The 70,000-nt window shown below is 43.5% G+C and overlaps 3 protein-coding genes and 3 long non-coding RNA genes across 6 annotated transcripts in view; all 6 read left to right on the top strand.

Annotated features, from left to right (window-relative positions):
- The first annotated feature begins 18,975 nt into the window (after positions 1 to 18,975).
- Positions 18,976 to 26,731, top strand: LOC126980814 (cuticle protein 18.6-like). Its single transcript, XM_050831095.1, has 3 exons — positions 18,976 to 19,022; positions 21,203 to 21,471; positions 25,558 to 26,731. The coding sequence occupies exons 1-3, from the start codon at positions 19,017 to 19,019 to the stop codon at positions 25,739 to 25,741; spliced, it is 459 nt and encodes a 152-aa protein (XP_050687052.1). The 5' UTR covers positions 18,976 to 19,016; the 3' UTR covers positions 25,742 to 26,731.
- A 6,120-nt stretch (positions 26,732 to 32,851) lies between these two features.
- LOC126980705 (mucin-2-like) lies at positions 32,852 to 44,069 on the top strand. The gene is made up of 3 exons (XM_050830874.1): positions 32,852 to 32,876; positions 33,908 to 38,901; positions 42,081 to 44,069. Exons 1-3 carry the CDS (start codon positions 32,871 to 32,873, stop codon positions 42,244 to 42,246), a joined length of 5,166 nt encoding a protein of 1,721 aa, XP_050686831.1. The 5' UTR covers positions 32,852 to 32,870; the 3' UTR covers positions 42,247 to 44,069.
- Positions 44,070 to 49,409: 5,340 nt separating this feature from the next.
- LOC126980802 (pro-resilin-like) lies at positions 49,410 to 53,443 on the top strand. The gene is made up of 3 exons (XM_050831088.1): positions 49,410 to 49,498; positions 50,810 to 51,060; positions 52,102 to 53,443. Exons 1-3 carry the CDS (start codon positions 49,493 to 49,495, stop codon positions 52,349 to 52,351), a joined length of 507 nt encoding a protein of 168 aa, XP_050687045.1. The 5' UTR covers positions 49,410 to 49,492; the 3' UTR covers positions 52,352 to 53,443.
- Positions 53,444 to 58,923: 5,480 nt separating this feature from the next.
- LOC126980841 (uncharacterized) lies at positions 58,924 to 60,936 on the top strand. The gene is made up of 2 exons (XR_007733623.1): positions 58,924 to 60,669; positions 60,827 to 60,936. It is a non-coding gene; the product is annotated as an uncharacterized LOC126980841 (long non-coding RNA).
- A 5,476-nt stretch (positions 60,937 to 66,412) lies between these two features.
- LOC126980839 (uncharacterized) lies at positions 66,413 to 66,902 on the top strand. The gene is made up of 2 exons (XR_007733622.1): positions 66,413 to 66,717; positions 66,789 to 66,902. It is a non-coding gene; the product is annotated as an uncharacterized LOC126980839 (long non-coding RNA).
- Positions 66,903 to 69,974: 3,072 nt separating this feature from the next.
- The window catches only part of LOC126980844 (uncharacterized), a 925-nt gene continuing 899 nt past the window's right edge, over positions 69,975 to 70,000 (top strand). Inside the window, exon 1 of the long non-coding RNA XR_007733624.1 lies at positions 69,975 to 70,000. This exon is cut by the window's right edge and continues 506 nt beyond it. This is a non-coding gene — a long non-coding RNA (uncharacterized LOC126980844).

The following is a 70,000-nucleotide window of genomic DNA, read 5'->3' as shown; positions in this document are numbered from 1 at the left end:
TCCCTCCCTCCCTCCTTCCCCTGCTCTCCTTTCCTCTCCTCCTCCTCCCCCTCCCCCTCCCTCCCTTCCCCTTCGAAGCATCACGGTGTTGAAAGATCCTCGTAACAACCTTATCTCACTCCCTGACACCACGATCCCATTCTCTCTCTCTCTCTCTCTCTCTCTCTCTCTCTCTCTCTCTCTCTCTCTCTCTCTCTCACTGAAATAACTCTCAAACCAGGTCAATGGAAGGAGATGAGAAGGGGAAGAGGAGGAGGAGGAGGAGGAGGAGAGAGGTGAAGGATGATGGGAGAGTGAACAAGGGATGAGGAAAACGTGAGAGGGATGAATGGGAAGGAGGAGGAGGAGGAGGAGATGAAGGGAGGGAAAAGAGGGAGGAAAGGGAGATGAAGGATGATAAGGATGCTGGGCGATGAAATAAGGGTGAGGAAAGATCGTGAGGGAGAAGGAGGGGGAGGAAAGGGAAGCGAGGGAGGAGAGGATGAGAGAGGGGATTGTCTGCTGACCTGCTGATGCTTTGAAATGGTCAGCAGAGAGGCGGGTGTGTCAAGGGTGATTTACATAGATTTGCATAGAAATTCAGACCACACGGGGGGAGGAGGAGGAAGAGAAAGGCAGAATATATGATACGCACGAAAATCAGCGAAGCGAAGATTTTTATCGCGAAAGATGAGAAGAGTGAGATAAAACGATTGGTGATGGAAATTTAGTGTGTGTTAATATTTCATTTCTGGCTTTCTTTCTTTTTCTTTCTTTTTTACTTACTTTCTTTTTTTCCTTTCTTTCTTTCCTTCTTTCTTTTTTCTCCTTTCTTTTTTTCTTTCCCTCTTTCCTTCTTTCTTTCTTTCTTTCCTTCTTTCTTTTTTCTCCTTTCTTTCTTTCTTTCTTTCTTTCTTTCTTTCTCTTTTTTCTCCTTTCTTTCTTTCTTTCTTTCCCTCTTTCCTTCCTTCCTTCTTTCTTTCATTCCTCCTTTCTTTCTTTTCGTCTGTCTGTCGGTTTGTCTGTCTGTCTGTCTGTCTGTCTGTGTATGTGTCTATCTGTCTGTATTTTTGTTTTCTGATTATCTTTTTCTCCATCTATTTTTTCTATTAATATTTACTGTCTATTTTTGTCTATCTGTATTTTTCGTCTATCCTCTCTCTCTCTCTCTCTCTCTCTCTCTCTCTCTCTCTCTCTCTCTCTCTCTCTCTCTCTCTCTCTCTCTGTGTGTGTGTCTGTGTGTCTGTTTATATGTATGTCTGTTAGCCTGTCTGTATGTAGATATTTTTTGTTTGATTGTCTGTCTGTCTGTCTTTCTGTCTGTCTGCCTGTCTGTCTGTCTGTCTGAACTTATGAATGGATTCCTGTGTTTTATATTAATTTTTCATACCTTAATCTCTCTCTCTCTCTCTCTCTCTCTCTCTCTCTCTCTCTCTCTCTCTCTCTCTCTCTCTCTCAACCTATATTCCAAACTGGTGCAAGAATGACGGAGCAGAAATCTGAAAAGGGAGCGAACGAAGGTTGAGAGTGAGAGTGAGATAGAGAGAGAAAAAAAGGAGAAGAGAAGAGAGAGAAAGCAAAAAAAAAAAAAAAAAAAAAAAAAAATTAGGCCCACCGGTGTGTGTGTGTATGTGTGTGTGTGTGTGAGTAAAAAGAATAACACCACTAAACAACAACAACAACAACAACAACAGCAACAACAACAACAATACAGACGGCAAAAGGCAGCAGAGTCAAGTGTCGCATAACAAACAAACAAAAAAAAAGAAAAAAAAAAAGAAAAGCAGGAAAAAGTAAAAGGGATTGTGGAAAAATAAACTCTAAGGAAAAAAGAGGAAGGAAGAAGAAGAAGAGGAAGAGAAAGTGGAAGAACAGAATATGCGGATGATAACAACAATGAGGAGAAGAAGGAAGAAGAGGAGGAGGAGGAAGAGGAAGAGAGAAGAAGGGAGGGGAGGGGAGGAGAAGAGGAGGGTGAGGAGGAAGACCTACTATCCTTCTGGTTTCATCATCTTAGGAAAGCGAATGAGGAGGAGGAGGAGGAGGAGGAGGAGGGGGAGGGGAGGGGCAGGTGAGGGGCAGGTAGACAAGGGCTAATTAAGAAGGAGTGGTGACCAATGCAGGTGAAAGTTGGTCCAAGCGAAGTTTTGGTGGTGGTCGTGAAGGTGGTTGTGATGGTAGTAGTAGTAGTAGTAGTAGTAGTAGTAGTAGTAGTAGTAGTAGTAAATAAAATACTAAATAAAATAAATTGTAGAATATTTACATAATGGAAATAATCGATCCCTGCATTAATGTCAAGAATCATGTAAAAAATAAACTATTGGATGGATGAATGAAACGATAAATTAATGAATGAATAATAGATTAAGCAAATGAATACACATGCATCAATTATATGAAACCAAATAAATTAACTAATACATGAAACATTCAGAGCACGATCTTAGCCATATAATTATCGCAAAATATATATATCTTTTTATCATTTGTCTATATGCTTGTGCAGTTCTATCTATCTACCTCTCTATCTATCCATCAATCAATCATTCTATCCATTCTGTCTATATTTGATTATATGTTTGTCTGTCTCTGTAAGTCTTTGTCTGTGTCTGTATATCTTAGTCTGTCTCTTTAGATCATGGGGCCTAACTATCCATTTTCTGAAGCCTCTCCATTAAAGAATTATTACACTAGCTCTGTAAATCAAAAAGGAACATTAACAATAACAATAACAAAAACAGCAACAACAGCAACTGAGAGAGGGCTGTGTGTTGGGAGGGGGAGGGAGGGGGAGACAGGAAGACAGCGGGCCAGGTGTGACGCGCGGAGGCTTCTTCATGCTAAATAAATATACTTTCAAAAATTATTAAGTGGAACATTTTTTGCAAAGTACGACGGGTGTTACTAATATTGCTCTTCCTCCTCCTCCTCCTCCTCCTTCCCTCCTCTTCCTCTTTCTCCTCCTGGGGCTGGGGAAGGGGAATGAACACGAAGCAAAAGAAATAAATGTCTAAAAAGTGGTAGAATTTAAGCGTATATTTTTTTACGGTCGATTACAGCTTATCAACCTACCTAATCGATTTGCGGGAGCGTCACTACCACCACCACCACCACCACCATCACCACCACCATCACCCCCCCTCCCCCCACCACCACCACCGTCACCACCCCCACCACCACCAAACTGACTACATTTTTTCTGGTGTCTTAACTCATTTTGGTTAGATAAAAAGTCGTATTACTGAGGGGACATATATGAATTACCTGAGTCAACGCATATGATTACTGTTTGGGCACTGGTTCGGTTAGGTGAGGTTGGGTTCAGGGTATCTTCAAACACATGACAGACAACAACTTGTAGCAAAAATTAGCAAAAGATGAGGTCACTTTCTTAGATACAAACTCGCAGTACTGAGGAAGCGTATATATAGTTACTGAGGGCGCAACTATGGTGACTTTTGGTTCTAGTAAGGTAAGGTTAAGGGACTTTTCAAACACGTAACAGCCGGCAACTTACAGAAAACACCAACAAAGAAAGAGCTCACGGTGTTAGAAGTAAAAATTCATTACGGAGGAAGCATATTTGAATTTACCGAGTACACAAATAAACTTTTTTTTTTTTATATATCAGAGGACGCGGCTCAAGGGCAATAAAAAGAATACACACACAAAAAAAGGCCGCTACTCGCCGCTCCTATAAAAGATAAAAGTAAAGAGTAGCCGTTAAAGAGTTATCGTTAGGTAAGGTTAATGGTCTTTTCACATACATAACAGTCAGCAACTTACAGCAAAAATCATTATAGAAACACCTCACTTTTTTTGTAGGTATAAACTCATTATTTTTTAGATAGAGATAACTCCTTTTTTTTTTTATAGAAACTCGTTATTTTAGGAGGGAAAGGCTTACTCTTATTTTTTCTATAGGAAGAGCTCACATTATAAGAAGAAAAACCTCATCATTACTATTTAGATACAAAGACGGTATTTTCCTTTATAGAAAAACCCATTACTGAGGAGGCAACCCACGTCCCATTCGTTAAAGAACATCTGCAACCCTTTCACTACACAGACAACCATTGTGCGTCAGTCCGTCCGTGCGTCCGTTCCATCGGCGACGGAACGGGAAAAAACGCATCGGAAGGGGAGCTGCATCAAGAGACCTTTGCAGCCGCCACCGGGAACCTCCGCTAATGTTCGCGGCACTTTCTCGCCCTTCACTTTTTGGCCCCGCGATGTGGAAGGAACCTCTTGGCGCGCGTTCTGGCAATGGTTCCTGAATTTGTTGACTTTCTAGGGAGGAGGGAAAAACGAACATTGCGTGATACAGCAGGAAGTCTCTTATAGCCGGTGTGTTGTTGATTTTTGAGGGAGGACGAGGAGAAAAAGAACATTGCGTGGTGTAGAAGGGAATTTTTTAGCCGGCGTGTTGTTGACTTTCTAGGGAGGACGAGAGAAAAGAAGAACATTGCATGGTATAGAAGGGAGTCTTTTAGCAGGGGTGTTGTTGAGTGGAGTGGGGGAGGGAAAGGGAGAAGGGAAAGAGAGTAGAAGGGTGGGCATGAGGAGGAGGTTGGAGGAGGAGGATTAGCAGGATGATGATGATGATGATGATGAGGAGGAGGAGGAGGAGGGAAAAAAGAACATTGCATGGTATAGAAGGGTCTTATAGCAGGTCCATTGTTGACTTTTGATGGAGAATAGGAAAAAAAAAAAAACATTGCCAAATAATCGACTTTTAACTTTTACCTGTCTTTTTTTTTATAGGAAAGGGAGTCTTACTAATGTCATTACTTTAGCTAGTGAAGGTAAAGTTGGGGTCATATGCTATAGCTGCGCGTGGCGTCTGTGCTCATCCCCGTCGCATTGGTCCTTGAGCCTGTGGTGGGAGAGACCCCTTAACCCCTTTCTACCCGCCTATCAATCTTCTTCACAACAATTAAAACATTCTTCACTTCGCCTTCTAACATATTTACTTGCCCTTCTGTATTTACGTGACCTACTTCATAATACTCTAAATCATCTTAGAAGTAATACTCTAAATCATCTTACTCTAACCTTCCTTCCCTTTCCTTTAATCCCTATATACCAACCTATCAATCTTCTTTCACGACAGAGTTATCAAAAACATACTTCTCCACTTAGCCTACTAACATATCCACTTGTTCTTCTATATTTACCAGTCTTTAATTATCATACTCAATATCATCTTAATCTTACATTCCTTCCCTTCCCTTCTATCCCTTTCTACCAACCAATCTATCTTCTTCACGACAGAGTAATCAACAACATACTTCTCTACTTAGCCTACTAACATATTCCCTTGTCCTTCTCCCTCTCTATATCCCCCTCATAGATTCCTTTCCTCCCTCTCCCTTCTCCCTCCTCCCTTCTCACTCCCTACACCTTCCTACCTCCTATTTGCATGTCTATATTTCTCTCCCTTCTCCCTTTCTTTTTTGCCTGCTTTATTTTGGTTCCTTCTTCTTTGCAGCTGTTATCTCTTCCTCTTCCTCCAGTCTCCTTCCCTCTCTTTTTCCTTTTCTTTTTATCACCCCGTTTTGTTTACCTCTGTTTCTGTATTCATCATCTCTCCTTCCGCTCCTTTTTTCTTCCGTTATCATCTATTTCCTCCTTTCCTGTACCCATCACCTGCTTTTCTTCCTCCCTATTCGTCAATCTCCTTCTCTCCCTTCTTCCCTTTTTCCTCCCTGCCTGCTCCACCTCGTTTTCCGTAACCATCACCTCTTCCTCTTCTTCCTCCGTCTCTCCCTTCTCCCTTTTTTCTTCCCTTTTCCACTCCCTTCTTTTCTGTTCCCATCACCTCCTCCTCTTCCTCCCTACACTCCATTCTCCGTCTCTTCCTTCTCCTTTTTATCTTCCCCTGTCTATACTTCCTTTTTTCCGAGACAGCTGCAAACCAACTCAAGAACTATAAATAACCGTTTATCTATACAAGCGGAACGATGTAGCACAAACACTGGCAGGAGTTCCTTGTCAAACCGAGTCATCCGCCACTGGAACAAACTCCCTTCAGAGGCAGGAAATGCAAATACACCATCAACTCCTTTAAAAATTGAATCGACCGTTATTTCGCTACGACAGAGGTAAAGTGAATGTCGAAGTGCTTTCATCTGTTCTTCCTGTACCAAGATTAAAAGCGTTGTACTCGTAAGAATTTAATCGCCGAAGCACACATATTTGACAAGGCTTTCGCAGGAGTTGTGGTGGGCATTTCCAGGGGTAGTTTTATGACCCTGGTAGTACAGTTTAAGCCTCCTTCTGTACCATGAACCTAAAATACTACTCATAAAAACTCGACTCATCCCCTTTTTGTTTTTTGGATATTCGTCACCTTGGTAAACAAACCACCTAAGCCATTATTTTCTACTTTACAGGAAATGAGAAAAGAGTTGCCATCATCTCATTTGGCTTAAGATTTAGGCAGATACGAAAAGGCCAGTTCTAGAACACTCAAATCCTGAATGACGAAGGCAGCTATACAGAAATGACAGTCGCATGTTAAATTAATTGATGTAGAGAAAAACCTGGAAATCGCTGAAAAATGACTTAGGCGATTATTTTATGAGGGTGACGATATACTTGATGTGAGGGGTGGAAGCCTCTAACAGTGCCGACCTGCATCACCAGAGCGGGCAACTTCGTATCCAGACAATAGACTTTCCGTTGCCTGTATTTCCATGTTTATATGTTTCTCTCCCTTCTCCCTTTTTTACCGCCATTCTCTTTGCTTCCTCATTTCCTGTAGCTATCACTTCCTCCTCTTCTTCTCTCCCTTCTCTTTTTTTTTATTTATTTTCCTGATCCACTTCCTCCTCTTCTTAAACCATCATTTGTTTCTCTCTCTCTCTCTCTCTCTCTCTCTCTCTCTCTCTCTCTCTCTCTCTCTCTCTCTCTCTCTCTCTCTCTCTCTCTCTCTCTCTCTCTCTCTCTCTCTCTCCCTTCTCCCTTTTTTCCTCCCTTTTTGCTCCACTTCCTCCTTTTCCGTACCCATTACCGGTTCCTCCCGTCTAATCCCTCTCTATTCCCCTTCTCTCCCTTCTCCCTTTTTTTTATCTCCCTGCTCCACTTCTCCTTTCCTCGACCATCACCTCCGTTCTTTTTATCTCCTTGATTTCCTACTTCCTTCTTCCATCGCCCCCCACATTTCCCTCCTCCCTTCTAAACCCTTTCTATTTTCCCTCTTTTCTCCCTTATTTTAATCTCCCTGGTCCATTTCCTCCTTTACCTCGCCAATCACCTGCTTCTCTCCCTTCTATTCCGGACCCATCACTAATCTAACCACTCTCATTCTCTCCCTTCTCCCTTTTTTCCTCCCTCCCTGCTGCTCCACTTCCTCCTTTCCTCCCTCATCATCTGCTTCTCTCCCTTCTATTCCGGACCCATCACTAATCTAACCACTCTCCTCCTCTCCCTTCTCCCTTTTTTCCTCCCTCCCTGCTGCTCCACTTCTCCTCCTTTCCTCGCCCTCACCTGCCCCGCACCTGCCCAATTAACTCCTTTTACTTGTCGCCCTAAATTTGACTTCCGAAGCAACGCAGGTGAAGACACGGAAGCTTAGAGGGCGGAGTGGGGGCTACACACACACACACACACACACACACACACACACACACACACACACACACACACACACACACACGCCCATACACAAACCTTTCACCCAGGAACCGAAGATCTGTCTCGTTTCCTCCCTAACTCCCTCCCTTCTCCCCTCCTCTATTTCCTCCCTCCCTTCCCTCCACCCTTTCCTCCCTCCTCCTCCTCCTCACCCCTCCTCCCTCTCCCTCCCTTCTCCCTTCTGTCTCCTCATCTCTTGTTGCTGTGTGTGTGTGTGGAGAGAGAGAGAGAGAGAGAGAGAGAGAGAGAGAGAGAGAGAGAGAGAGAGAGAGAGAGAGAGAGAGAGAGAGAGAGAGAGAGAGAGAGAGAGAGAGAGAGAGAGAGAGAGAGATTTTATGATAATTCCTTGGATTTTCTCAGGTATTGTAAAGTAGTTATACATTTTATTATTCATATGCAAGTGCAAGCAAATATACGAATGAAAAATCTACAAAAGTAATTTCTGACAACAAAATGATTTGCAAAAGCCACACCAAAACCTTCCAGCCACAGCAACAAACAGAACCCGTGCTGAGGCTGAGTGCTGAGTCGCTGTGGTCACCTGAACTCCGTGTATCAAAGCTGGTCAATATGTCCTTCCCTCCCAGCGTTGGAGACATATCTAGTATTGTTATCTATACTCTTTACTTGACGGAGAAAGCAAAACAACAGTGCCGGAACAAGCAGGAACAAGGGGGCCGCGGCGGCAGGTTTCCCTCCCTCCGCGCCATCCTTCACTTCCATCCCAAAACTTACAAACACTACGACGAAGGCAGTCACCGCTTTGTTCATCGATTATAATATCTCGAGAAACATTCGCCGAGCCTCCAGAGTTTAGATCAAGACTCTTGAGGCGGGCGAGGATGCCTCTGGCGCGGGGCTTGAAGTTGAGGCGGCTGCCGGCCCGGGCCCAGCAGAGGGGCAGCCGGCGACACCTTCGTTGAAGAGGCCGCCTCCTCCTCGGCCCCGGCCCCGAGGCATCCCGAACTGTGTGCCCGCTGATTACACGCCTGCACACAGCACGCCCGTGAACAAGACGAAACCCGTAAACTATGCGAAACGATACCCCCGTAAACTATGCGAAACGATACGCCCGTAAACTATGCGAAACGATACGCCCGTAAACTATGCGAAACGATACCCCCGTAAACTATGCGAAACGATACGCCCGTAAACTATGCGAAACGATACCCCCGTAAACTATGCGAAACGATACCCCCGTAAACTATGCGAAACGATACCCCCGTAAACTATGCGAAACGATACCCCCGTAAACTATGCGAAACGATACGCCCGTAAACTATGCGAAACGATACCCCGTAAATTATGCGAAACGATACCCCGTAAACTATGCGAAACGATACACACGTAAAATATGAGAAACGATACCCCCGTAAACTATGCGAAACGATACCCCCGTAAATTATGCGAAACGATACCCCCGTAAACTATGCGAAACGATACCCCCGTAACCTATGCGAAACGATACCCCCGTAACCTATGCGAAACGATACCCCCGTAACCTATGCGAAACGATACCCCCGTAACCTATGCGAAACGATACCCCCGTAACCTATGCGAAACGATACGCCCGTAACCTATGCGAAACGATACCCCCGTAACCTATGCGAAACGATACCCCCGTAACCTATGCGAAACGATACGCCCGTAACCTATGCGAAACGATACGCCCGTAACCTATGCGAAACGATACGCCCGTAACCTATGCGAAACGATATGCCCGTAACCTATGCGAAACGATACGCCCGTATACTGTGCACAAAAAACTACCCCGATGCGAAAAATAAACTCGACTCACTCACTCACTCGTTTCGTATAGTGTACCGGTTTCGTCTTGTTCACGGGCGTGCTGTTTGCAGGCGTGTAATCAGCAGGCACACAGTTCGGAATGCCTTGGCCCACAAACACTAGACTAGTAAACTCGGCCCACAAAACACTGGACTAGTAAACTCGGCCCACAGAACACTGGACTAGTAAACTCGGCCCACAAAACACTGGACTAGTAAACTCGGCCCACAAACACTGGACTAGTAAACTCGGCCCACAAACACTAGACTAGTAAACTCGGCCCACAAACACTGGACTAGTAAACTCGGCCCACAAACACTAGACTAGTAAACTCGGCCCACAAACACTAGACTAGTAAACTCGGCCCACAAACACTGGACTAGTAAACTCGGCCCACAAACACTGGACTAGTAAACTCGGCCCACAAACACTGGACTAGTAAACTCGGCCCACAAACACTAGACTAGTAAACTCGGCCCACAAACACTGGACTAGTAAACTCGGCCCACAAACACTGGACTAGTAAACTCGGCCCACAAACACTGGACTAGTAAACTCGGCCCACAAAACACTGGACTAGTAAACTCGGCCCACAAAATACTGAACTAGTAAACTCGGCCCACAGAACACTGGACTAGTAAACTCGGCCCACAAAACATTGGACTAGTAAACTCGGCCCACAAAACATTGGACTAGTAAACTCGGCCCAGAAAACACTAGACTAGTAAACTCGGCCCACAAAACACTAGACTAGTAAACTCGGCCCACAAAACATTGGACTAGTAAACTCGGCCCACAAAACACTAGACTAGTAAACTCGGCCCACAGAACACTGGACTAGTAAACTCGGCCCACAAAACACTGGACTAGTAAACTCGGCCCACAGAACACTGGACTAGTAAACTCGGCCCACAAACACTAGACTGTGTGTGTGTGTGTGTGTGTGTGTGTGTGGTATGGTATTTTAAATTGTATGTAAGATCTACTGTCTTTCTGTTTGTTTATCTGTTTGTTTGTTTGTCTGTCTGTGTGTCTGTCTGTTTACTGTCTGTCTGTTTGTAGTCTCTCTTTCTCTCTCGTTAAGGGTTCATCTCGCAAACAAGAGTGAAGTAGACGGTAAAACAAACAAAAAACAAACAAAAAGAAGAAGTAGAGTAAGTAGTTTCTCGTGGACTGGTTGTGTGTGTGTGTGTGTGTGTTGTTGAGTAAGACGGGTAAAAATATCTTGAGTTCACTGAATTATGATTAAGCAAGCACGCACGCACACACACACACACACACACACACACACTGTCCTTCTTGACTCTTCCTGCATAACCAGTCCCTTCCCTTCCTTTCCATTCCATTCCCTTCCCAACATTTCCCTTCTCTTCTCTTCCCTTCCCTGTCCTTTCTTCCCTTCCCTTCCCTGTGCTTCTCTATCCTTACCTTCCACCCTCATTAACTCCCTTACCTTTACCATATCTACCCTTCCCTTCCCTTCCCTTCCCTTCCCTTCCCTTCCCTGTCCTTCCCTTCCCTTCTCTTCCTTGCACTTTTCTCCCCTTCCCTTCCTTTCCCTGTCCTTCCTTTCCCTTTCCTTCTCTGTCCTTCCCTTCCCCTTCCCTTCCCTTCCCTTTCCTTCCCTTCCCTTCCCTACCCTTTCTCTCACTTTCCTTATCTACCCACGCCTATACTTTCTCTCCCCTTTACCTGTCCACCTTACCTGCCCTCACACCTCCCTTGAAAAACCTAAAATAGATAACCTCATAAAAATAAAACTGCAGGAGAGACCAAAGGAGCGTATAGGAACCGGTGTGGGAGGGAGGGAGGAAGGGAGGGAGAGGGAGGGCAAGAGGCAAGTCTGGTGCTTGGGGTTTTGAAGTTGATGGAAAATATTTAAAGAGTAACACTTGAGGGAGATAGGGACAGAGAAAGAGATACAGATAGAGGAATAGAAAGATTATAGAAGAGAAAGGTTTATAGAGGCAAGTCTGGTGCTTTGGGTTTTGAAGATGGTGGAAATTATTTAAAGGGTAACAGATGAGGGAAATAAGAGATAGATAGAAAAAAGAAAGAAAGAAAGAAAAAGATACAGATAAAAATATTGATTGATAAAAGCTCCGAAACGTTTCAATATAAAGATCTTTTAAAACTCTTTCACGATATATTTATAGAAACAAGTCTGGCTACCTTTTGGCATTACTTATTTGGAGGGGCGAGCCAGGGAGGGAGAGAGAGGGAGGAAGGGGAAGGGGGGGAGGAGAGAAAGAGTGGAGGGAGGGAGGAAGGAAGAGAGGGAGAAATCACTTTCCCTTTCTCTCCCTACCGTAAGAACTCGAGCAGATGCAGAGGGCGGAGGAGGAGGAGGAGGAGGAGGAGGAGACAGGTTTTCGACAATGTAGGAGACTTGATTCGGGCAGTGTGGAAGGAGGAGGAGGAGGAGGAGGAGGAGGAGATTTGAAGGTGGTAAATGTCACTAAGATGATGGTGATTATGATAGTAGAAGTAGTAGTAGTAGTAGAAGAAGTAGTATTAGTATTAGTATTAGTAGTAGTAGTAGTAACAAAAATGATAATAGTAGCAATAATAATAATAATAATGATAAAGATATCAATGAAAACAAAAAGAATGAGAACAAGAGGAAGAAAACGAAGAAGAAGAGGAAGCAAACGAAAAATAAAACAAAATAATATAACACAAAGAATAAAAAAAAAAAATCTAACGGGAAAGAATAAAAAGACAACAACAACAAAAATAAAAAAAGGAAGTCAACGAGAGCAGAGGCGTGAAGGCCGAGCAGGTGTACCGTTACCTGGGCCTCGAGTGATTGGCCACGTCACGACCTAATGACATCACGCGCCCCACCTGTTACCTGTTAATGATACCCCTCACCTGGTCTTCATTACCTTCCTCTCTTCATTACTCTAAATCACACGTTAATTGCCATGGAACTTATGTGTTTACCTGTTTATTTACCTGTTCAATTAGTTAGTTTTGTTAATAGTAAGTTTAAGAGATAGAGAGCAATAATAATGTAAAAGAGAGCAGTTAGTTACTTTATATCACACGTTGAGTAATTCAGAACTTATTGGATTATTTACTTATTTATTTGCTTTCTCTGCCATTTAGTAAGTCATTTAGTGGGTTAGTTGAAGAGTCAGTTAGTTAGTGGAAGAGTTTTTTTTATATAGTTATTTATTTATTTGTTCGTTCGTTCGGTGATATATACGTCAGCTTGCCATTCTTGTTAATAAGCGTCTTGTTCACGTTCCAGAACCATCTTCTTCCCACGAAACTATCTATCTATCGCGTCACAAAGTCCCTTGCATGCTCTCTCCTCATCTTCCTTCCCCTCCCTTTCCTCTCCTTCCCTGCCCCCTCTCCTCCCCTTCCCTCCCCTTCCCTTCCCTTCGTGGTACAACAATCACTCCCATAAAACTAACAAACTATCGTATTACAAAGTCCCTCGAAGCCCTCCTCTCCTCTTCCTTCCTCTTCCTTCCCCTCCCTTTCCTCTCCTTCCCTGCCCCCTCCCCTCCCCTCCCCTCTCCTCCCCTTCCCTCCGTGCTACAACAATGATTTCCATAAAAATAACAAACTCTCATGTTACAAAGTCTCTCGCAAGCCCTCCTCTCCTTTCCTCTCCCATTTCCTCCCCTCCCAAACTCTCCCCTCTCCTCCCTCACGTCACGTCACGGAAAGGTCAGCTGAGGAGGAAAAAAAAGTGTTCCATTATTTTATTACATCGATGCATACAATTGAGCTTCCTGCCCCGTGATGCTTGGCTGGTGGGTTCGGCGACTCGTGCTGCAGGGGAGTGGACCGGAGAAACACAGATAAACAAATAATAAAATAAATAAAATGAATGAAATAAAATAAAACGAATAAAATCTTGCTTCGATCTGGCGCTTTGTTATTGAAGTTGATGGAAAATATTTAAAGAGTAATACACGACGGAGATAGAGACAATAAATACAGATAAGCAGATAAAATAAATATAATGAATAAACTAAAATAAATAAGTGAAGAAAATCTGCTTCGTTCTGGCGCTTTGGTACTGAAGATGATGGAAAATATTTAAAGAGTAATACGTGAGGGAGAGATATAGACATTTAGAGATAGAAAGAGAGAGAGAAATACAGAGAAGGGGATGGCGAGAGATGGAGAGAGTTGAGCGTATGGATATGGATAGACAGAGATAGGGAGAGAGAGATAAGAGAGAGAAAGAGAGATACAGATAGAGTTAGCGAGGGCTAGATGTAGAGAGAACGAGAGACAGAGAGAGAGAGAGAGATACAGATAGAGCTAGATAGAGCGAGAGACAGAGATAAAGAAAGAGAAAGAGGGAGAAAGCTTACATGAACACGAGACAGACCATAAGACGATTAATAGGGGTTTCCAGCCAGTCGCTCTCTATCATAAAGCAACACGTAAAAGAAGACCCCCTTCCCCTTCTTCCCTCTCCCTATCATCTCACCTGCCATATCAACCTCTGCAGACATACCTTCACCATCTAACAGGTAAAGAGGAAGAGGAGGAGGAGGCTGCTAAGTGAAGTCCTGTTGCTACCCTTACGTAGATATATGGTTAGGGGGACTGGAGGGGGGGGTAGGTTTGGAAAGGGGAAGGGGAAGGGGGCTGAGGGGGCTGAGGGGGAGGGGGGCTGACAGGGGCACGTACAGGGTATAGGGAAAGGTCGTGTCTGTACGTTGATGTGCCCCTGTTAGCAAAAAAGGGAAGACAGACTATTAGGGTGATATGAGAGAGAGAGCGAGAGAGTGGGAGAGGGAGAAGAAAAAAAAATAATATGGATCGTTTTTGCTGTTGTTGTTGTTGTTGTTGTTGTTGTTGGTGGTGGTGGTGGTGGTGCTGGTGGTGATTCCTTACATTTATAAACGATAAAAAAAAAAAAAAAAAACTCGGGCTAGATGAACAAAATACAGAAAACAAGATGCAAAAACAAACAAAAACAACAACAATAGTGTACAGAGAGGAGGAAAAAAATCTGGCTTGTTGTTGTTGTTGTTGTTGTTGTTGTTGTTGTTGTTGTTGTTGTTGATGTTGTTGAAGCAAAGGAAATACACAACAAATAAACGTAGAAACAAACAAACTATTGGCGTGGTAACAGAAAGAAAGTTGAGCAGAGGTCCAATCGACGCCTTCCTGCACTGACACAAGCAGAAAACAGGAATGAAAGTAAAAAAAAAAAAAAAAAAAAAAAAAAATCGTTAAATATAGCAAAAAGAAAGTGGAAGAATCTGAAGGAGGAGGAGGAAGATGATGATGATGATGATGATGATGATGATGATGATGATGATGATGATGATGATGATGATGATGATGATGATGAGGAGGAGGAGGAGGAGGAGGAGGAGGAGGAAGAACTGATGCAATGGAAACAAGAGAAGGAAATAGAATAAATGGTAAAGGACGCGAAAACAGAATATATGAATTACGATGCGAATGAAAGAAAACACAAAACGAAAAAAAAAAATAAATAAATATGGCAACAAAGAATGAAACAAAACGGTTAACGCGATATCAATCCATCTATCTGTCTATCTATCTGTTCTATCTATCTATATCTATCAAACTAAAAAAAGGAAAACACAAAATCAATAGAAAAGAAGAACCAGGCGAACAATGGCTGCGTGGAAACCGGAGAAAAATGGGAATTGAGAGAAAAGAAAAAAATGAACGCAGAAAATTTAAGAGGAAGGAAGAGAAGAAAAAAATGTAAAGAGGAGTTAAAATACAGAACAGAAGGAAATTAGGTGAGTACAGAAGGATGTTACAACTGATCCCAGAAGGTTGTGTGACGCGACTCCATGGCAGGCGTCTTGAAGGTTGGGGGAGACGAGAGAGACGATTATGTGTGAGTGTTCGTGTGTTCCTGCATTGGTGAGGGAGGAGCAGTGTTCGTGTTCGGTACCACTGTGACTCGTGTTATATTCAAGCACGTATCCTTAAACACACAATTGACAAGGCTTTCGTAGGAGGTGTGAGCATTTCCTAGGGTAGTTTGATGACCCTGGTGGTAGGTTGATCCTTCTTCTGTACCGTGAACCGAAAGAAACACTCATTAGAACCCGATTCTTCTCCTTTTTGACATTTGGAAATAGTTGATGTGAGAGGAGGAAGATTCTGATAATACCGAAAAAAAAGAAGAGAGGAAAACAGGAAAGAAAAGAAAAAGAAAAGAAAAGAAGGTAAGGATGAGTAGGAATGAAACAGACACACACATTATTATTATTATTATTATTATTATTATTATTATTATTATTATTATTATTATTATTATTATTATTATTATTATTATTATTATTATTATTAGTGTATATAGCAACGTGTTTCCTACCATGTATTCTTATCTTATCCACTCTGGACGATTCGGGGCATATTCCTCCTACTCATCCCCGTCTGACTCCTTTATGCCTGTTATTAAGATTGCAGGAATTAATAATAACAATAATGATAAAAGAATGATAATAAGAACAAGACGGAGAATAAGAGGAGGAAAATGATGATGAAGAAAAAGATGAACGAGAGGAATAAAAAAAAACAGGTAAGAGGAACAAAAGGAAAATAAAAGAAACAAGAGACAGAAGAAGAAGAAGAAGAAGCGGCGGCGGCTCTTACCTGACCTCCTCTGCCTTGATTAACACCTGCCCTTGACACACACACACACACACACACACACACACACACACACACACACACACGCAAGCCTCCCCCCCCTATCCCCCCCCCACAAACACCTGCCGAACCACAGCAAAAAAAAAAAATGAAAAGAAAAAAGAAAAGAAAAAAAAAATCTCCACCGTTACACAAAAATGAAATGAGACACGGACTATTTTTTTGATATTTATCTGTTATTTCTGCCGTCCATCTATTTTTTATATTTTTTTTAATAATAGAACGTGATATGGCGGTGGTGATGTTGGTGTTGGTGGAGGAGGAGGAAGGGAGGAAAAGGGCCTAAGGGGGGAGGGAAGGAGGGAGGGAAGAAAGGAGAGGGAAGTATGGGTGGGGATGGAGGGAAAAAAAAAAGATGGTATGTATGAATGAAAGAGTGTGTATAAGTGTGTGTGTGTGTGTGTGTGTGTGTGTGTGTGTGTGTGTGTGTGTGTGTGTGTGTGTGTCGAAAGAAATACGACTTGCAGGAGGAGAAAGTTTAAGAAAATGGAGCTTTGACGAGGCGTGGCATGAACAGGATTAAGATGGAGAGAGAGAGAGAGAGAGAGAGAGAGAGAGAGAGAGAGAGAGAGAGAGAGAGAGAGAGAGAGAGAGAGAGAGAGAGAGAGAGAGAGAGAGAGAGAGAGAGAGAGAGAGAGAGAGAGAGAGAGAGAGAGAGAGAGAGAGAGAGAATATAATTATGTAACGTAAGAGAGAGAGAGAGAGAGAGAGAGAGAGAGAGAGAGAAAAAAAGTAAACAGATGCAGAAAGAAACATAAAGGAAAATGGAGAAGACAAGAAAATAATATAGGAAAGGAAGTAAAGGGAGAGGAAGAAAGGTTGAAAGAAGGTTTGAAAATAATAAAGAAGTAAAAATGAAAATAAAAAAGTAGAAGTGAAAAATGAAACACAGAAAAAATATACTGAAAAATAATGAAGAAGTAAAGAAAATCATATAGGAAAGGAAGTTAAGGGAGAGGAAGAAAGGTTGAAAGACAGTTTGAAAATAATAAAGAAGTAAAAATGAAAATAAAGAAGCAGAAGTGAAAAATGAAACACAGAAAAAATATACTGAAAAATAATGAAGAAGTAAAGAAAATCATATAGGAAAGGAAGTTAAGGGAGAGGAAGAAAGGTTGAAAGACAGTTTGAAAATAATAAAAAAGTAAAAATGAAAGTAAAAAAAAGTAGAAGCCAAAAATGAAACAGATACAGAAAAAAATATACTGAAAATAATGAAGAAGAAAAGAAAATCATATAGGAAAGGAAGTAAAGGGAGAGGAAGAAAGGTTGAAAGACAGTTTGAAAATAATAAATAAGTAGAAGTAAAAAATGAAACAGATACAGAAAGAAATATACTGAAAATAATGAAGAAGACAAGAAAATATTATAGGAAAGAAAGTAAAGAGAGAGGAAGAAAGGTTGAAAGAGAGTCTAAATATATTGTAACGTAAGACACTTTCATGTAAACGAGAGAAAGAAGGAAAAACAAAATACACGAGGAAACATAAAAGGGAAGGGAAGAAAGTGAAGGAAAAGAATATAGGAAATAAAATAAAGGAAGAAAATGGAGTAGGAGGAATAGGAATGAAGGAGAGAAAGTGGAAACAACAACAGAAAAGGAAAAAAATATATATAAGAGCTGAAACAAGAAAATAATAGGTAGGCAAAAAAAGAGGAGAGGAAAACAGAAAAAAAAGAAAAGCAAAGAAGGTGGGGATGAGTAGGAAGAATACACACACACGCACACACACACACACACACACACACACACACACACACACACACACATGGAAGAAAAACTGTGACTAATGAAGAGGAGCGAAGAGGAATAAAAAAGAGGAAAAGGGAGAGGAAGAAGAGGCGGAAGTAGAAGCGGAAGAAAGAGGAACAGGAGGGAAGAGAAAGTGAAGAAGAGAGAGAGAAAAGGAATGGATGTGAAATAGATAAAAAAAACTAAAAGAGAGAATGGGAATTGAGAGAGAAAAAAATGGAGAAGAGAGAAATAAAGAAATAAAGCAGAGATAGGAGAAGAAGAAGGAAAAGGAGACGAAAGAGTACAGAAGACGAAATGAATAGGAAGTGAGAGAAAAGAAGGAAAAAAAAGAGAATGGAGGAAGCAGGAAAATGAAAATAAAAATAAAACAGAGATAGGAGAAGAGAAAGGAACAGGAGACGGATGATTACGGAACACGAAATGAACAGGAATAAAGATAAATAAAGAGGAAAAAAGGAAAGGGGAAAAGTACGAAGGAAGGCGAAGAAGGAGAAGATAATTAAAGTAAAGTAGAGATAGAAAAAAGAGGAAAGAAAAAGAGATGGGTAAGTAGAAAAGACGAAATCAATGGAAAGAAGAAAAGAGAAAAGAAGAGAAGGGAAAAGAAAGAAGGAAGTAGAGGAAAAGGAAAAGAAGGAAAGTAGAGTAGACATAGAAGGAGATGAGTGGGTACAGAGAACGAACTGTATCATAAAATCCGGGAAAAAAAGAGCGAGAGGGGGAAAAAAGAGGAGAGAGGTAAGAGAGAGAGAGAGAGAAAGGGGAGGGGAATGGAGGAAAACCAGAGAGATAGAGAAAGGGGGAGGGGAAGGGAGAGGAGGCAAAAGACAATAGGGGTTGGGGAGAGGTGGGGGGAAAGGTTTTGGAGAGAAGGGGGGGAGGGGAGAGAAAAGGGGGGGGGATGGAGGAGAACGAACAAGAGGAACCAGAAAGGGAAAGGGGAAGGGGGAGGGAGAGAGAGACAAGGGGGGATTGGGGGTAAGTTTGAAGAGAAAGGGGGAGAGAAAGAGGGGAGAGGAAGGCGAGGGGGGCGTGGGGGGAGGAAGAGGGGGGCAGGGGGGTTAGGAAAGGGGGGCACCACACCTTTCGGCCCCTCCCGCGCCACCGCCACACATAAAAGGGCGGCCAGGTGAGGTGAGGGCATTAGTCTCTCACCTGAGCACCTACAGCACACAACATGAAGGTACACACACACACACACACACACACACACACACACACACACACACACAGAGATTAGTACGTTAGGTTATTTTCTCTTACTTATTAATTTTGAGGTTTTCAGAATATACTTATCAATTGAGTTTCTCGTGTAGTGATATCAATTCAAGACCAAGGAACAGATATGTCAAGTTTATTACATTATTGGACATTAACGTAATTGACAGATTTTTTATGTTATTCTAAAGTTTATCGTAAAAGAAAGAGACGTGAGAGTCATATTAGTATTGGATATATTTGATTTACGCAACCCAAAGATTCATTATATCATTCTAGAGCTTATAGTAAAAGGAGCAGATGTCAAATTTATATTATCACTAGACATATATTAAGGTAACCAAGAGAGTCGTTATATCATTTTAGAGTTTATTGCAAAAAGGAACATTTTTTAACGTAACCAGTAAATTTCGTATATTATTTTGGGGTTTATTGCAAAAAGGGAACAGATACCGAAGTTAATAACATTCGTGGATATTATTTTAAATGTAACGAGTATCAAGTTCAAGTTCAGCTTAATCGTTTGTTTGATAAGATGAGTAAGTTAATGCGTAAAATTTTGTGGTGTCATCTCCTGTGTGACTCGATACGTTCCTGTTGCTGACGCGTCTGTTATTAGTAAAGGTTTTGGTATAGTCTCATGAATGGAAATATCGCAGTAGATAAAGTTGCTGATAATAGCTAACGAACCGAGGACACTCATTTATTCAGGATACAGGACACTCATTTATTCAGGATACAGGACACTCACTTGTTCAGGATACAGGACACTCACTTGTTCAGGATACAGGACACTCATTTATTCAGGATACAGGACACTCATTTATTCAGGATACAGGACACTCACTTGTTCAGGATACAGGACACTCATTTGTTCAGGATACAGGACACTCACTCGTTCAGGATACAGGACACTCATTTGTTCAGGATACAGGACACACACTTGTTCAGGATACAGGACACTCATTTGTTCAGGATACAGGACACTCATTTGTTCAGGATACAGGACACTCATTTGTTCAGGATACAGGACACTCATTTGTTCAGGATACAGGACACTCATTTGTTCAGGATACAGGACACTCATTTATTCAGGATACAGGACACTCATTTGTTCAGGATACAGGACACTCACTTGTTCAGGATACACGACACTCACTTGTTCAGGATACAGGACACACACTTGTTCAGGATACACGACACTCACTTGTTCAGGATACAGGACACTCACTTGTTCAGGATACAGGACACTCACTTGTTCAGGATACAGGACACTCACTTGTTCAGGATACAGGACACTCACTTGTTCAGGATACAGGACACTCACTTGTTCAGGATACAGGACACTCATTTATTCAGGATACAGGACACTCACTTGTTCAGGATACAGGACACTCATTTATTCAGGATACAGGACACTCACTTGTTCAGGATACAGGACACTCACTTGTTCAGGATACAGGACACTCACTCGTTCAGGATACAGGACACTCACTTGTTCAGGATACAGGACACTCACTTGTTCAGGATACAGGACACTCACTTGTTCAGGATACAGGACACTCACTCGCTCAGGATACAGGACACTCTCACTTGTTCAGGATACAGGACACTCATTTGTTCAGGATACAGGACACTCACTCGTTCAGGATACAGGACACTCACTTGTTCAGGATACAGGACACTCACTCGTTCAGGATACAGGACACTCATTTGTTCAGGATACAGGACACTCACTCGCTCAGGATACAGGACACTCACTCGTTCAGGATACAGGACACTCACTCGTTCAGGATACAGGACACACTCACTTGTTCCGTCCGTTAATATATAGTAATACTCGCATTTATCGTTATAATTATCGCCATCATTAGAATCATAATTAACAAGAAACAATTACTGCATAGGCACCAACAAGAACAACCACCAACTACACCACCATCACCACCACCACCACAAACAACAATACCACACACAACCACCACCACCAACAAGGACAATAAACAAAAACAACAATAACACCACCAACACCATCACCACAACCACACAACCACAACCAGGACGATCATAACCACCACCAATACAACCACCACAACAACCAACCCCCTCCTAAGCCCCCCTCCTCCCTCCTTCCCCCCCCTCCAGACATCAGCAGCAGCCCTTCTCCTGGTGGCGGTGGCGGCGGCGGCGGGCGTGTCGAGGGCGGCGCCGCAGAACTTCCTCGGAGACTCTGACGAGGCCGAGACGCAGTACCAGACGCCCTTGCTTCAGTACCAGAGCCCGACGCCGCGCTACGAGGTGCAATACGAGGAGAAGCCCGCGCAGTACGCCTTCCAGTGGGAGGTCAACGACGACTACTACGGGAATTACTACGGCCACCAGGAGCAACGCGAGGGGGTGCTGACCGAGGGGAGGTGAGTGCTGGGGCGTGGTGGGGTGTGTGGGGTGAAAACGTATGTGGGAGAGAAGGTTGGGAGGGAGGACATGAAGGTGTGTGTGTGGAAGGGTGGGATGGGGCAAAATTTGTGCAATGGTGTGGTTGTACTAAGTGAGAAGGGGGAAAGGGTGTGGGTGTGGGTGAGGTGTGCAGGGTGTGGTTTGGACATTGAAAGAAGGGGTGCTGTGTGGGTGGTGGTAGGGGTAGGTGTATTTATGAGAGGGAGGGGCAGGTTGGGGCTAGGACAGGGAGAAAACATGAATCTGAATGGCTGGATGAATGGATGGGATGACTGGGATAAGGGGTATGACTGTATGTGGGTGACGAGGCAGGTGAATGGAGTGGGGGATTATAATGATGACAAGGTGGGTGACGGGAGTGTGTCTAGGTGAAGGGTAAGGTGGGAAGGTGAGTGGGACAGATAATGAAGAGGGGGTGAGTAGATGGGGGTGGTGGGTGTTGGTGGTGTTGGTAGAGATAGTAATGGGTGTGAACGTGTTAAAAAAAGTGGTTATTGATGTGGTTCAGCTAAGTGGATTAATAATTTTAGGTCCTTCGAATATTAATTGCTAAAGTATTTCATCTTATTTTATCATCTATTCATCCCTTCATTCATTTATCAGGCTACCTAGTTTGTTCGTCTGTTTGTTAGCTAGTAAAATTATCTTAAAGTTGCAGTCTGGTGTACGCATAACCTTTCAGTCGACTAACTCAATAATCCATTACGTCAGTCTGTCAGTCAATCAGTAAGTCAGGCAGTCAGGTGGTTAGCAAGCGTCAGTCAGTGAGTCAGTAAGTCAGTCAGCCAATCAGTTAGCCAATCAGTCAGTCAGTTAGTCAGTCAGTCAGCCAATCAGTTAGCCAATCAGTCAGTCAGTCAATCATTAAGTCAGTCAGTCAGCCAATCAGTCAGTCAGTTAGTCAATCATTAAGTCAGTCAGTCAGCCAATCAGTCAGTCAGTTAGTCAATCATTAAGTCACTCAGTCAGTCAATCAGTCAGTCAGTCAGTTAGTCATCCAGATCTGATACGCAAGTCAGTCAAGCCGAGCCAATCACACGGTCGGTCAGCCATCCAATCAGTTAGGATTCCAGGTAGACAGTCAATCACTCAGTCAGTCACTCGGTTAATTAGTCAGGCAGGTAGGGGAAGCACAGGTGACCGAGACTAGACGATAAAAATAGTGAGGAAATAATGCGTGGGAGGAAAATAAGTTCAATAATAGGAATAGGAATAATAATACGGGTAAGATTAAGAAAGAGATAGAGAAGAAGTATATGAAGAGCAGGAAAAAAAACACGAACAGGAACAAGAATAAGAGAAAGAAGAATAGGAAGAATAGGAACAGGAATAAGAGAAAGAAGAATAGGAACAGGAATAGGAACAGGAATAAGAGAAAGAAGAATAGGAAGAATAGGAACAGGAATAAGAGAAAGAAGAAGAACAAGATTAACCATATGAATAAAAAAACAATCAAACGAACAAAAAAATAACAAGAACATAAAAAAACACTACCACTACCACCACTACTACCACGACTACTACTACTACTACCACTCCTCCTCCTCCTACTACTACTACTACTACCATCACTAAAACTACTTAAAACAACACCATTTTCTCTCTAGACAAAATATAACCGATACAAACGATAGAACAACAACTACAACAACTACAACAACAACAAGAGCAGTAGCATCAGTAGCAGTAAGGGGAGAAAGGGAGAGAGGGAGGGAGAGGGGCGGGAGATGAAAGTATTAGGGGAGGTACGCGGGAGGGGAGGAAGGAGGGGAGTGGCGGGGCGGCAAAGTCCAGTGCAAGTGAAAGTATTAAATGTATCAGACGACCTTTTGTTCAGATACAGGGAAAAACACCGCGTACCCCCTGCAGACACACACACACACACACACACACACACACGCAAGATCGCTTTCTCTGCATCACTGACTTAGTTGTTTTGGGATTATCTTTTTTTTTTTCTCCTTTCTTTTTTTGGGAGGTGTGAGTTAAGGGTGGTGGGTGAGAGTGGGGTGGGGGGGTGAAGGAGGGTGATGGGGTTGGGTCTTTTTTTTTGTTTTTTTTCTTTCTTTTCTTCTTTTCTTTCCTCTTTTTTTGTTTTTACCTATGTTTGGTTTTCTCTGTCTTGAGGGAGTTGCATGCGTCCTTTCTTTCCTTTCTTCTCTCTCTCTCTCTCTCTCTCTCTCTCTCTCTCTCTCTCTCTCTCTCTCTCTCTCTCTCTCTCTCTCTCTCTCTCTCTCTCTCTTTTTCTTTGCTGTTTTTTTCTTCTTGACCGCAAGTTCCATTTTTCGTGTTTTCTGTTTTTATTTTCTCTCTCCAGCTTTTTTTTTCCATTTCATTTTTCTTTTCTCCCTTTTTTATCCTCTACTTATGCTTTCTCTTTTCCATACACGACTTTCTCTCTCACCCTATCTATCTATCTATCTATCTCAACCTCTAACTCTTCTTGCGTACGATAATTTCCACTCAGGATCACAATTCCACCTTCCTAAGCTTCCTACACTAACCCAACCCTGGTCTGATTTGAGAACCTTACTTTCCTTTCAGCCTCCACTTTCTTCCGCGTTCCTTGCCTTCAATATCTCAAGAGGCAGAATGAAAGTTAGGAGGCGCTCATAATACAACAACTCCCTTCTTCTACGTGGATATCTTGACTGCGTTCTTGCGCTGGGTGGTTGGGTGGTGTCGAACTTTCAACCCCTGGATCATGCTTCTTCTTTTTGTGGGTGTGGGTGTGTGTGTGTGTTTGCGTAAGTTTGTGGTATAGTGAGTTGATCGTCCATTTAGCACAAGCCTTTCTTCATTCACCTAAATCATATCTCTTCCCTCCATCTCCATCGCCTTCCTCTTCCACTTCTTCATCTCTCTTCCTCTTCTTTTCTCGGCGTCTTCCATTCTCCTTCTTCTCTTTTCCCTCTTCCCCCTTTTCCTATCTTCGTCTTCTTCCACTTCCCCTCTTCTCTTTTTCCTCTTCTCTCTTCCACCTCTTCATCTCTCTTCCTTTTCTTTTCTCGGCGTCTTCCATTCTCCTTCTCTTTTCCCTCTTCCCCCTTTTCCTATCTTCGTCTTCTTCCACTTCCCCTCTTCTCTTTTTCCTCTTCTCTCTTCCACCTCTTCATCTCTATTCCTCTTCTTTTCTCGCCGTCTCCCATTCTCCCTCTTCTCTTTTTCCTCTTCCCCTTTTTCCTATCTTCGTCTTCTTCCACTTACCCTCTTCTCTTTTTCCTCTTCTCTCTTCCACCTCTTCATCTCTCTTCCTCTTCTTTTCTCCCCGTCTTCCATTCTCCTTCTTCTCTTTTCCCCTCTTCCCCCTTTTCCTATCTTCGTCTTCTTCCACTTGCCCTCTTCTCTTTTCCCTCTTCTCTCTTCCACCATCTTCCCCCTTTTCCTATCCTTACCCTCTTCCACTCACCCTCTTCCTTCTTCCACCGTCTTCTTTTTCCACTTAACAACACATATTCTCCACTAGGCATGTCCTTCTCCTCCACCACAATCATCTTCCTCTTCCACTTTCTCCTCTCCCTTTCTTTCCTATCCTCACACTCTTCCATCCATCTCCACCTAATAACAACGATTCTCCACCTTACACCCTTCTTCTTCTTCTCCATCATCTTCCTATTTTACTTCTTCATCTCCCTCTCTTTCCCTATCCTCACCCACTCCCATGCGCCTTCATCTAATCTCCTTTCTCTTCATTTCTCTCTCGGCTGTCTGTTCTACTTTTCCTTATGTTATACCTCTCCTCTAGTGTTTCTTCCTTAAAAATCCTACATCATCTCCATCACAATTGTCTTATCCTCCTCTCCATAATGATCCCTTATACCGATACTGGCTATGCTTTTCTCTCCTCTTTCACCTCATACCTTCCTCTTCTTCTTCTTCTTCTTCTTCCTTATGTTATACCTCTCCTCTAGTATTTCTTCCTTAAAAATCGTACATCATTTCCATCACTCTTGTCTTATCTCTTCTCTATCCTGATCCCTTATACCGATACTGGCTATGCTTTTCTCTCCTCTTTCACCTCACACCTTCCTCTTCTTCTACAGCTACTACGTCAGGCTGCCCGACACCAGGCTCATGAAGGTGGATTACTACGTGGACGAGTTTGGTTACCACCCCACCATCACCTACGAGGGCGAGGCTCAGTACCCCCAGGCGTCCACCAACGGGTACGTACAGGCCCCCCAGAACACCTACCAGCAGCCCCAGCCACAGACGTATAATCTCTAAGGGACGAAGATGAAGAAGAAGGTGGGGGTAGGAATGTGACCCCCACCTCTACCACGACCACTTCTACCACTTCCTCTACCTCGACCACACTCTAGATTACCTCCACGATGGTCCCCTCTCTGCTGAACTGCTCTGAATGTTGTTGTTGCTGATTACTGTCTATCTATCTATCCATCTATCAATCTAACCTCACCTGTCTATCTACCTGTCTATTTTCCTCGACCACTCTAATTACCTCCACGATGGTCCCCTCTCTGCTGGACTGCTCTAAATGTTGTTGTTGTTGAATACTGTCTATCTATCTATCCATCTATCTAACTATCTATCTACCTGTCTATCTATCTATCTTCGTGGGTGAAAGGGAAAGGAAAAGGACAAGAGGGAGGATGGCAGCCGATATGCATGTGGAGGCTTACTTACGCACGCACTCTCTCCCTCCCCTCACGCACACACCTGTCACATACCTACACATGCACTCAAGGCCTTCAGGTGCCCCTCAGGTGACCCTCCTCTCCCATACACACACACCTGGTTTTCCCTCTCGTCAGGTGTGGTGGGAAGGGATGTGGTGCCTACTCTTCCCTTTCCTCTTGTTCCATTTTCCTTCCCCCTTTCCTTCTTTTCCCTCTTTCATCCCCTTCACCTTCCCTTAATCAGTCTCTTTATTACCTTCCTCCTTACCTCAGTTAGTTAAGACCAGGTGTATCGATTTTTCTCACCTGTGGAAAGAGTTAGTGTTATTTTTTATACTGAGCTTCTTTTTATACATACATAGCGATTTATATAGGCCTACGCTTTTATTTTAATTTTTTGTTTTAATGTTGCTGTGTGTGTGTGTGTTAGGGTTCAGATAGGCCTTTTATATACCTCTACTGTTGTTGTTGTTCTTGTTATGAGATGTTATATATATACCTACTTATTTTTTTCTACCTGTACGAGTGTTTATATTTTTTATACCGGCTCCCATTGAATAAAAATATGCGCATTATACTTTTTTTTTGGTGTTGTTTTTTCCTTTTTGCTTTTTTTTGTTTTAATTGTTTTTTCCATCTATTTCAAACACAGATAAATACAGATAGACAGTCACGCACACTCAAACTCCCTCTCCTCTCCTCTCCTCTTTTTTTCTCTCCTCTCCTCTCCTCTCCTCTCCTCTCTTCTCTTCTCTTCTCTTCTCTTCTCTTCTCTTCTTTCTCTCATCTCATCTCATCTCATCTCACACACACACACACACCAAGCCCCCCCCCACACATCCACCTCCCCAGCCACCCCTCCCACTCACCTCCCCAAACACAAGAGGAGGATGGGAAGGATGGGTTGGCTGGCTTAAAAGTAGAAGAAAGTAAAAAAACAAAGCAACGAAAAGGCGGACAATTGTAGCCACGTCACGATTGTAATAACAGCGAAATGACAAAAGATAATATGAATGAGCGCGTACAGAAGAGAAATACCACTGTCCCTGGGGAGTGGTGTGCTCATAGCGGTAGACGACACAGTGATGGGAGGGTTAGGAGGAGGAGAGATGGCGAGATGGTATATGTCGTGAAAGGGTTAGGTTAGGTGAGGACGGTGGAGTTGGTGTGGGGGGAGGAAGGCTGTGTGAGGATACTGATATTGGTATTTTGTTTTTATTGTTCATTTTTTATTTTTTTTTATTTAGGTAGTGACGTGGGTTCTGTATATTGTGTGTTTTTATTTATTTTTGTAGCTGTATTGATTCTCCCCTATTCTATTTTTTTTATTTTTTTTCTCTTTTTTTTCTTTCTCTTTTCTCTTCCTCCTTTTTCTCCTTTTCTTTCTTGCCCTCTTTTTCATTTCCTCTTCCTCTTATTCTCTTCGTTTTTTCACTTTCTCTTCCCCCTTTTTTCTTCTACTATTCTCTTCCCCTTTTCTCTTTTTTTCTCTCTTTTTCTCTTCCTCTTTTCTCTTCCCCTATTTCTCTTTATCTTTTTCTCCTTTTTTTTTTCTCTTCCTCTATTCTTTTCCTTTTCTCCCTTCTTTCTTTTTCTCTTCCTTTTTTCTCTTCCCCCTTTTCTCGTCATCTTCCTCTTTCTCCTTTTCCTTTCCTCTTTTTCTCTTCCTCTTTTCTCTTCCCCATTTTTCTTCCCCCCTTTCTCTTCCCCATTTTTCTTCCCCTTTTCCTTTCCTCTTTTCTTTTCCTCCTCCTCCTCCTCCTCCTCCTCCTCCTCCTCCTCCTCCTCCTCCGCCTCCTCCTTCTCCTCCTCCTCGTTGTGTGTGTGTGTGAGTCAAATGCGAATCTGCTGCTCATCTCAACATCTCTAAAGACAAAAGCTGAGAGTGAAAGAAAAATGACTCACAGAAATTGCTTATGTTGATAGTGGATTCAACCTGACGATGCAGTGACGGAGAAGATACTCATTCATATAACGTAAGAAAACAAAAGAGGAGAAAAGAGTAAAAGATGATGAAGAAGAAGAGGAAGAAAAGAGGAAGATGATGATATTGATGATGAGGGGAAGAGTGATGACGAAAAAGTAGTGGCAGAAAAAGAGGTAAAGAAATAAGGTGACGATGGTGATGATGATGATGAGAAAGATGAAGAGAGAGGATAAGAGGAAGAAACAAAAGATAAATAAGATAAGAAGAAGAAGAAGAGGAAGGAGTGTAGATAGGAGGAAAAGAATAACCACAGGAGCAAAAACACACACACACACACACACACACACACACACACACACACACACACACACACACACACACACACACACACACACACACACACACACACACACAAAGACAGAAAGGAAAAAAGACTGACTGACTGACTGATTGGGTGGATAGCTGACTGACTGACTGACTGGATGGCTGACTGACTGACTGACTGGATGGCTGACTGGCTGACTGACTGATTGACTGGCTGGCTGTCTAATTGAGTGAGTGACTGACTGACTAGATGGCTGAGTGACTGGCTGACTGACTGACTAGATGGCTGACTGACTGACTGACTGGGTGCCTGGCTGATTGACTGACTGACTGACTGACTGACTGACTGGATGGATGACTGGCTGACTGACTGACTGACCGGCTGACTAACTGACTGACTGAGTGACTGACTGGATGATTGGCAAACTGGGTGAATGGGTGATGGGTGACTGACTGGGCGATTAGCTGCCTGGGGGCGGGAGTAAAGAGGAAGAGGAAGAAGCTGAAGTCCACAAATGGAAGAGGAAGAAGAAGAGTGGGAAGAAGAGGCAGGTGATGGGGTGCTTAAAGGTCGAGGGAGAAAGGAGGAGTTGGAGGAGGAGGAGGAGGAGGAGGAAAAGGAGGAATCGTACTATTTCCTAATTGGTTTAGATTCTCCTCCATTCCCCACCCACACCCACATACACACAAACACACACACAAACACACAATCTCTCTCTCTCTCTCTCTCTCTCTCTCTCTCTCTCTCTCTCTCTCTCTCTCTCTCTCTCTCTCTCTCTCTCTCTCTCTCTCTCTCTCTCTCTCATGCAGACAACCCCAACCTTACGTTCTCTTGCTTCCTTTCTTTTTCTTTATCTAACCAACTGGCTGGATATTGATAAGGCGCCCGACAACCTTCTCCCGGCAGCACAGGTCACTAGTTTGGGCATAATCAATTTTTTGGTAGCGCCGGTTTTAAAAGTGACAACCGGGGCGGCGAGGGGGAGGCAAGGGGGTAAGTTGGAAAGTTTCGTTTAGTCGGCGCAACGTCTGTGGTCATATGCCGGAGAGAGACAGGAGGGGAAGCAAGTGGGTGGGTAAGCAGTAACATGATGAGGGAAAATGAGAATGGAGAGGAGACTGAAGATAAGGAGGAGGGAGAGCAGAGAGGTGGAAGGAGTAAGGGGAAAAAAGGAGGATGAAGAGGAGAAAGGAAATAAAAGAGAAGGAGGAGAGAGCAGGAGAGGGAAGGGGAGGAAGAGGAGGAAGATGAAGAGGAGGAATAGGAGGAGTTGGAAGAGAAGGGGCCAAAGAGGGGAAAAAAAGGGGGAAGGGTGATTGAAGAGAAGGATGTTGATGACGAGGAGGAGGAGGAGGAGGAGGAAGAGGAGGATGAGGAAGAAGAGGAGGAGAAAGAGGAAGATGAGGAGGAGGAGGACGAGGACGGGGACGAGGAAGAGAAAGAGGATGAGGATAAGGATGAAGAGGAGGAGGAGGAGGAGGAGGAGGAGACAGGGCAAGTTACAAAAGTGACAATTGCGGCAGCGAGAGGCAGGTAAGTAAATATACAGGTGTGTGGGCAGGTAAGCAGAAAGGGGTCATCGATTGGGCTCAGGTGGAAGAAGGAAAGGTGGAAGGTTGAGGATGAATAAGGTGGAAGAAGATAAGTAAAGTGAATGGATAAAATGAATGAATGAATGAATAAAAAGTAACATAAAAAAATATTCATTGAAGGGTCTTAAAACGCTCGCTGCAAGCTTAACCTTCGTAGTGCAGAAAATAATAGTTCTTGAAGCTGGATTTCTTGTTATTTTCCAAGTGTTATTGTTCCCCTTATCATCACCAACACCACCATCACTACCATCATCATCACCATCTCCACCTGTCACCACCATATACTTCTACCACTCGCACTCCCCTGTCTACACCATCAACGCAATGACCATCAACATCACCATCTTTACTGCCACCATCATCACCATCTCCACCTGTCATCATCATATATTTCTATCGCTCACACTGCCCTGTCTACATCACCATCGCAATAACCATCAACATCACCACCATCACTATCACCATCATCACTATCTCCACCTGTCATCACCATATACTTCCATCATCACACTGCCCTGTCTACACCACCATCGCAATCACCATCATCACCATCATCACCATCCTTGCTACCATCATCACCGCCATACCACCAACAGAGTCACCATTAGTACGTCATCACCATCATCACCATCATCACTACCACCACCACCATCACCACCACCGTTAAAAAGTCTAGCTGCTTATTAGGTGAAAGGAAAGAAAAAAACATACTCTGCTTACTTGAGGAATGATTCGTGTCTTCCGGAGTTATTTATAAAACCTTCGCTGATTCGCCTGTCAATCGACCTTTTTGTTTTCTGACGCCTTTCTGTCCATCTGTCTGTTTGTCTGTATGGGTGTGTGTATGTGTGTGTCTATGTGTCTGTCTGTATCTATCTATTTAACTACCTATCAGTCTATCTATCCACCCGGCTATTCATCTTTTCTCATCCAATTTTAGGTAACACACACATATATACACACACATGAATACACATAGATAAATAAATAAATAAATAAGATATAAGTAAAAAAAACGCGTAGAAAAGGAAACACTGAGATAATTTAATGTCCCAAAGTTTATATACACACAAACAAACAAACATCCATTGAACGATTTATTAGTCTCGTGTCCGAAAAATAAATAATAATAAAAATAACAACAGATATACACAAACAGTTGAACAAATAAGATTAACAATGCAGAAAAGAGCGTAAAAGGCAAAGGTTTCGAGGCTTATATTGACACAAACACCTCTGAGTTGCTTGTTCGACGTGTGCAAAAAAGATAATTGTTATTGTTTTTCTTCTCATTATTATTACGTGTTTACAGTCTCACGTAACAAAGAATAAAAAAAAGTTACCCGGTACAAGAACAAATACATATCATTAAGTTGTAGGAGAATCAAAGAAATGCTCAACAAATATCCTTCTGGCATTTACTTAACTTCTTTCCTCCTCTCTTCGTGGAATTAAAAAGCAAAGACATTTAGCAATTCGTCTCAATCCTGTTCTCCCTTCCTCCTCCTCTCCTCCTTCCTGGCTCCCTTCCTCCCTACCTCCCTTCCTCTCCCTCTACTCTTTCTTCCTTCCTGCCTCCCTTCCTCCCTACCTCCCACCCTCTCCCTCTACTCTTTCTTCCTTCCTGCCTCCCTTCCTCCCTACCTCCCACCCTCTCCCTCTACTCTTTCTTCCTTCCTCCCTTTATATTGAAATCGAAAGTAAGGAAGTTCAGGTATATATCTCATTCCCTTTCCCCCTTCATTCCTTCATCTTCTTCTCTCATGCCTTTCCTCATCCTTCCTTCTCTCTCTCTCTCCTCTACTCGTTCTCCCACCTTTCCTTCCTTCCTTCCTTCCTTCCTTCCTTCCTTCCTTCCTTCCTTCCTTCCTTCCTTCCTTCATTCATTCATTCATTCATTTCATTCACTCTTTCGTTTATATATTAATTCACTTCTCCTTCCCTCTCTCTACTCGTCCTACCTTCCTTCCTTCCGTCCTTCTTTCCTTCCTTTCTCATTGATATAAAAGAGTTAGATAATTCTCGTATACATTTCAATCCTGCACTCTCTCCCTCCCTCTCTCTTCCTGCTTTGCTTTCTCCTTTCCCCTTTCCTTTTTCCCAGACCGATCTTAATGTCACCCTTATGTATTGAAAGTAATATGTCATAAGAAAATGAAGGAATACAGGTAAAGCGAGTATTGAGAAGTCGCGCAAAAATGAAATGTGTGAGTGAGGCGGGAAACATTAATGAAAATACGTAAAACAAGAAAGTAGGTTAAGTGAGACGGCAGTTACGAGTGACATTAACAAAAGAAGAAGAAGAAGAAGCGAGAAAAAGAAGATTATGAGCCGTGAGAACGCAGAGGAAGAGGAAGAGGAGGAGGAAGAGGAGGATGAGGAAAGAGAGGAAGACAGACCTCCGTAACCAAAAACTAGAACTAGGTAAAAAAAAAAAAGGACGAGGACAAAAACGAAAAAATAAGAAATAGAAACAAAAGAAAAAGGATAAGGAGGAAAAAAAGAAAGAGGAAGAGGAGGAAAAGGAAGAGGAGAATAATGCTTTTTTTTTTTTTAGGTAGAGACGGTGGGTGGAATAGAGCGCATGTCACACACACACACTCTCTCTCTCTCTCTCTCTCTCTCTCTCTCTCTCTCTCTCTCTCTCTCTCTCCCTCCCTCCCTCCCTCCCTACGTCCCTCCCTACTTCCCTCCTTTCTTATCTCTCCTCCAAAGGTCTAAATTTCCAGTTTGAAGTAAGACTATAATTGATGTGAGTGGATTTTGCGCGCTCGCGCGCACGAGAGAGAGAGAGAGAGAGTAAGAGGGCATATAAGCGGGCGCTCTTTAGTCCTATGTGTCATTACTTTCCTGCGTCTCACGCGCCACCACGATGAAGGTACGTGTGTGTGCGTGTGTGCGTGCGTGTGTGCGTGCGTGTGTGCGTGCGCGTGCGTGTGCATGTGTATGAGCAGTGTATAGTGTTTAAGTGACTAAACAATTACACACACATGAGCACACGAAAAGGGGAGGCGGTGGCCGAGTGGTCAGCGTGCGGGCGCGGTGCCCTGGAGGATCCGGGTTCGAGTCCCGCCCGTCGCTACAAGCTGAAAATTTTCAGGCATCGCCTAGTGGCCTAAGACTACCTACGTGCTGTCCTGAAGATCACCTGTCAACCCGGACTCTAGCTCCGGAGGGGGGGGCAGCATGAGCCAAGCAGGACGGCGCCACTATAAAACACATTCCTGCGCCGCTAATGGGCGGGGGCCGACCATAAGGCCCCATCAAGGAAGCCTAGCGGGTGAAGAATTTTATCGTTAACGCGCCGGTATCTCACTTTCTACCTAATCAAGTCTTCTCATGTTATCATATATATATATATATATATATATATATATATATATATAGATATATATATATATATATATATATATATATATATATATATATATTACTAAATTATAAATTTCCTGGATCAGCCCCTTCGACCCCTTTCAGGGTCACTAAAAGGCAGGTTAATATGCATGAACATCTTAAAAAGGGGCTTCGCCACTTTCGACCTTGTGTTTCTATATTTCGTTGCTCTGGGCCACACAGTCTCCCGGGACCCCGCGGATTTGCAGACTTCCATGGCTTTTTTACACTTGTCTTGATCTTTACACTCTTTCATATGGCTATCCGGGAGGTTTGTAGCTTAGTAGAAGACAAGTATGACAACAGAGAAGCACTTCGTAAGGTAGGAAGCGAGATACAGGCGCATTAATGTAACCAATCTTAATCGCTTGCCGGAGCTATAAACAGAACTCTTAAAAAATCATGCCCAGTTCTTGAGTCACGTCACTTTTCTTTACCGGTAGACTCTTGAGTGTTTGTGTTTGTGGCCCTGTAGTGACAGACGCCTCTCTTTCCTTCTCTCTCCCTATCAACAAGGTGGTGGGGGTTCTCCTGCTGCTCCTGCTGGTGGCGGTGGCCGCGGCGCAGAACCACAGCCAGAATCACGCCACCGAGCAGGACTTAAGACAGAAGAAAGGAGAGAACCAGAGCCAGAGCCAGGAACACCAGAACCAAGAAGAAAACGAAGAGCAAAACCAAGGACGAGCAAAACGAGAACATAACCGAGAACAGAACAGGGACAAGAGACTAGACCGGCAGGAAGAAGATATAGAAACCCGAAGAAGAGAAGAAAAGAACCCAAGACAGCATCACTCAGACGAAGACAGAGAAAAGAACCCGGGAAAGAGCCGAGAAAGAGAGGAAAGAAAACGAGAACAGAACAGGGACAAGAGACTAGACCGGAAGGAAGAAAATATAGAAACCCAAAGAAGAAAAGAAAAGAACCCAAGACAGCATCACTCAGACGAAGAGGGAGAAAAGAACCCGGGAAAGAGCCGAGAAAGAGAGCAAAGAAAACGAGACTCAGACGAAGAAAAGAACCCGGGAAAGAGCCGAGAAAGAGAGCAAAGAAAACGAGACTCAGACGAAGAAAAGAACCCGGGAAAGAGCCGAGAAAGAGAGCAAAGAAAACGCGACTCAGACGAAGACAGACATAAGGACCCGGGAAAGAGCCGAGAACGAGAGGAAAGAAAACGATCCCAAACCAACCAGAACCGAAGACAAAGTAGAAGAAGAGGAAGACAAAGAGAGAGACAGAACCGGAGAGGGAGAGAGAGCCGAGAGGAGGAGAAACAAGAAGAACCCCGGAAGAGAAGAAGACAACAGAACCAGGACAGAAAGCGCCGGCCAAGGAACCAGTCGCGTAGTAGACCATCCAAGAGGATCCACACAAGAACCCCACGTCAACACCAGCCAGGAATTCCCCTCAGCCAAGCAGGACCCCAATTCCCGACGCGGTTCACGACTCAATCCGACTCCAAGGAACCTCAAGTTCAACGCCCCAAGTTCTCGGTTCGTGCCAAGTCTCAAGAACGGGACCAAGGTTCGATTCCAGCTTCAAGAGGAACGGGAGTGCCCTTGTTTGAAATCCTACAGAGTGTTGCAGAAGATACCCATAGCGATAACTCTGCAACCCGGATGTCCTCTTCTTCTTCTTCCTCCTCCTCCTCCTCCTCTTCTTCCTCCTCCTCCACACATAAGAAGCCCCAACACAATCATCCCCCTCAGCCCTCCTCCTCCTCCTCCTCCTCCTCCTCCTCCTCCTCCTCTCGAAGTAAAAGCAAGCCTGCTACTTCTTCACCGCCCGAGACATTTGCAAAAGTCACCCCTCCCAAAAATGACCCACTATCACCATCACCACCACCACCACCATCATCACCACCTTCACCTCCACTATCCACTTCTAGTTCTCCGCCATCTTCATCTCCACCCTCCCCTCCACACGCTCCATCTTCTTCGTCTTTCGGCAACAGCATCAAGAGAATTCTACTGACTGATACAAAGGCAATTCCACCTTCCTCATCCACTTCGGTATCACATGAGCCTTCCCCTGATCCACCTACGCCATCATCCACTTCTACCACTCCACACGCTACGAGCTCTCCATCTTCTTCATCTATCGCTAAAACAGAATCATCTCCGCTTTCCTCTTCCACCTCTTCCACTTCACCACAACAAACTTTCTCCTCTCCACTGCCTCCACCATCCACATCAAGTCCTCCGCAGTCCTCTCCACCTACCAAAAGCTCTCCACTCACTCCGTTTGTAGTTGAAGTCATTCAGAATGTGAAATCGATTACACCACAGGCAACTCCTTCCTCTGCTCCACCTACTCCATCATCCACTTCTACGCCTCCACCCACTGAAGCCACTCCTCCTCCACCTTCTCCATCTATCGGTAAAACCACTAAGAGAATTGAATCGGCTAATACGGAATCATCTCCACCTTCATCTTCCACTTCACTACAACAAGCTTCCTCTCCACTTCCTCCACCATCCAAAGCAAGTCCTCCACAGTCCACTCCACCTGCCAGAAGCCCTCCACTCCCTCATTCTGTTGGTGAAGTCAGTCAGAATGTGGAATCAAGCACTCCACAGCCACTTCCATCCACCTCAGCACCCAAAGACTCTACTCCACCACTTGTGATAACCACGAAATCCACTCCACAGTCAATTCCACATCCCTCTTCCACTTCAGAGCCCGAATTTACTTCACCACCTCTGCTAACCACTGCACCTCATCCACAACCAACGCAACCACCACCTCGGCCTCTTCCACCTTCTCATGCTCTTACTCCTCCTCCTCCTCCTCCTCCTCCTCCTCCTTCTTCTTCTTTTGGTTTGCCTCGTTTTAATCAAGGTCGTTCAAATGGTCTCAGTCTGGGTGCAAGAGTTCGTCCGGAAGCACCTTCTTCTTCTTCTTCTTCTTCCTCTTCTTCACCTTCTTCTTCTTCTTCTTCTTCATCTTCTTTCTCCTCTTCTCGTTTTCCTTCCTCTTCTCGTTCTTCCTCTTCTTCTTCTCGTTCTTCCTCTTCCCATTCTTCTTCCTCTTCTCGTTCTTTTTCCTCCTCTCGTTCTTCCTCTTCTTCCCGTTCTTCACATCCACCTCCATCTCCTTCTTCATCTCCTTCTTTTCTTCCTTCTACACATCCACCATCTTCTTCTTCATCTCCTCCTTCTTCTCATTCTTCCCATCCACCACCTTCTTCTTCATCTCCTTCTTCTTCTGTTTCTTCCCATCCACAACCTCCAAAATCTCCTCCTCCACCTCCCTCAAAGTCACCACCACCACCACCACCACACACCATACGCCACACCACACCACAGCCACACTCCACCACCACAAAGCCACACTCAGGCTACCATTACCGAACACCCAAAATTCACTTCTATCTTCCCACAATATCTTTTAAGCCCCTATCTACAACCCCTCGAACCTCCTCCTCCTCTTCCTCCTCCTCCTCATCGTCATCCCATCATTCCTCCTCCTCCTCTTCCTCTTCCTCTTCCTCTTCCTCGTCTAGGTCTACATACTCATCTTACCGGACTACCTCAAGCAACTCTCAACCTCTTTCACTTCGAGTACCACCAAAATCATTCTACTCCACTTTGACTCCCTCTTCACTCCACACCACAGCCTCCTCATTCCACATCTCCACACCCTCCCCACTCCATTCCACAGCCTCTTCATTCCACACCACAGGCCACGCATTCCACAAAACCACAAACTGCTCATGCGACAAGCCTCTCAAATTCCCATTCCTCTCAGGTCATACCAGGACTTCTTCTTTGCCACATTCCTTATTCACTACTACACCAGCCCCCCCCTCATACCAGACACCAGAATCTTCATACCAGACCCCAGATACCTCATACCAGACTACTACACTTTCACACCGGTCTTCCACGTCCCGATACCAGCCCCCAGACCCTACATACCAGCCCCCTCATACCTCATACCAGCCCCCAACTACAGCCCCATACCAGTCCTCCACATTCTTATACCAGCCTCCGCACCACTCATACCAGCCCCCAACCACACCCTCATCCACATACAAAACCCCAGACCACTCATACCAGCCCCCAAAACCATCATACCAGACACCAGACCACTCATACCAGCCCCCAAAACCATCATACCAGACACCAGACCACTCACACCAGACCCCAAAACCATCATACCAGCCCCTAGAACCTACATACCAGCCCCCAAAACCATCACACCAGCCCCTAGACCCTACATACCAGACCCCAAAACCATCATACCAGCCCCTAGAACCTACATACCAGCCCCCAAAACCATCACACCAGCCCCCACATCCTACATACCAGACCCCAAAACCATCACACCAGCCCCCACATCCTACATTCCAGACCCCAAAACCATCACACCAGCCCCCACATCCTACATACCAGACCCCAAAACCATCATACCAGCCCCTAGAACCTACATACCAGCCCCCAAAACCATCACACCAGCCCCCAGATACCTCATACCAGACCCCAAAACCCTCATACCAGCCCCCACAGCACACATACCAGCCCTCAACCACACCCTCATACCACTCTTTCACATCCTCATACCAGACACCAGACCCTGCAGACCACACCCCATTCCACTTACACTTAACTCCAGCTCCTAAAAAGCATATCCAGCCCCAAGTCCACTTATCCACATCCTCATACCAGACACCAGTCCCTTTATATCACACCCCATCTCACTCACACCAGACACCAGCCCCCTCACACACAGCCCCCCAAAAGCCTCTCCACCCTGTACACCACTCATACCAGCCCCCAAACTCGCCCTTATACCAGGAAACTACCACCTCCTCCTACCAGAATATAGGCCCTTCCTCATACCGCACCCCAGCCCACTCATTCCATCCATATCCAGCCCCTAAGAAGTCGTTCCAGCCCCCTCCTCCACCAGCCCCTTACCAAACCACACCTTCTCCGTCATACCCCACACCAGATCACTCCGGCTACTCATACCTCCCCCCAGCTATCCCATTCCACACCCCAGCGCTTACATTCGACCCCCCTTACCCCCTCTACCCTCCGTACCCTCCCCACGCAGTCCTCCCTCAACATCAGACCCCAAGACCACTAGCGACAACCCCTCAAAAAGATCCAAACAACCTCCTCACCATTGTATTCAAGACCGCTACACCATCACATGAGCCAACCACGGACATGTACGGACCCACAACACCCAAGCCCATATACCAGTCACCCAAGGACACGTACATACCTACCACACCAAGACCCACGTACCAAACACACAAGGACACATACCCTCGCAAACCCACGACTCCACGGCCCATATTCAAGACTCCAAAGATCACGTACAGGGTCACGACGCCTCAGCCCACGTACCAAGATAAGGACACGGACGCAACCACCTCCACGGACCGTCCGCGTAAGCACAGCGGACAGGCGGGGCTCGAACAGGACTTGGTACAGGAGCTGATCAACAGGGAGGTCCTCGGCCATGCGGTTCAAAATAAGGCAGACAACACGCTGTACAGGTGAGTGAGTGAGTGAGTGAGTGAGTGAGTGAGTGAGTGAGTGTGGGAGGGAGGGAAGGAAAGGGTTTAAGGGAGAGAGAAAGGGAGAGAGAATGATGGGTAGGGTGTGAGTGAGAGGGTGAGGAAGAAGGGTATTGCGTGTGTGTGTTTGAGTGAATGAGTGAGTAAGAAAGTGAGTGAGAAAGAGGGATAAGGTGTGTGTGAGTGAGTTACTGAGTGAGTGAATGAGAGAGAATGAGAGAATGTGTGTGAAAGTGTGAGTGAATGAGTGAGTGAATGAGGAAGGGAGGGACAGAGAGAGGTGGAGGATGATTGTGGAAGGGAATGAAGGAAGAAAAAAATAGAGGAATTGAAGGAGAAAGGGAGAAAGAGAGGAAGGAGAGAGGGAGGGAGGGAGGGAGATAGAATGTCATAAAGAGAGGAAAAGAAAGGAGTATAAGGGAGAAATAAATGAAGAGAAGGAAGGAAAGAAATGAAGGAAGAAAGAAAAGCATGAAGGAAGAAAGGAAAGGAAAAGGAGCAAAGGAGCAAAACGAAGGAAGAATATTGAGATGAAAGAAGGGATTGAAGGAAGAGAGGTGAACTACATTAACGACAGCAAACACAATCTTAAAATTAGTAAATGTCAACAGGGAAAAAAAAAATAAAGTAAAAGTACAGCACACACACACACACACACACACACACACACACACACACACACACACATAGGCCGTCTTCACACACGCGGTTCGTCTGCAGCAGTGCACAGAATACTTGTCCGTTTGTCGGCGTTGGTTCAAGATGGAGGACGTAAAGATGAGAGTGATCTATGTGTGTTTAATGACCAGGGTGTTAAGAAAGAAGAGACTACGTAAATGATGGACCCACCCAATAAACAGCTCTACGATCCTTCAAGGGGTATCCTACACATTACATCCTGACCTGAAAGCTGATTAGGAAAAGTTTTTCAATTATGTTTGGATGTCATCTCTTACATTTGGAGAACGTGTGAGCAAATTGAACCTCTGCCGCTGATTAACCACGACTGCCGCTCGGGGAAAGTCTGAAGGGCTCCATAGACTTTTAGAGTATTCTGATCCGCCTGGGGCCGCACGGGTTAGCAGCGCAGGGGGCCGGTAAATCATTGCCGCGGGGGAATTAAGCCGCGCGGCCAGCGTGTGAAGGTCCTCATTGAACTTCATTGATTTCTAAACCGCGCGGGAAAACCGTGCGAGAAAAAACCGCTCGTGTGAAGGGGGCCAGAATTTGCGTGCAGTCAATTCTCTCACTCACAAATCGAGAGCGGCCGGTGAAAGGCACATCGGCTAACCTTTCAATATTTTTTCTTTGGTTTAATTTTTGGTGCTGAAGGCGGGGAAAAGGAACAGGAAACGGCTTAATGGTGGTGTTGATGCTGGTGGTGGTGATGGTGGTGGTGGTGGTGAAGGGGTATTAGTACTGGTGGCGGCTATGTAGATGTGGGCACAGTGGTAGTTGTGAAGGTGATGATGGTGGTGATGATGGTGGTTATGATGATGATGGTATATAGTGTTACAGCAAAGTGAGTGGATGGAAGCAATGGTGGTGATGGTGTTGATGGTGTTGATGATAGTGATGGTGGTAATGATAATGGTGATGGTGGTAATGGTGTTGATGGTAGTGATGGTGTTGATGGTAGTGATGGTGTTGATGGTGTTGATGGTGTTGATGGTGGTGATGGTGGTGATGGTGGTGATGCTGAGTCATAGGGGGGAGGGGGAGGCTGGTAAGTACTAGTTTTTTGAACGTTCAAGTAATATGTCTATCCTGTTTGCATTGGTCTAGTTTACTTTATTTTTTGTTTTAATTTGCAGGTCTAGAAGTGAATGTACTCTCTCTCTCTCTCTCTCTCTCTCTCTCTCTCTCTCTCTCTCTCTCTCTCTCTCTCTCTCTCTCTCTCTCTCTCTCTCTCTCTCTCTCTCTCTCTCTCTCTCTGTGTGTGTGTGTGTGTGTGTGTGTGTGTGTGTGTGTGTGTGTTGCTAGAAAGAGGCTTATGTATTTTTTTTTTCTCCCGTCTATCTACTTTCCCTTTCTACTCTTACTCTAATATTCTTTTGGTAATTTCTTTTTTTCCTCTTAAACTGCCATTATTCCTCCTCCTCCTCCTCCTCCTCATCATCATCATCCCTGTTATCATCATCATCATTTCTACCACCATCATCACTACCACCATCACCTACATCATCACCTATAACAGAACCACCACCACCGCCACCACCACATTCTGGGCACAAGTTTCAGGTGTGTCAGTGATCTTTCGTAATGGCATTCACTGCATCAACAGGTGGTAAATTTTCTGAAAGTGAAGGTGGTGGTGATGGTGGTGGTGGTGGTGATGAAGGCGCAGATAATGATGATAATAGCAGGGATGATGATGATGATGATGATGATGATGGTGATGATGATGATGATGATGATGATGATGATGATGATGATGATGATGGTGATGGTGACTCATACCAGCCCCCAAAACCATCATACCAGCCTCCACATCCTACATACCGGACCCCAACACCATCATACCAGCCCCTAGACCCTACATACCAGCTCCCAAAACCATCATACCAGCCCCCACATCCTACATACCGGACCCCAACACCATCATACCAGCCCCTAGACCCTACATACCAGCTCCCAAAACCATCATACCAGCCCCCAGATACCTCATACCAGACCCCAACACCATCATACCAGCCCCTAGACCCTACATACCAGACCCCAAAATCATCATACTAGCCCCCACATCCTACATACCGGACCCCAACACCATCATACCAGCCCCTAGACCCTACATACCAGACCCCAAAACCATCATACTAGCCCACAGATACCTCATACCAGACCCCAAAACCCTCATACCAGCCCCCAGATACCTCATACCAGACCCCAAAACCCTCATACCAGCCCCCAGATACCTCATACCAGACCCCAAAACCCTCATACCAGCCCCCAGATACCTCATACCAGACCCCAAAACCATCATACCAGCCCCCAGATACCTCATACCAGACCCCAAAACCCTCATACCAGCCCCCAGATACCTCATACCAGACCCCAAAACCCTCATACCAGCCCCCAGATACCTCATACCAGACCCCAAAACCCTCATACCAGCCTCCACAGCCTCACGCCCCTCATCCCGCCCTCCCCTCTTTCAGCTACTTCGCCGGGCTGCCAAGGTCCCGTAGCTCCAGCGTGGACATCTACCAGATCGTGCCCGCCGTGGCCTACCTGAAGAACAACGCCACCCGCACATCTAAGGGCGTCATCCACTACAGCCTCTTCGGGTATCCGCGGAAAGGCGAGGCGGTGGGGATACCCTAGGCCGTCTGAAGCACTTTACTCGTCAAGGATAAAAGTGTTGAGATTAATAGTGGGAGGAAGTTGCATGGTGACTTAAAGTGTGAATGTTGAGCTCAGTGACCCTTGTTCGAGCCCTGGCGTTGGATGAGTGTTTTCCAGCCATCGCAAGACGGCTGGACACCCTCGGTCTGACGCACTTTTCTCCTGATGAAAATAAAGGTGTTGACTATAGTGGTATAGGGGAGGCAGTGACACAGTGGCTAGTGTGAACGTGCTGAAAACAATGTCCCTCGTTCGAATCTCGCCGTCGGATGATGATTGTCCAGCCTGTCTATCTGCCCTGACTTCGGCTGCACGCTGACGCACTTTTCTGGCGATTGAAGTGAGAGTGTTGACATTAGTGGAGGCGTGAGGCAGCGGGGTGGTGGCAGAGCGTGAATGTGCTGAGAGAAGTGTCCTTAGTTCGAGCCCCGGCGTCGGATAGTGATTTCCCAGCCATTGTTGGGTGGCCGAATACCATCCACATGCTTGTCTGTCTGCCATGCCCTCGGGGTCATGAATGTACCAAAGGGAGCACCGCGGGGCAGCCTGAGCCAAGACGCAAAAAAGAAAATATCGAAACACTCAGATATATTCATCCGCGTTGCCCTAACCAACAGCTGGGCGGGACCACAACCACTACGCTATAAGATATACAGATTACCGGTGCGCTGGGGTATGCATGAAAAAGAAAGCATATACGAAGGTGTCCTCGCTCCCGACACCCGCGGCTTCACTTCGGTATCATTATTTTTTTGCGGTGGAGTTTACGAGTGTCGGCGGGGGTGATGGCGGGGCAAAGGTGACCCGTAGCAAGGCCTCGGCGGCACCCTCTTGCTCTCTTTTCTCCATCCCTGAAGCACTCAAAGGTTTATTACGCTGCATCCTTCTACATTTCCTTCCTTGCCATTCTAACCCTTCCTTCCTTCCTTCCTTCCTTCTTTTCCCTCATTCCTTCCTTCCTTTTTTTCCCTTCCTTCCTTCCTTCCCTCATTCCTTCCTTTTTTTCCCTTCCTTCCTTCCTTCCCTCATTCCTTCCTTCCTTTTTTTCCCTTCCTTCCTTCCTTCCCTCATTCCTTCCTTCTTTTCCCTTCCTTCCTTCCTTCTTTGTTTCTTTGTTTGTTGTTATGTTGAATAGGCGAGTTTATCTCTGCGTGTGAGGCCTGGGAGCGATCGAGAACATTGCAAGGCACTCTTAGGAAGCGGTCAGATTTGTGTTATGTTTTCGCTACAAAAGAATGCTGAATATGATTGTTCAGAACATTTAGTAATAGTTGATTTTAGTTTATTAGTTAGCTAGTAGTTAATTAGTTAGTTTGTTAGTGTTATTAGTTAGTTATTAGTTAGTTTATTAGTGTTGTTAGTTAGTTATGCTCAACGAATAGAAGATAGCACTTTCATTACGATCATTTTCCTTAATCTAATGTTTAATCTTTTTCTTTTTCTTTTTTTATTATTATCGCATATATATATTTTTGTCTTTGATATTAGATTTTATTACATACTCTTATTCCTTACGTCGTTGATAAGATAAGAGGTCACACAGTTATGCTCAATCCGGTTCATGCAAATTCTGACATTCATAGCAGAAGTATATATGTAAATAAAACCTAAAAACTGAAAAAAATAAGTTAGGTTGCCTGTCGAGTGAAAAGGTTCGCCTACTGTAAGCCGCCAAACCCAAGTCTCGTCTACCTCTGATGCGGTTTAATAAAATAATGAATAAAAAAAAGTGTTACGATACATATAAATAGTGTTAAGATACAAATAAATAGTGTTAAGATATAAATAAAGAGTGTTAAGCCCTTTCTGTGTCACCGCCCTGGATACACGACTCCTACACCATTATAAACAACGATAACAACACGTAGCCTAGATTCCTAAGTTTGTTTTCTTTGCTTCATTTAACTGCAAACTAATTCCTGTCATCCTATTCATCCTACCGAGCTGACTCAAGGAACTCCCAAACTCTTTTACTTCGAGTCCTTCCAAAGTTATCATCCGAAGAAACAGTCATCATACCATACTTGGATTAATTTTTCACTCCATATTAAAGAACCCTCATTCCACATCTCCACTCCCTCATCTCTCCATACCACGGCATCCTCATTCCACATCTCTATACCCTCATCTCTCCAAATCACAGCATCCTCGTTCCACATCTCTATACCCTCGTCTCTCCAAATCACAGCATCCTCATTCCACATTTCTATACCCTCATCTCTCCATACCACGGCATTCTCATTCCACAACTCCACACAAACGAAGAAAAAACTAGAAAATAAGGAGGAGGAGGAGAAAGAGGAGGAGGGAAAGTATAGATGGGTTTTTGAATTGAGGGAAGATGCATGGAAGAAGGAAGATAGGATAAGGTAAAAAAAGAGGAAAACAAAACAGGAAAAAGAGGAGGAAGAAGAAGGAAAAGATAAATGCTTCTTTTTAGTTGAGGAAAGAGGCAAAGAAGAGGAGAAGGAAGAAAGAGTGAAAAAAAGGAAAATAAAGAGGGAGGGAAGAAACAAGGAGGTAGGAAACTGTAGATGCTTCTTCTTATGTGTATGTGTGGGAAGGAGGATGAGGATGAGGAGGATAAGGATGAGGAGGATGAGGATGAGTCTGAGGAGGAGGAGAAGCTCATTCACAAAAAATAACCAAAAATACACAACAACAACAACAACAGCAACAACAACAAGAGCGAGACATGAAGAAAACAAGTATACTGGGTTAAAAGAGGTCACCCACAGCACACAACACTCCCCGAAGGTCAACCCCAACACAGTGAATGAAACGATGACGCAATGACCAACCAACCTTCGAGGGAGGGGGAGCGAGGGTCGGGAAAAGCGTCCCTATGCGAGGCTGCTTCAGGGCCGAGATTCGCGTGCCCTCGAAGTCTCCTGCTCTGGTTTCTCGGACTCACGCCATCAGAGAAAACCTGGAATGGAGAGGACGATGGAAGGGTGACTCGTGTGTTCATGTATTGGGGGAGAAAGAGGGGAAAGGGAAAAGGGGTTGTGTGGGTGAGCGTAAGGGGGGGTTGTGTGGAGGGGGGAAGAGGGGAGGGGGTTGTGTGTAGGGGGTGGAGGAGATGGGGTTTGTGGGTGCGAGGGGGGAGTCTTGTGTGTGGGGGATTGAGGGTTGTGTGCGTTTTGTGTGCATATCGTCCTCCCTTTTCTCACCTTCACTGTTCTTCATATATCTTCCTATACATATTGATCCAGGCCACCCCCTTTCTACCTCCTCTTCCTTCCCCATTCCTCCCCCCTCCCCCCCCACGTCAAGGCCCATTCATTGCTCTCCATTCTCCCATACACACACACTAATGCAGGTCACCCATTTCCTCGTCCACTTCCTTCCTCCTCGTCGCCTCACGCTTAGCAATCAAGAGAAAGAGTGTCACCTTGCTGCCACCTCCACCTCCATCACCACCACCATCACCACTACCTCCATCATCACCATTCCCGTTTTCTTTCACCTTGATTTAATTAGGTCTGCATTTGTTCCTACCTCCCTCCCCCTCCTCTCCCCTACCCCTCTCCCCCCACCCCCACCCACTTTCAAATAAGAAGACTCATCGCCAGTATTGTTGTTGTTGTCGTTGTTGCTGTTGTTGTTGTTCTCATTCTTTTTTTCTTGTTCTACTTTTTTTTTTCGTGTTTATCCCGTTCTTGTTTCTGCTTACGTGTTTATTTATTTATTTATTTGTTTACCATCTTGTTTATTATTGTGTTCTTGAGGAGAAGATGACGTAAGGAATGACTGCGGTAAGATGAGGAAAGGATGCTGAAGACGATGAAAGATGGAAAGAAGAGGATGACGAAGAGGTGGAGGAGGGAAGAAAAAGAAGGAGAGGAGAAAGGAGAATAGAAGAAAGACGAAGAGGAGAAGATGACTTAAGGAATGACTGCTGTAAGATGAGGAAAGGATACTGAAGACGATGAAAGATGGAAAGAAGAGGATGACGAAGAGGTGGAGGAGGGAAGAAAAAAAGAAGAGGAGGAGAAATTAAGCCTGGTATTACAAGACACTTTGCTATATCACATCAGCTATTTCTAAAGGTCAAAGAGGGGATCAATCGGGTTTTAATGAGTGGTTCTTTAAGTTCATGGTACAGAAGAAGGGTCACACTACCACCAGGGTCATAAAACTCCCCCTGGAAATGCCCACAACTCCTACGAAAGCCTTGGCAAATATGTGTTTCTTTAGGTTCATGGTACAGAAGAAGGGTCACACTACCACCAGGGTCATAAAACTCCCCCTGGAAATGCCCACAACTCCTACGAAAGCCTTGGCAAATATGTGTTTCTTTAGGTTCATGGTACAGAAGAAGGGTCACTATACCTCCAGAGTCATAAACTCCCCCTGAAATGCCCACAACTCTAAGAAAGCCTTGGCAAATATGTGTTCTTTAGGTTCATGGTACAGAAGAAGGGTCACACTACCACCAGGGTCATAAACTCCCCTGGAAATGCCCACAACTCCTACATCCTATCAATGAACTTTCTAATCTTGTTTTTTGTGTGTCTATTGCATTGGCATTCACCTCATAACTGGCAAGCTTGTGGAATGATTGACTGAAGGGGAAAGTGGAAAGAATGTTGGAGATGGTGATGAATGGAAAGAAGAGGAGGAGGAGGAGGAGGAGGAGGAGGAGGGAGACAACTTTTATTTATTTATTTATTCATTTTTTACAACAAAGGAGACAGCTCAAGGGCACACAAAAAAAGGGAAACAATAATAAAAAAAAGCCCGCTACTCGCTGCTCCTAAAAAAGAGAATCAAAAGAGGTGGCCGAAAGAGAGGTCAATTGCACTTAACCCACTTCTAAAGGAGGAGGGAAGAAGAGATGAGGAGAGGAGAAAACCGCCTTGGTCCATTTAACTGTGACCCTACCCCTCCCTTCCCCCTCCCCCCTGTGACCTACGTGACCTCAGATGACCCCGGGGCAGCGTCGACGGGGGTTTACGGGCGGGTCACGATGCAGCGGGTAACCTTGAAGAGACAATAAGACCCCATTCCCCTATCTCTCCCCTTCCCCTTCCCCTACCTCCCCCCCTTCCCCCTCCCCTCTCCCTACCCTATCTTTTTTTTTTATACCTTCTCTCATCTTCTTTCTGCTCTCCTTTCAACCTTTCCCCTACCTCTCCCCTTCCCTTGCCTCTCCCCTTCCCATTCCTCTTCCTCCCCTTTCCCTCCCCTCTCCCTACCTTATTCTTTTTTTACATCTTCTCTCATCTATATTCTGCTCTCCGTTCCTCCTTTTCCATACCTCTCCCTTCCCCTCTTTATCCCCCCTCTACCCTCTCCTTTTTTTCTCCTTCTCTTTCATCTTCTTTCTATTCTTTTATCGCTCCCATTTCCTTCCTTTCTCTTCCCCTACCTCCCCTTTCCTTCCTTACCCCATTTTACCCTTTCCTTTTTCTCATTCTCTCTCTCTCTCTCATTCTCCTCTCATTCTGCTCTCATTTCATCTTCGTTCCCTCCTTTCTCTTCCCTTTCTCCCCACTATCTCTTTTTTCTCCTTTTCTTTTTCTTTTCTTCTTCTTCTTCTTCTTTCTTTTCTTCTCTTTTCTTCTATCATACTTCTTTTGCTCCATTTTCTTCCTCCGCTGTTTCCTAATTTTCCCTATTTTCCTTCCTTCCTTTTTTCCCCTCTTCTTTTCTCCTCCTTCCTTCCTTCCCCTCTTCTTTTTTCCTCTTTCCTTCCTTCCTTCCTCTCTTATTTTCTTCTCCTTCCTTCATTCCTTCTTCTCCTCTTTTCTTCTCCTTCCTTCCTTCCTTCCCTTCTCTTCTTTTCTCCTCCTTCCTTCCTTCCCCTCTCTTTTCTTTTCTCCTTCATTCCTTTCTTTCTTCCCCTCTCTTCTTTTCTACTCCTTCCTTTCTTTCCCTCTCTTTTCTTCTCTCCTTTCCTCCTCTTCTTCTTTCTCTCCCTCCGTGCTCTTCTTCTCTCCTATCATCTTTCTTTTGCTCCTTTTATCATCTCCGTCATCTCCTACTGTTCCCCTTCTTCTTCCTTCCCTTCCCTCTCTTTATCTTTCTCTCTTACTTCTCTTCCTCCTCCTCCGTCTCTTTACTTATCCTCCTGTTCTTATTCTACCTCCTCCTCTTCTTCCCTTTCTCTTTTTCCTCTACTTTTTTTCCTCTTTTTCTCTCTGTTTTCCTCCACTCCTCCTGTTTTCCTTTTCTTTTCCCTCCTCTTTCTCTCCTTCCTTCCCTTTCTTTCCTCCTTTTTAACATCATATCTTAATCCTTCCTTCCTCCTTCTCCTTCCTTCCTTTTCTTTTCTCTCACTTCTTTCCTCTTTCCCTTCCTTTCCTCTTTTCTTCCATCTCATATCCTTACTCTTTCCTTTTTCCTCTCCCTTTCTTTCCTACTCTTCCAATTCCCTTCTCTCTCTCTCTCTCTCTCTCTCTCTCTCTCTCTCTCTCTCTCTCTCTCTCTCTCTCTCTCTCTCTCTCTCTCTCTCTCTCTCTCTCTCTCTCTCTCTCTCTCTCTCTCTCTCTCTCTCTCTCTCTCTCTCTCTCTCTCTCTCCTTCTCTCTCTTTCTCTCTCCCCTTTACCTTTCTTTCCTCTTCTCTCCGCTCTCATATCCTCAATCTTTCCTCCTCCTTTCCTCCCATGCCTCTCCCTCCATTCCTCCCTACTCTCCCTTCTCTTTTATTCTCTCCCACCTTTCTCCTTCTCTCTTCTCCCTCTCTCTCTCTTTTCAGCTACATTTTAGGTCCTCTTTCCCTCCCTTTCTTTTCCCTCCTTCTGCTCTTCCCTCCCTTTCCCTTATTCTCTCTCTTTTTTTTCCTCCATTTCTTTCCTCACTTGTCATCGCATCAGCTTACTCTTTCTCCTCTTTCCTCCTCCTTTTCCTCTTCCTCCCCGTCCTTTTCCCTCTCTCTCTCTTTCCTCCGTTCTGTCAATTCACCTCCTTAATCTTTCCTCCCCTTTCCTCCATCACCTCCTCCCCTTTACCTCATTCTCTTTCCTCACCCTCCACGCTCATCTTCCAACTCTCCCTCCTCCTCCTCCACTTTCCCTCCCTCCCCACGCCCCTGCACCCTCCCCCTCGCCCTCCGCTGCCCCTGGGTGCTTGCGGAAGGGCACACACGCGTATATATACCCGCGGGACGCCTTGGGAGACAGCAGTCCTTCGCAGGGAACCGCAGAAGAAGGAAGTCAAGAGTTGAGAGTTGAATCTTCGTTTTGTCTCTCTCTCCTTGTCACACTTCGTCAATCAGTCATGAAGGTAGAGAGGATTGGAGAGTGACAGAGTGGAGATGATTTCGATAGGGATGTGGTTTAGGTTTTGTTAGTTAGTTAGTTAGTTGGTTAGTCTTTTCTTTTTGTTACTTTATGTTTTTGAGTTATCTTAATTTTGTGTTGTTGCTGTTGTTGGTCATAGGGAGTACAAAGACGAGGAGACTATCAGAAATATAGTTTAGCTTTAGTCAGTCAGTCAGTCAGTCAGTTAGTCAATCACTCATTCAGTTAGTCAGTCACTTCCTCAACTTTTGTTCAGTGGTTTATGTTTTGTATTTTTTTTGTTATTTTGTTATATATGAAGAAAAAAATACACAAATTCAGTTAGTTCACGAATATTCACTCAGTAAGTCAGTCAGTCAGTCAATCACTTATTCAACTTTTCTTTAGTGATTTATGTCTTGTATTTTTGTTGTTATTTTTTTTTTATATATGGAGAGAAAAAAAGATTGATTGACACAAATTCAGTTAGTTAACGAATATTCAGTCAGTCAGTCAGTCAGTCAGTCAGTCAATCACTTATTCAACTTTTCTTTAGTGATTTATGTTTTGTATTTTTTTTGTTATTTTTATATATATATGGAGAGAAAAAAAGATTGATTGACACAAATTCAGTTAGTTAACGAATATTCAGTCAGTCAGTCAGTCAACTATCTATTTCATCATTTATTTCATTTTTAGTCTTGCCTTTACTTTTGGTTTTATGGTTTAAAGAAAAGGAGAAGGAAAGAGTAATAGAAGTGCAATTCACGTTTAATCATTCAGCCATTCAGCCAATTTTTCAGACAACGATTTTCCTCAGTACACACACACACACACACACACACACACACACACACACACACAAAATCAGTGGTATGGACTTGAAGCATAGCGTGATGACATTTATTACGTTATGTGTCAGCAGGGTGAGGGGGGGAAGGGGTGGGGCGGCGGGGAGGGAGGGAAAGGGGAGGAGGAGGAGGGAAGAGTGGGAAGATGAGCGTAAAGAAAAGAAAACATGCTCCCCTCTCCTATAAAATGACAACCTCCCCTTCTCCCCTACTGAAAGACAACCCCCTCTTCTCCCCACCTTCCCCTGTAAACACCCACCCTCCTAACTCCCCACACCCACCCATTAAACGTCTCCCTCTTATTCCAGCCTCCCCAATAAGCACCCCCTCCCTCCTTCTCCCTCTTCTCCCCACCTTCCCCTGTAAACAACCACTCTCCACACTCCCCACACCCACTCATTCAACATCTCCCTCTTATTCCAACCTCCCCACTAACCACCCCCTTCCTCCTTTCCCTTCGTCAGGTGATGGTAGCAATCCTCAGCGTGGCGGCGGCGGTGACGGTGGCGGTGGGGGCTGACCTCGGCTACGGCTATGAGGGCCCCGCATCTTCCGGCGCTGGGGGTCAGGACTACGCCGGGGCCGCTTCCTCTGGGGCAGGCTCCGGTAGTGGTGGCCCCGCGCAGTACGGCTTCCAGTACGATGTGGATGACCAGCCTTCAGGGAACTTCTTCGGGCACCAGGAGGAACGAGATGGCGACAGGACGGAGGGAAGGTGGGTGAGGTGGAATGGGTGGATGAATGCTTGTTGTTGTTGTTGTTATTGTTTTTTTTTACAACAAAGGAGACAGCTCAAGGGCACATACACACAAAAAAAGGAAACAATAATAGCAAAAAAGCCCGCTACTCGCTGCTCCTGAAAAAAGAATCAAAAGAGGTGGCCGAAAGAGAGGTCAGTTGCTGTTGTTATTGTTGTTGTTGTTGTTGGTATTGATGTTCTTTTTCTTCTTCTAGCTGTTGTTGTTTTTCTTCTTCTTTGTCTTCTTGTTTATCTTCTTGTTCTGTGCGTGAGAAGATAATTGTTGGCTGCTAGTTCCTCTTATTTTCCTTGTTTTTGTTCTTGTTCTGTGGGTGAAGTAGTGACTGGTGTTCCTCTGCTTGTTATTCTTGTTCTTGTTTTTCTTGTTCTTGTTCTGTGGGTGAAGAAGTGACTGGTGCTTCTCTGCTTGTTCCTCTTGTTCTTCTTGTTCTGTGGGTCCATGAACAACCGGTGCCTGGATTGCTTTTCTTGTTCTTTTTGCTCCGGCTTCTGTTCTTGTTGTTGTTTTTGTTCCGTGGGTGAAGGAATAACTTTTGCCTTTTTCCTTTCTTCTTGTCTTCTTCTTCTTATTATTCTGTTGGTTGAGGGCTTCTCCTCCCTTTCCTTTCCTTCCCTTCCTCCCTGTGCATCCTCCCTTTCCTTTCCTTCCCTTCCTCCCTGTACATCCTCCCTTCCTTTCTCCTCCTTTCCCTTTCCTTCCCTTCTTCCCTGTGCTTCCTCCCTTTCCTTTCCTTCCCTTCTTCCCTGTACCTCTCTTCCATTTCCTTCCCTTCCTCCCTTCCCTTTCCTTCCCTTCCTCCCTGTGCCTCCTCCCTTCCCTTTCCTTCCCTGTACATCCTCCCTTCCCTTTCCTTCCCTGTACATCCTCCCTTCCCTTTCCTTCCCTTCCTCCTTGTACATCCTCGCTTCCCTTTCCTTCCCTTCCTCCCTATACCTCCTCCCTTCCCTATCCTTCCCTACCGCCGTTACACCCTTCCGTATCTTTTCCCTCGTCAGCTACTACGTCAGGCTGCCCGACACACGCCTCATGAGGGTTGACTACTACGCTGACGAGACAGGCTACCACCCCACCGTCACCTACGAGGGCGAGGCGCAGTTCCCAGACGGCCCCCAGGCGGCCCCCAGCAACGCCTACTCCCAACCCGGCGCCCCAGCCCCCGCCCCCGGCCAGTCGTACGCCCAGCCCGGCCCAGCCCCCGCCCCTGGTCCATCCCCTGGTCAGCTCTACACGCCCCCAGGGAAGTAGATTTGAAGTCCCATTTTTAGCCCCTCACTTATTCGATATTCTGTGTTTTGATCTCTAGCCCCTTGCCCCCGCTCCCCCCCCCTCTGCCCCCACCAGGTTAGGTCATGAGGCGAGGTACTTAATGTTTGTTTAATTATGTGATGTTCTATAGCAATATATTCCTGGATGATTGTATGTATGTGTGTGTGTGTGTGTGTGTGTGTGTGTGTGTGTGTGTGTGTGTTCGAACACCAATATTATTACCACTAACATTACCACTAACACTGACCACTAACCACTATTCTACTACTGCATGAGCTACTAACTCTGCAACACTTACATCCCCAGAAAAAAAACACTTCTTAGAGGAAAATTATTACCACAACCACTAACATTAACACTAACTACTAACTACTATTCTGCCACTATCACTATTACCTACTAACTATGCACTAACACTAACACCTCCAGATACCAACTCGCAAACACTATTCAGAATTACAAACACTTTTTTTTTTGACTTCGTAATCACTAACGTCAACTTAACCTTCCACCACTACCACCAATACAACAACAACAAAAACAACAACAAATAACAATAGCAATACCTTAGTTAAAATCTGTATTAGCTTCCATGTACTCCTTTCTTTTTAGCTTCTGTTGTCATTATAAGAAACTAATACAATCTAGACTCTATGTAATTATGCCTGGAAATGCTCTTTTTGTACTCAAGTTCCTTCAAAGCTTCAACTCATATTAATTAAAACACAACAATCTGGACTATTTAAAATTATCCAGATGTCTAAAAGTGCTGAAAAATCCGTACCGTACTTTTTAATCTCTGTTTCTACATTCATTATTATTAGTATTCTTAAAATCTGAACTGTATGTGTTATGCCTTGAAGTGGTGTGTCGATGTGTGTGTGTGTGTGTGTGTGTGTGTGTGTGTGTGTGTGTGTGTGTGTGTGTTCCAGGTTAACTTTCACCCTTAGTACGTGTTCGAATCTAGTTTTGTAACCTGAAAGAGCTACACAGTATTTATTTATTTATTGTGATGTGCAGATAATCCTTTATACGTAATGATATGATAATAGTACTTTGTAAATAAAAGAACTTGCAACTCCTTGACTTTTCTTTATTGTTAATCAAAAGAAAAAAAGGGTAGTAACGAACCAGGTAAGTCACGGTGTATGGATGTGTGTATGTGTGTATGTGTGATAAGGAGAGAGAGAGAGAGAGAGAGAGAGAGAGAGAGAGAGAGAGAGAGAGAGAGAGAGAGAGAGAGAGAGAGATCAGACTTGTAGTGACCTCGTATCGCAAACAAACATTGCGCCAAAACATGTTCCTGGTACGTGTTGATCGAGCATTGTGTGTGTGTGTGTGTGTGTGTGTGTGTGTAACTCCACCTAATATCACCGTCCATGAATGTATCTAATCTATTTTTGAATGTGACAGTTGTATTGGCATTCACCGACTGCTCAGCCTGTTCCACTCATCTACCATTCTGTTAGTAAGCCAATTTTTGCCTATGTCCCCGTTGGATCTGAATTTATCCAGTTTAAACCCATTACTCCGTGTCCTACCCGGTTCTCTCACCTACAGATCCTTATGAATGTCCCCCTTATTAAAGCTCTTCATCTATTTATAAACTTCGATCATGTCTCCACGCACCTTTCGCCTTTCTAGAGCATGCAAGTTTAACTGTAACTCCTACGTTCTTATGTTCTTATGTTTTTGGCTGTATTCTCTTTTTTCTTTCTCTCTTTTACATTTCCTTTCACTTAACATTTCTTTCCTTCACCAAAACTTAGCCATTTTATTTCCTCAGCCTTTACGCAAATGTCTGTATTTACCTCTCTCTCTCTCTCTCTCTCTCTCTCTCTCTCTCTCTGCGTGTGTGTGTGTGCGTGACTCAAATAATCTTCACACCTCAGTGGAATGCAGTCACAAACCTCCACCCACACTTATCCTCATCGTCCTCCCCTCACCCACCATCACCACAACCAACCACTCTTTTCAACCAATATCTCGGCCAAGAGGACTATAAAGCGGTCTGTATCCAAATATTCACTACATATACATAAAAACGGGTTTAAGCTTCAAATACTGCGTTTTTTTCTCCATAATGAAAGTTCCTAATTAAAACATAAAACCACTATGTATTGTATATAGTCGTAAATGTGAATTACAGTACGAATTACATTGTCTTGATCACGTTTACAGACTTATTGAAGTGACGTAACCAAACACTTTTTAAATAGCCTACACCATGGACACTTCCAGAGGGGACGGATGACTTACGAATATAATACAAACCTTAACGCTACCAGAACGCTACCTTATCATAACGTAAGGTAGTATACATAGTGTGTTTTCTGGGGTGGTACTTGTGGTTTGTGTAGTGCGGTGCCAAGAATAATCAAAATGACCCTTTAACAGACCACATCCTTCACCACACCCAAGCACCCTGTTTTAGGTTATATCACGGCCATTGGTGAGTGTGTGTCGCTGGAAGGGAGTGGAATTGAGGGGAAAGAGAGGAAAGAAAACATCGGGGGTGGAGTCGTATTGATGGAGAGTTTAAAAGGAGAAATAATAGGGAAAGGAAGGTGTGATGTGGTTATGTAGATGTCGGTGGTGTGTGGTGTGCGGTGCTAATAATAGTCATAGTTACCCTTCTATTGACTGGGAACATTTTCTACGAATTGGGCAATGAAAAGAACGATGCTAATTTTTACGTATACTCTTTTATAACTTCAATGTTGTATAAACTCTTAGGGGACGGAAGGGAACGGAAGGGGAGGAAACGGAATGAAGGGGAAGGGAAGGGAGCGTAAGGCAAGGTAATGGAAGGGAAGGGAAGGAAAGGGAATGCAAGATAAAGGAAGGGAAAGGAACGGAAGGGAAGGAAAGGAAAGGGAAGGGAAGGATAGGGTGCGTAAAGTGGGGTAGAGGAAAGAGAGAGAAGGGAAGGGAAGGGAAATGAGGCAAGGTAAAGGAAGGGAAGGGAAGGGAATGGGAAGGAAGGAAAGGAGTGGGAGCGAAAGGGAAGGGAAAGTACGGCTTGTTAAATGAAAGAAAGGGATGGGAAGGCAAGGTAAAAGAAAGGAAGGGAACGGAAGGGAAGGAAAAGGAAGGGATGCGAAGGGAAGGGAAGAGAGCGTAAGGCAAGGTAAAGGAAGGGAAGGGAAGGGAAGAGAGAGTATACGGCATGGTAAAGGAAGGGAAGGAGAGGTAAAAGAAGGGAAAGGAAGAAGTGAAGTGAAGTGAAGGGAAGGGAGCGTAAGGCAAGGGAACGGAAAGGAAAGGAAGGAAGGGAAGGGAAGGAAAGGTAAAGGAAGTGAAGTGAAGTGAAGTGAAGGGAAGGGAAGGGAAGGGAAGGGAAGTGAAGTGAAGTGAAGTGAAGGTGATGAGAGCGTAAGGCAAGGGAAAGGAAAGGAAGGAAAGGAAGGGAAGGGAAGGGAAGGTAAAGGAAGTGAAGTGAAGTGAAGTGAAGGGGATGGGAGCGTAAGGCAAGGGAACGGAAAGGAAAGGAAGGAAGGGAAGGGAAGGGAAGGGGATGGGAGCGTAAGGCAAGAGAACGGAAGGGAAGGGAAGGGAAGGGAAAGGAAGTTAAGTGAAGTGAAGGGAAGTGAAGTGACTTAACTTTGTCGAGGTTCTTTTTCTTTATAAACAGTTTACACTTACAAGAGAAGCAACGAAGGCGAAATCTGTCCCTTGTGGAGGTGTGGAATGTGTGGAAAGATTGAAATAGAAGAAGGAAAGTTTGCTGTGGTTCATTCAATCACTGGAATTGGAGATCAAGTGAAAAAGAAAAATAGATAGATAGAAAGGAGATGGACCGAAAAAAATATTACCAGTCGAAATGATATAGGTAGATAGAAGTAAACAGATTGAAAGAAAAATTAATATGGTTAGAATATTACCCGTCGAAATGAGGAAGATAGGTAGATAGAAGTAAACAGATTGAAAGAAAATTAAATATGGTTAGAATATTACTCGTCGAAATGAGGAAGATAGATAGATAGAAGTAAACAGATTGAAAGAAAATTAAATATGGTTAGAATATTACCCGTCGAAATGAGGAAGATAGGTAGATAGAAGTAAACAGATTGAAAGAAAGATAAATATGGATAGAATATTACCCGTCGAAATGAGGAAGATAGGAAGGTAGAAATAGACAGATAGAAAGAAAGATAAATATGGATAGAATATTACCCGTCGAAATGAGGAAGATAGGTAGATAGAAATAAACAGATAGAAAGAAAGATAAAAGATAGAATATTAGAAGTCCCAATGAGAAAGGTAGATAGATAGAAACAAACAGATGGAAAGAAATATAAATAAAGATGGAATATGACCAGTCGAAATGAGGTAGATAGAAATTGACAGAAAAGAAAGAAAAATAGATAAAGATTGAATAGCACCATTTGACGATACTGTTTAAATCTTTGCAAGAATGTATGATTGAACTGTTAACGCGTGAATATATATACAGAAATTTTAATATATCCGCCAAATTAGGCAAGAATGATTTTTTTAAATTTATCCGAAAACATAGGAATGAAAAAAGTAAAACAACAAAAAAAACCATTCCAAAAGGTATACACACACACACACACACACACACACACACACACACACACACACACACACACACACACCATTCCGTGGCGCAACTGGTAGAGCGCTACGCTGCCAGGTTTCACGGTCTGACAGGGAGGGAGTTCGAGCCCGCTCAGGCCGGGTTCTTTCCGGTGACTAGGAGTGGTTACTGTCCCCCCTTGAGCCAGGGGGATGGGGTGTGTGGGGTGTGAGGTCCTGGCAGTACCCAGAGGTCGACGAATAAGAGTACTTGGTCATGTCGGGAGGGTACCTGTTGGCGATTACGAGTCCCACACGTGATCACGCCGTGGTGAATAACACACAAACTCACCTCTACTTACCTACCAAGAAAGCTACCCCCCCCCCCCCCCCGCACACAAAAATAATGAATAAATAAGAACTACTAACCGTGACATGCTCTTCCAGTCATCCTCGCTATTAAAAAATAAGTCTATATATAAATAATGTCCTTTTTTTGGTACGAACATTCCTCCTTCTCCGCCGCCCCAGCCACGTGCGTGTGTGTGTGTGTGTGTGTGTGTGTGTGTGTGTGTGTGTGTGTGCAATCAGTGATCACGACAGCTATTTGGGACAATCAATTGGTCATCTATTATTCTTAGCTTCACTTTGCAGAGACGAAGGAAGGAAGAGAGGGAAGGAGGGAGAGAGAGAGGGAGGGAGGGAGAGGGAGGGAGAGGAGGGAGAGGGATAGAGGGAGTGAGTGATGGAGGGAGAGAGGGAGGGTGGGAAAGAAGGAAGGGAGAGAGAGGGCAGGGAAAGAGACAGATAGGGTGGAAGGGAAGGAAGGATGGGAAGAAGGAAGGGAGGGAGGGAAGGAAAGAGAGGAAGGAAGGGAGAGAGGAAGAGAGAGGGATGGAGAAGGGCAGGGAAGGATAGAGGGAGAGATAGGGAGGGAAGGAGAGAGGGAGAGGAGCGATCAAAGGAAAGGAAGGAGGGACGAAGGGAGAATAGTTGATGACGAAGAAGGGAGAGAGAGGGAGAGTAAGGTAGGTCATGAAAGAAAGGTAAAGGGAGACGGATAGAGGGAAAGGAAGGGAGAGGAAGGGAGAAGAGGAACGATCACAGGGAAGGAAGAAAGGAAGGATTATGAGAAAGGAAGATAATAGATAAATGCATTGCCTTCTCTCTCTCTCTCTCTCTCTCTCTCTCTCTCTCTCTCTCTCTCTCATACTTAGATACGTGATATAGAGACACGCAACAGATGATAAAGAAGAGATACACATAAAGTAAAATAATAATAATAATAATAATAATAATAATAATAATAATAATAATAATAATAAAAATAATGAATGAATGAATGAATGATACGAACGGAGAGTGTTTGTTAAAAAAATAATGTTGAGAGAGAGAGAGAGAGAGAGAGAGAGAGAGAGAGAGAGAGAGAGAGAGAGAGAGAGAGAGAGAGAGAGAGAGAGAGAGAGAGAGAGAGAGAGAGAGAGAGAGAGAGAGAGAGAGAGAGAGAGAGAGAGAGAGAGAGAGAGAGAGAGAGAGAGAGAGAGAAACGCTCACCTATGCACACACACACACACACACAAACACACTGAAATTCCCAACCCCCAAAAATAAAAATGCAAAAGTAAGAATACGGAACAATTGTAGTAGTAGTAGCAGCAGTAGTAGTAGTAGTAGTAGTAGTAGTAGTAGTAGTAGTAGTAGTGTTGTCGTAGTTGCCATGGAGACGGGGTAGTCACTCTTCACAACCACCACCACCACCACCACCATCACCACCACCACCATACCGTCTGTCTTTCACCTGCCCTCACGCTGAACACACGGACGCGCCCCACCACCACCACCACCACCTCCACCTCCGCCAACACCTCCACCTCCGCCAACACCGCCGCCACGAGCCAAGCAACGAAGCTCCACGCGACGTACGCTCCTCCGCTCTTGTCCTTTCTACGCACACACGAACGCACACGGACGCGGACGTAGGCGCTGCAGAAGGGTGTGAGTACTGTGTGTGTGTGTGTGTGTGTGTGTGTGTGTGAAGGTGGGTACTATGGCATGCTGTGTGTGTGTGTGTGTGTGTGTGTGTGTGTGAGAGTGCGTGTCTCTCTGCATGTGCGTGTTTGTGTGTGTGTGTGCGTGTGCGTGTGCGTGTCTATGTGCGTGTGTACGTGGTGTCGTGAAAACTATCCAGCAGCGAATAAAAGGAAGAGAAAAAAAAGAAAATAAATATGAAGGAGCAAAAAACGTCTCTAAAATATTTTCTTTCTGATTCCTTTTTCTTCTCTTCCTTTTTTTTTTCTTTTACTTTCTGCGTTCATGTTTTTTTATTGCAATTCCACCATGCAATTGCTTGGGTCCACTTATTCTTCGGTTGATCTTGAGTCCAAATCCGTTAGTGCGAAGTGAAGACAGGCGGGAAGAGAATAAGTGAAAAAAAGGAAAGAAAGAAAGAAAGAAAGAATGAAAGAATGCCATTAGAGAAACAGAGAAAGAAGGAGACATATAGAGAGAGACACACGAAGCAACGGAAAGAGAATGACAGGGCAGACAAGGAGAAAGAAAGGAAGGAAGGAAGAAATCTAGAGAGAAAAAAAGAAAAGAAGGAAAGAAAGAATGAAGAATGAAAGAATGCCATTACAGAAACAGTGAGAGAAAGAGATTTAGATAGAAAGACACACAAAGCAACGGAAAGAGAATGAAAGGGGAGACAAGGAGGAAGAAAGGAAGGAAGAAAGGAAAGAAAGAAGAATGAAGAATGAAAGAATGCCATTAGAGAAACAGTGAAAGAAGGAGACATGTACAGAGAGACACACGAAGCAACGAAAGAGAATGAAAGGGGAGACAAGGAGGAAGAAAGGACGGAAGAAAGGAAAGAAAGAAGAATGAAGAATGAAAGAATGCCATTAGAGAAACAGTGAAAGAAGGAGACATAGACAGAGAGACACACAAAGCAACGAAAGAGAATGAAAGGGGAGACAAGGAGGAAGAAAGGAAGGAAGAAAGGAAAGAAAGAAAGAATGAAAGAATGCCATTAGAGAAACAGTGAAAGAAGGAGACATAGACAGAGAGACACACAAAGCAACGAAAGAGAATGACAGGGCAGACAAGGAGAAAGAAAGGAGGGAAGGAAGAAAGGTAGAAAGAAAAAGAGGAAAGAAGGAAAGAAAGAAATAATGAAGAATGAAAGAATACCATTACAGAAACAGTGAGAGAAAGAGATTTAGATAGAAAGACACACGAAGCAACGGAAAGAGAATGAAAGTTGAGACAAGGAGGAAGAAAGGAAGGAAGGAAGAAATCTAGAGAGAAAAAAAGAAAAGAAGGAAAGAATGAAATAATGAAGAATGAAAGAATGCCATTAGAGAAACAGTGAAAGAAGGAGACATAGACAGAGAGACACACAAAGCAACGAAAGAGAATGAAAGGGGTGACAAGGAGAAAGAAGGGAAGGAAGAGAAAAAGGTAGAAAGAAAAGAAGAAAAGAAGGAAAGAAAGAATGAAAGAATGAAAGAATGCCATTACAAAAACAGTGAGAGAAAGAGATTAAGATAGAAAGACACACGAAGCAACGGAAAGAGAATGAAAGGGGAGACAAGGATAAAGAAAGGAAGGAAGAAAGGAAAGAAAGAAATAATGAAGAATGAAAGAATGCCATTAGATAAACAGTGAAAGAAGGAGACATAGACAGAGAGACACACGAACCAACGAAAGAGAATGAAAGGGGAGACAAGGAGAAAGAAAGGAGGGAAGGAAGAAAGGTAGAAAGAAAAGAAGAAAAGAAGGAAAGAAAGAATGAAAGAATGAAAGAATGCCATTACAGAAACAGTGAGAGAAAGAGATTTAGATAGAAAGACATACGAAGCAACGGAAAGAGAGCGACAGGGGAGACAAGGAGAAAGAAAGGAAGGAAGAAAGAAAGAAAAGCCTGATGCAAGATAGAAAATTAGATAGAGAAACAGAGAGAAAAGACAAACAGGTGAAACACAGATAATAAAAATCAACAGAGAAATAAAACAGAAAAAAACCCCAGATGAGGTTACACGAACAACGAGATAGACAGAGATAAAGATAGATAGATAGATAGAGAGAGAAAATATGAAAAAAAGATGAAGCAAAATTAACGAAGCGAGAAACAGAGAGAAAACAGGTGGAAAAATAAACAATAAAAATAAACATACATAAAACAGAAAAAAAACCCAGATGAAATTACACAAACAACGAGACAGACAGAGATAAAGACAGATAGGTAGAAAGTAGAAGGAAAGAGATGAAAGGAAAGCAAAAATAATAGAAACAATGGGAAGAAGAAGAAGAAAAAAAAGAAGAAGAAAAAGAAGAAGAAGAAGAAGAAGAAAGAAACAGGACGAGATAACCAGAAACACAAAGAAGAAGAAAAGAGAAAATAAGAGAAAAGAAAAAGAAAAGAAGAAAGGAAAAGATTCGGCAAGGTCTTCAAAGATTCCGTCAATATCTTCACAGTGATTTTTCTTCTTTTTTTCTTTCTTTTATCGGACAAATTTGGACAAGCTTACTTTTTTTATAGTTACGTAAGAGTGAAATAAGATAAAAAATGAGATATTGGGTTTTCTTGCTGCGGAGAATAAGTAACACACAACTGAAGAATAGATAGATAGAAGAAGAAGAAGAAGAAGAAGAAGAAGAAGAAGAAGGAGGAGTAGAACCATGAAAATAATAAAAAGAAGATGAAGGAGGAGAATAATGCGAAGAGTGAATAGGAGAAGGAGAAGAGGAAGAAGAAGAAGAACAAGAATAACAAGAATAAGTATGAGAAAAAATCAGAGAAAAAGATGAAGCATGAAAAGAGAGGAAGAGGAAAAAAAGAGGAAAAAGAAGAAGAAAAAAAGAAACTGTGTAGCTAGTCTAACAAACAAAAGAGAAAACAAACAAACAAACAAACAAAAAACGTGAGGATGATTACTATAATAAAAAATATCAACAAACAAAACAAACAAACAAAAACAACAACAACAGAAAGCAAACACAACCCAGACAGCAACAACAACAACAAAAAACAACAACAACCATCACCATCACCACCATCTTCTTTCCTTTCTTCCTACATTTCTTTTTCATCTTTCTTCTTCCTTCCTTCCTTTCTATCTCTCCTCTTCTCTTCTTTTTCTCCCTCTTTTTCCTCGTTCTTTCTCCTCTTCTTCCTTGTTCTCTTTCTTTATTCTTCATCATCACCATCTTCTTTCTTTGCTTTCCTTCCTTTCTATCTCTCCTCTTCTCTTCTCTTCTCTTCTTTTTCTCCTTTCTCCTCGTTCTTCCTCCTTCCTTGTTCTCTTTCATTCTTCATTCACAACCACCACCACCACCAACAACAACAACAACAACACAAGCCTACACATGACCACAGAACACATGACCCATAACCCTACAATGACTGACCTCCTGCCTCACACACACACAAAGAAACAACCACAATGGCCTTGTCGTAAACACGTATAGGGTGAGGAGGAGGGGGAGGGAGGGAGGGAGGGAGGGAGAGAGGGGAGACGAGGGGAGGGACGACGGATGGATGGAAGGGGGAAGGGATGGATTAGAAGGGAAGGGAAGGGAGGAGGGAGGAGAGGGTATAATGGAGGGATGAAGAGGGAGGGAAAAGAGGGGAATGGTGAAGAAGGGAGGTAAGAGGAGAGGGGAAGGGATGGATGGGAAAGGATGGAGATGGAAGGGAAAGGGATGTGAAAGAAGGGAAGCGAGAGAAGGAGGATGATGGTGAAGAAGGGAGGAAATGAGAGAATGGAGGGGAGAGGGAAAGGAATGGAGAGAAGGACAGGGAGAAGGGAGAAGATGGAAAGGAAAGGGAGAATAGAGGGAAAGTATAAGGAAAAAAGGGAGAGGGGGGAATGGGGAAAATAGAGAGGAAAGGAAAAGAAGTTGGAGAAGGAAGAAACAGAGGAAAGAGGAAGGGATAGAAAAGAAGGGAGGGGAGAGAAAAAAAAGGGAATGAAGTTGAAGGGAAGGAAAAGGGAAGGGTTGCAGAAAGAGGGAGGGGACAAAGGAATGCCGTTGGGGAAAGGGAGGAAAGTTAAGGGAGTGTAGTCTATAGGGTTAAAGGTACAGCAAATAAGGTAAGGAAAGGGAGAAGAAAGGGAGATAAAGAAAGGGAGCGTTGGGGAAGAAGGAAAGCGAGAGAAGGGGGATGGTGAAGAAGGTAGGAAGAGAAGGGAATGGAGAGGAGAGGGAAAGGAATGAAGAAGAACAGGGAGAGGGGAAAGGATGGAAAAAAAGGGAGGATGGAGGGGAGAGAGAAAGAGAGAGAGGGAGAAAGAGGAATGTGAGGAAAACAGGAGAGAGAATGAGGAGAAAGAAAAAAAGAAAACAATATATGGAAGAGAGGAAGAGTAAGCAGGGAAGGAAATAGAAGAAAAAGGAGGAAGGGAAGACATGAAATGGGAGAGATAAATAATGAGAAGAAAAGAGGATAGAAGAAAAACAAAGAGGAAGAAGAAGAAGGGAAACGTACAAGAGGACGGGAAAAGAGTAAGAGGGAAAGAAGAAGAAGAAAGAGGAAGAAGAATAACGTGAAATGAAAGAGGAAAACAGTAAGAGGAGAGGAGGAAGGGATCGTGGAGGAGGGTGGGGAAGAGGCGAGGGGAAGGGAGAAGAAGAGGAAGAAGAGGATAGGGGGAGAAGGGTGGGGAAGAGGCGAGGGGAAAGGGGAAGAGGGAAAGAGGGAAGACGAGGGAGAAGGGGGAGAAGGGGAGAAAGGGGGAGGAAAGGGGGGAGAAGGGGGGAGAAAGGGGCGGAAGTGGGGGAGAAGGGGGGAGAAGGGGAAGTTACATTATACACAAGATTTAACCCTTCCCTTCCTCCCCTCTCCTTCCCCTCCTCCACCCCCTCCACCCTCCTCCCCTCCCCCTTCCCTTCCATCGACCTTCCCCTCCCCCACCACTTTCTTCATTCCACATCTTCCTTCACCTTTCCTTTCCTCCCTCCTTCCTTCCTTTCCTCCTTCTTCTCCTCCTCCTCCTTCTTCCCTTCCTCCTCCTCTTCCTCCCTCCTCCTCTATCCTACTGTCACCATGCGTGTGAGCCTAAGTCAACACACACATACACACACACACACACACACACACACACACACACACACACACACACACACACACACACACACACTGGTTGGGTAACTCACTGATTGTCTAACTGTCTGACTAACTGACTGACTGATTGACCGACTGACTGATTGGCTATCTGAGTGACTGACTGGATGACTGACTGGCTATCTGAGTGACTGACTGGCTGACTGACTGACTGACTGTATGTAGGTGTGTGAGTGAAAGAAAAATTAAATGACTGACTGATTGACTGACTAACCGACCGACTGACTGACTAATTAACAGACAACAGGTGGGGGGCGTGACCTCACCTTGCCAGCCAGGTGAACGCGGGCGCCCAGGTGTGTAATTAAGCAAGGTCGCAGCGAGCACTTCAGGTCTCACGTAAGCCACTGAAAAAAAAAAGATAATGGTCGGCAGCTGAATAAATAATAAACACCAGGGTGGAAATTGCCCCCGATAAGCCTCTGTTTTCTTTTTCCTTTCTTTATTTTTTTTATATTGTTTGAGGACAGAAAGTATTGTGGATTTTTATTTCTCTTATATTCAGAGCTAGATTAATCTTTTTTTTTTTAACTTTTTCTCCTATATTCAAATGTAAGCTTATTTCTTATTATGATTAGTTGACTGACTGACTGAGTGACTGACTGACAGACTGACTGACTAAATTACTGACTGACTGACTGACGAACTGATTAACTGACTGACTGACTGAATGACTGACTAAATGACTGACTGACTGACTGACGAACTGATTAACTGACTGACTAAATTACTGACTGACTGACTGACTGACTGATTAACTGACTGATTGACGAACTGATTGACCGACTAAGTTACTGACTGACTGACTGACTGACTGATTAACTGACTGACTAAATTACTGACTGACTGACTGACTGACTGAAAGACTAACCGACCGACCGACTAACTGATTAACTGACTGACTTAATAACTGACTGACGGACTGACTGACTGATCGACTGACTGGCTTTTTTTTTTATCAACTTTCTTCTACCTTGAAAGCTAAACGACTTTTTTTTATCAATATTTACAACCAGATTTTTCTCATTTATTATTTCCCAGATCATCGTCATTTATTTATATTTAGTCAGAATATCCACTATTTATTGATATTTAAATGCCAAACTATTCTTAAATCTCTCTTTAGATAGTTTAGCGATGTTTAAGGTCACACTATTTTTTAATTTATCGATATTCAAAGCCAAAGTATTCATCTCTCTCTCTCTCTCTCTCTCTCTCTGATTTATCGATATTTAAAACCATTCTTCTATTACTTTTATTTCTGCGACATTATTTTAAACCCAAGACACGATTATGCAACTTTTTTCTCTTTCATTTTCAAAGCCAAACTGTTTTTCATATTATCAAGGATCTATAAAGTAAAGATACGAGAATAAGTCTGGCCATTAATATTTTTTTGTGTGTTTTATTATCATCGTCGTTATTGTTATGGGATTTTTTTTCGTTTCCTTTCATCACGCAAACTCATTTCTCTTCCTCTTCAATCATCTCATTCTTATTTCTTCTATTATTCTTTATCTCTGCCCTTTCTCTTCTTCCTCCTTTTCCTTCTCATTTCTTTTCTAACTCCTCTTCTCTACCATTTCTCTTCTTCCTCCTTTTTCTCATTCTTATTTCTTCTATTATTCTTTTTCTCTGCCATTTCTCTTCTTCCTCCTTCTTATTCTCATTTCTTTTATTACTCTTTTTCTCTGCCATTTCTCTTCTTCTTCCTCCTTCTTCTCCTTCTCATTTCTTCTCCAACTCTTTTTCTCTCCTTCTGTTCTCCTTCTTATTCTCTCTTTTTCCTCTTTTTTTTTTCTCATTCTCATTTTCTTTTTTTCATTCTCATTTTCATATTTTCTCTTATTCTTTATCTCTCCCATTTCGCGCTTTTTTTCCCCCTTTCTTCTCATTCTTTCCCCTCTTTCTCTTTCTTTTCCTCTCCCATTTCGCGTTTCTCTTCTTTCCCTTTCTTCTGTTCCGCATTTCTTCTCTAACTCTTTTCTCTCCTATCTCACGTTTCTCTTCTTCCTTTTTTCATTTCATCATTCTTTCTCCTATTTTCTTCTCTTCTTTGCACACCCTTCCGAGTCTCCTAAGTCAACAATTGAGAATAAGTGTGTCAGTCTATATATTTTTTTTTCTATTTTGTCGAAGGTTTTGTTTGTATTAAGTTTGTATTATGTATTTTTTATTTTTAGTTTCCATTTCCATCCATCTACTAGTTTTCAAGCAAGACATTTTTCATTATTTTCCATTCCATTCATATTTTTATTTATTAGTTATTCTCAACCATTTCCTTTTATCCATCTTGAATCAATAAAGTAAACATCAGAGTAGGCGCCCTTAAAGCTTGTTATCATGAAAGTAATTGACTGATCGACAGGTTTGAAGAAATAGGGCAGGATTAGAGATAGGCAGAAGTGAGGCCATGAGTGAGGCAGGGATGAGGAGGAAGCAAGTTTGACAGAAAGAAGTAAGAGAAAACAGGAATAGAAGAAAGGCAAACAGAGGAAGGCAGATTTGACAGAAAGAAAATAAAACAGGAATAGAAAAAAAGTCAAACAGAGGAAGGAATGAGGAGGTACGTTTGATAGAAAGAAGATAGTGGAATGAGGAGGCAGGCTTGACAGGAGGAAGACAGAAAAAACAGGAATATAAGAAAGACAAACAAGAGGAAGGAATAAGAAGGCAGGTTTGACAGAAAGAAGACAGAGAAAACAGGAATAGGAGAAAGGCAAACAAGAGGAAGGAATGATGAAGCAGGTTTGACAGGAGGGAGACAGAAAAAAACAGGAATATAAGAAAGACAAACAAGAGGAAGGAATGAGAAGGCAGGTTTGACAGAAAGAAGACAGAGAAAACAGGAATAGGAGAAAGGCAGACAGAGGAAGGCAGGTTAGACAGAAAGAATGTAGAGGAAACAGGAACAGAAGAAAGGCAAACAGAGGAAGGAATGACGAGGCAAGTTTGACAGGAGGAAGGTATAGGAAACAGCCATGAGGTAAAAGCAAACGGAGACCTGAGATATGGAACGTGAGGAAGGTGGAACTCTGAGGTTATGAGGAGAAGGATATGTGGTGATGTATGATGGAACAAGTTAGGAGAGAGAGAGAAAGAGAGAGAAGAAAAAGAAACATGCGAGAGACAGAATTACAAGCAGAAAATGGACAGAACACAAGAGGGAGGTAGAACTGCAGAAGATATAAAAAGAGTTAAGGAAAGAAATCATGAAGGAGAACGGGAAACAAGAATGAAGCTGGACCATTTCCCCAGTCCCCAATTCGCCCCGATCCTCCTTATTCTTCTCCCCAATACTTTCCTTCCCTTCCTTTCCTCCCCAAGACTTCCCTTCTACTCCCCACGCCTCTCTACATTCCCCAGCCATTCCCCAAGTTATGAAAGAATGAAAAGGAAGAGAACACGATGGAAGGACAGAATAGCATGAAGTCAAAGGATGTGTTGATAAGATTGAGATACGGCTTCAGATATTGGGAAAGAGTAAAAAAATAAAGAAGAAACAGTTAGAAGAAGAACGGAAGGCAGAAATGAGATATGGCTGCACCGAGTAAGGAAGAGAATGAAGGAGGAGAAAGAAAGCATGAAGGAGAGATATGATGGCATGGATAAGAAGAACAAGAAACATAGAATGACATAGAACTGCGGCATAAATCTGAAACGAGTGAGAAAAATAAAACATAAACAACAAGAACAGCAAAACAAAAAAGAGGAGTGCAACAAGTTAGGCAAAAAAAAAAAAATCAGGAGAAAGAATTGGATTAAGAAGAAGTAGACAAGAATGAAGCAAAGGGTTGATTTATACAAGTGAAGCAGAACGCAGAGGCAGGGTATCAGGGCAGGGAGGATGGGGGCTGCAAAAGGGAAGGGGGGGTGCAGCAGGGGAAGGGTTTAGGGGTGGTGGGGAGGGAGGGTCAATGAATGCGAGTGACCAGCAAGGGAGGAGAGTATACCACTGTTTCACCTCTTCGATTTTCAACATTCGCGTGGATTCAGTGAGTAGGTGAGTGAGTGAGTGGGGTTTGGGTAGAGTGGAAGACCAGAATAATTGTAGGTAAGTGAGTAAACCAGTCAGTCAGTTAGTTTTTCAGTCAGTCAGTCAGTCAGTCAGTCAGTCAGTCAGTGAGTTAGCCAGTTAAGAGGTCAGTCAGTCAGGCAGTCTTTTGATTTTACTGTTACTGACATTCTTCCCTCAGTCAGTCAGTCAGTCGGTCAATAAGTCAGTTAGTCAGTTAGTTAATCAGTCAGTCAGTCGATCAATAAGCCAGTCAGTTAGTCGGTCAGTCAGTCTTTGATTTCACAGGCTTCCTACAGTCAGTCAGTCATTCAGTCAGCCATTCAGTCAGCCATTCAGTCAATCAAACAAGTCAGTCAGTTAGTCAATCAGTTATCCACTCAGTCAGTCAGTCAATCAACTAGTCAGTCAGTAAGTCCGTTTTTTTTTACACAACTGACTTTCTTTCTCAGTATATCAATCAGTCATTCAGTCAGCCAGTCAGTCAATCAAACAAGTCAGTCATTTAGTCAATCAGTTATCCACTCAGTCAGTCAGTCAATCAACTAGTCAGTCAGTAAGTCCGTTTTTTCATACAGCTGACTTTCTTTCTCAGTATGTCAGTCAGTCATTCAGTAAGTCAGTTAGTCAATCAGCTATCCACTCAGTCAGTCAGTCAGTTAATCAATTAGTCAGTCAGTAAGTGCGTTTTTTTATACAACTGATTTTCTTTCTCAGTCAGTCAGTCAGTCAGTCAGTCAGTCAGTAAGTCCGTTTTTATTCTCAGTCAGTCAGTCAGTCAGTCAGTCAGTCAGTAAGTCTGTGGCATAAGTCGACGTTCTGGTGATAAAGTTCGAATTACAAAAACAATTCAAGGTTAACTTAGCGGAATCTGGTGGGCGCGTGAATTATGGGAAAAGGAAAGAGAAAAAAATAAAATGAAATTGGTGTTCCGAGCAATAATGAAAAGAGGGTCGTGACAGACAACATAACGACGGGTATTTTCCCTTCCCTTTCCTTTCCCGCTTTTCCCAATATTTTTCTTCTTAAGTTTTGCATTATTTTAACTTTTCTTCCATTTTTCTATCAGTTTTTTGGGTTAGTCAATTTTAACGACGGGTATTTTTCTTTCCTTTCCAACTTTTCCCAATATTTTTCTTCATAAGTTTTGTATCATTTTAACTTTTATTCCAGTTTTCTATCAGATTTTGAGTTAGTCAATTTTAACGACAGGTATTTTCCTTTCCTTTCCAACTTTTCCCAATATTTTTCTTCATAAGTTTTGTATCATTTTAACTTTTATTCCGTTTTTTGTGTTTGTCATTTTTCTTCCACTTCATTTCTATTAATTTTGGTATTTTTAAGGTTTCTTTCTATTCTTCCTTCCTTTTTTTTTCTTTTTTTTCCCATTTTTCATTCAAGGTTTGTATTATTTTCCTTTATTTTTTTCATTTTTCCCCATTTTTCATTCGATGTGTCTATTGTTTTTCCTTTATTTTTTTAATGTTTCCTTTTTTTCCTATTAATTATTGTATTTCTTCGTTATTTCTATTATTTTCCTGCATTTCCAAGTTTTTTTCCATTTTTCCTCTTGATTTTTTTCCTATTACCTTTTGCATTATTTAAGATTATTCTATTTATTTTCCTATTTATCTTCTATTTCTCATTTGTATGTTTTTATTTTTATTTTCCTATTGATTTCCTATTACTTTTTATTTTGCATTTTCAAGTCTTACCCTATTGCTTTCCTATTACTTTTTTTACTTTTTCATTTTTTTTATATTTTTCCATTTGTTTTATATTCTTGAAGTCATCTTTCCTGTTTTATCTACGCATCTTTTAATCTGTACTATTGTAACATTCTTTTATTTCTCTATTATTTCTATGCATATTTATTTCTCCTACCGATTTCCAATTAATTTTCGCATTTTTTCAAGTATTTTTCCCTTCTGCTATTTGTTTTATA

Source organism: Eriocheir sinensis, chromosome 4 (assembly GCF_024679095.1).
Source record: "Eriocheir sinensis breed Jianghai 21 chromosome 4, ASM2467909v1, whole genome shotgun sequence".
In the NCBI taxonomy this organism is placed as follows: Eukaryota; Metazoa; Arthropoda; class Malacostraca; order Decapoda; family Varunidae; genus Eriocheir; species Eriocheir sinensis.
The sequence above is the reverse complement of the archived record's forward strand: the minus strand, read 5'-3'. Positions and strand labels throughout refer to the sequence as shown.

Coding starts and splice junctions, on each gene's coding strand:
- LOC126980705 (XM_050830874.1), top strand. Junction 38,902..42,080: donor GCAGACAACACGCTGTACAG/GTGAGTGAGTGA, acceptor CCCCTCTTTCAG/CTACTTCGCCGGGCTGCCAA.
- LOC126980814 (XM_050831095.1), top strand. Junction 21,472..25,557: donor GGGGTGCTGACCGAGGGGAG/GTGAGTGCTGGG, acceptor CTTCTTCTACAG/CTACTACGTCAGGCTGCCCG.
- LOC126980802 (XM_050831088.1), top strand. Junction 51,061..52,101: donor GGCGACAGGACGGAGGGAAG/GTGGGTGAGGTG, acceptor TTCCCTCGTCAG/CTACTACGTCAGGCTGCCCG.